This window comes from Carassius carassius, chromosome 4 (genome assembly GCF_963082965.1).
Source record: "Carassius carassius chromosome 4, fCarCar2.1, whole genome shotgun sequence".
Classification (NCBI taxonomy): Eukaryota; Metazoa; Chordata; class Actinopteri; order Cypriniformes; family Cyprinidae; genus Carassius; species Carassius carassius.
In genome coordinates this window covers 24,421,640-24,493,728 of record NC_081758.1, presented here as the reverse complement: position 1 = coordinate 24,493,728, position 72,089 = coordinate 24,421,640, and the positions used below count along the sequence as shown (strand labels likewise).

Genomic DNA, 72,089 nt, shown 5'->3' with positions numbered 1-72,089 from the left:
ATCACGTTTTGGCTTACAGCCAGGGGGAACGGCGGGAATAGAGCATCACAGTCCCGCCAACAGCTGGTGCCGGAAGTAAAAATTCAATGCAATTTCTGCATTGACATCTGGGGTATAAGCCATAAAAACGTAATCATACATGGTAGACTTAAAACCAGCTACGGCTGTACTAAGCGATAGTATATGCTCATATAAATGCAAAAGGATCAAGGGGCACTAACCTTGTTTTGATATAAATGCCTTTTATTCGCGATGTCTTGGCTAAGTACTTCATTACCCACAATCCAAAAAAAATTGCAGTCAGGTACAAAGCACTGAACCATGTTGCTGACGTTATTGTTAACAACTTCCACACACGCACACAATATATAAAATACACGATGATAAATATAAAAATCAATACACAATACCTATATAAAACACTATTTATTTACACGATTGTAAATTCAATACATTCACTATATAAAATAAAATTCACTGGAGGAAAAAGTTCGAGCGAGCGGCCATCATCAGATTTGGAAGTCGCTCAAAAGGCTCGTTTGCGGTTGTGGCTTCAGTCGAATTCAATGAGGCGCGGTGGTTTATGTGATGAGTAGTTCCTGCGCTCGAAATGAAAATATGTACACAGTCTTGTACCTTTGACTTTTTTTTGGGATTTTCTCTTAATTTTTTCACTCGAAATTATATGTTATATGCTTATGAGTTCAGCCGTAGCTGGTTATCCTCACACATGCTCTAAAACTCTTTTGATACGGATTTTTCCGAAAGTCAATGGGAGAAATGAATGGGAAATTTACTTCCGGCACCAGAGCTCTCTCGGGCTGTGGGCGGGACTGTGATGCTCTATAGACACCGAACTTGAGACCAACAACAGACAGTCAGGGCATTTCTCAATACCAAGTTCGCAGAGTCTGGACTTCCGTCCTTCCGAGTTTGGACATGCCAAGTTGGACTCAGAAGAACGAACTCTCGAGGACGGGAGGACGCGAGTCCAGTCATTCTACAAATGGAACGGCAGCGTACTTGATAACTTCACTCAGCATGCATGTTTTACTAGAATTAACTTCTTTTTTATTTTCAATATATTAAATATATTAGTATTAAAAAACTAATATGTACCTACTCTGATTATTTTCACTTTATATTTATAATGAAATTGAATATAATATTAAACGACTGTCTCTTTTTTATTTTAAAAACTATTAAACATATTAATATGTGGTTCAGGTAACATTAATACTGTGATTATATTTACGTCGTTCAAAATAAATAAAATATGTGGAAACAACTGCCTCTTTTCATTAAACCCACAACTGCCTCTTTTCATTAAACCCACTCAGCTACAATTTAAATAATACGGTTGAAAGGTGTAAATCAATTGTAAATAAGTTTAAATCAAAATGGAACAGCTTAGGATTGCCATTGCAATTGCTATTTATCAAGATGCTGAAGAGGAGGCTGCCGAACGGAGGAGACAAATCCTTCAAAGAAAAGCCAGGATGCAGCGGAGGATGGCGAAGAGACGTGCCATATTAGCATGTCTCTCCAGCTTTGTACGTTTTTCTAATTATTCTTTCTTCATAAACTGCCCATATACTTATGTGGACTTAGTTAGGTATATCCAAATTAAAAGTCATAATAAAAATGTATTATAATGTATCATATAGGCACCCTATCAACAGACTACAAAGTACTATCTCACAAAAAGTTATGTAAACTATTGCAGGGATGTAATGAGACAACATTAGATTTTTCAGTGTACCAAATAAACTGACAAGTACAATAGGTTTGACAGTTGATAACATTTAAATTAACTAGCTTACACTTCACACACCTTTTATTTGTCTTTGTGGTGCTCAAATAAGTTTATAGTTTATCATCTTTATATAGCTAGGTGCACATCATATTACTGCATTAAAACAAACAGGACAATTTAATATCTATAATAATCATATAGGCTACAACTTTTAGACTCTGGGATGAATGTTGTGCTAGAGCTTATCAATAAATGAATGAACCCGAAATAGAGTATAAAGAAATACTTCACGAAAAGAGCAAATGTTAGAGGGAAATTTAATTATTAGTAAATTTTATTTTAAAAAGTTAATTTTAGTAAATTTTAGACAAAATCCTTAAAACAACTGAATAAATAGCTTATATTAATAAATACATTAAATAAAGTAAAAACATTTTAAAAATCCAAAAATATAATAATACATAATGCAACGACAGTACATATAGTAAAAACTTTTTAAAAGCAATACATATAACAAATACATAATACAACAAAAGTAAAAACATTCTTAATATATTATCTATATATTTTAACAGGAACAAAGTCCCACTCGCAGGTATTCACAGATCAATGACCAGGTACCAATCCTGGTCAAGTTTTTTTCTGGAGAGGATTTAAAGCCAGCTTTCAGGCTCTCCAGGAACAGCATCAACATGCTGGTACAGATGCTTCCCCGTCAAAAAGCCCATGGATGGAGCCGTGAAATTGAAGTACTTGTTACGGTTTATTGGCTTGCCTGTGGAGCATCCTACAGGGTCACATCAGATAACTTCAGCATGCCACTTTCAACAGTTTGTAGGACTGTTCACAATGTTGTGGAGGAGATGATGACCATCCTCCACAAAATTATTCATTTTCCAAAAGCAGAGGAAATGGATGAGGTGGGGGGTGGCTTGCTCACCTTGCTGGCCATGAGGCATTCCGCTGTGCTGCTGGTGCCACATCAGGATTGTTCCTCCTGCAATGCCACAAAAAAGATGCTACATAAATAGAAAGATCTTCCCTTCCATCATTCTACAGGGCACCTGTGATGCTAAAGGCACATTTATAGATGTTTATATTGGCAATCCAGGCTCTGTACACGATGCCCTTGTGCTGCGCAGATCACCAATGTACCAGCAGGCTCTGTATTCACCAGCTGGATACTATCTTTTGGGAGATGGTGGATACCCTTGCTTGCAGCATCCTATTGCAATCATGACCCCATACCACCAGCCTGTCGCAAGTAAGAACACTTTTTTTATGTCAGACAGACAGACAGACACACACACACACGATAAACCAAATTGTTACCGTCATAAATTTGCAATACACTACACATTTTCTACACGATTTTTGATTAACAGGCCAAGTTGAAGCCCGATACAACAGGCATTATGCATAAGCACGTAACATCATCGAGCGCACTTTTGGGATGTTAAAAACTCACTGGCGTGCAATTTTCTTGCGGGCCCTGTAGATCAGGCCACTGTTCGCCCCAAAGGTGATTGGTGCCTGTTGTATCCTCCACAACATCTGTGTGATGGGAGGTGATCTCTTGGAGGAGGAGGAGGAGGAGGAGGAGGAGGAGGAAAGCCAAGGACAAGAAGACAGCGAGGATGGTGAGAATGCAGCAGTGGGTGAGAGGGAACCATCTCCGAGGACGTCTGGCTGCTCAGCTTTCTTCTCCCGTGGAACTGCCTGGGTGTCTAACTGAACAGTACTACATCTATGACATTAATTAGAAAGATAGGTATGAATAAATGTGCAAGTAGATGGATATAGATACATTTATACGTTTTCTTAATGTTGGTATGTTCTTCTTGAGAATTAACTGCATGATTGTAAATAATTGTATACCACTATAGACATTGGATATTACATTATTTTATATTATTTGTGTTTTTGTTGTAAATATAAAGAATACACTGTTGCTATAACAATGATTTGCCAGGGTTGAAATTGAAACATTCATTTTTTATTCAAATAATCTATATAAAATCATTTATCATTAAATACAACATTAATTTAGAATTTATTACGTTTTTCAAACAGAGACAGATATGTCTCTGCTCTGGCAGTTGCTGCCCTCTCTCTCTCTCTCCTCTTTTCTCGCCAATGCTTATCTCTCCCTCTCCTCTTCCCTCTCTGCCTGTTCTTTTAGAAACTCAAGAAGAGCCTGGCTGTCCTGTCGCCTCTTTCTTGACTGCTGGCTACTCCTGGCTTCCACAGAAGGGGTAGAACCTGGTGTGCTGACTGAGCCACCTGTAGTGGCAGTGGGTTTGATGCAACAACTATGGGCATAGTAACTGAGTGCTGCCCCTGGAGTGCAGCATCCATTGCAGTGTACCACTGCCAGGTGGCAGCAGTCACACTACCGGCCTCTACCCCTTTTCCTGTGGGTGGGTCCCTAAGCTCCTGAAATAAAGCAAAATGCTGTCATGTTCTCACCTCACGTTGCTCCACACAGAGGAAGATATTCTTAAGAATTTTTGTAACCTAACAGTTTGAGGCACCAATTACACAGAAAAATTACACATGTCAGTGGTGCCCCAGAACTGTTAGTTTACAAATATTCTTCCTTTGAGTAAAGCAAAAAAAAAAAAAAAAAAGAATAAATAAATAGTGTATACAGGTGTGAAACAACTTAAAATTGTGGGTGAATGACAGAATGTTCATTTTGGGGTGAACTATTCTTTTTACAGTCTCAGAGTAAACAATGTAAACAGAGTAAACTACATTTTACAAAATAAAATGTAAGGGCCAATGCATCTATGTTAGGTTTCAAATATGACCGGAAAGTCTTTACACACATCTTGGTAAGCCTCTTTCAGTAACAGAAAGTAGAGAAACAGGCAGATTACCTTGTATTTATCTTTTAGGTTATTCCATTTTTTCTTTGCCTGTTTGGCAGTTATGGCCAAACCAGAAGTGGAAACAAAATGCCTATAGGCAAAACAAAACCATAAAGATTTACATGATTCCACTTCAATAACGTATTCATTTAATAATATAATAATATTAAATAATATAATAATAATAATATATAATATTAAACGACTGTCTCTTTTTTATTTTAAAAACTATTAAACATATTAATATGTGGTTCAGGTAACATTAATACTGTGATTATATTTACGTCGTTCAAAATAAATAAAATATGTGGAAACAACTGCCTCTTTTCATTAAGAACAATCTAGCAATAAACCCACTCAGCTACAATTTAAATAATACGGTTGAAAGGTGTAAATCAATTGTAAATAAGTGTAAATCAAAATGGAACAGCTTAGGATTGCCATTGCAATTGCTATTTATCAAGATGCTGAAGAGGAGGCTGCCGAACGGAGGAGACAAATCCTTCAAAGAAAAGCCAGGATGCAGCGGAGGATGGCGAAGAGACGTGCCATATTAGCATGTCTCTCCAGCTTTGTACGTTTTTCTAATTATTCTTTCTTCATAAACTGCCCATATACTTATGTGGACTTAGTTAGGTATATCCAAATTAAAAGTCATAATAAAAATGTATTATAATGTATCATATAGGCACCCTATCAACAGACTACAAAGTACTATCTCACAAAAAGTTATGTAAACTATTGCAGGGATGTAATGAGACAACATTAGATTTTTCAGTGTACCAAATAAACTGACAAGTACAATAGGTTTGACAGTTGATAACATTTAAATTAACTAGCTTACACTTCACACACCTTTTATTTGTCTTTGTGGTGCTCAAATAAGTTGATAGTTTATCATCTTTATATAGCTAGGTGCACATCATATTACTGCATTAAAACAAACAGGACAATTTAATATCTATAATAATCATATAGGCTACAACTTTTAGACTCTGGGATGAATGTTGTGCTAGAGCTTATCAATAAATGAATGAACCCGAAATAGAGTATAAAGAAATACTTCACGAAAAGAGCAAATGTTAGAGGGAAATTTAATTATTAGTAAATTTTATTTTAAAAAGTTAATTTTAGTAAATTTTAGACAAAATCCTTAAAACAACTGAATAAATAGCTTATATTAATAAATACATTAAATAAAGTAAAAACATTTTAAAAATCCAAAAATATAATAATACATAATGCAACGACAGTACATATAGTAAAAACTTTTTAAAAGCAATACATATAACAAATACATAATACAACAAAAGTAAAAACATTCTTAATATATTATCTATATATTTTAACAGGAACAAAGTCCCACTCGCAGGTATTCACAGATCAATGACCAGGTACCAATCCTGGTCAAGTTTTTTTCTGGAGAGGATTTAAAGCCAGCTTTCAGGCTCTCCAGGAACAGCATCAACATGCTGGTACAGATGCTTCCCCGTCAAAAAGCCCATGGATGGAGCCGTGAAATTGAAGTACTTGTTACGGTTTATTGGCTTGCCTGTGGAGCATCCTACAGGGTCACATCAGATAACTTCAGCATGCCACTTTCAACAGTTTGTAGGACTGTTCACAATGTTGTGGAGGAGATGATGACCATCCTCCACAAAATTATTCATTTTCCAAAAGCAGAGGAAATGGATGAGGTGGGGGGTGGCTTGCTCACCTTGCTGGCCATGAGGCATTCCGCTGTGCTGCTGGTGCCACATCAGGATTGTTCCTCCTGCGATGCCACAAAAAAGATGCTACATAAATAGAAAGATCTTCCCTTCCATCATTCTACAGGGCACCTGTGATGCTAAAGGCACATTTATAGATGTTTATATTGGCAATCCAGGCTCTGTACACGATGCCCTTGTGCTGCGCAGATCACCAATGTACCAGCAGGCTCTGTATTCACCAGCTGGATACTATCTTTTGGGAGATGGTGGATACCCTTGCTTGCAGCATCCTATTGCAATCATGACCCCATACCACCAGCCTGTCGCAAGTAAGAACACTTTTTTTATGTCAGACAGACAGACAGACACACACACACACGATAAACCAAATTGTTACCGTCATAAATTTGCAATACACTACACATTTTCTACACGATTTTTGATTAACAGGCCAAGTTGAAGCCCGATACAACAGGCATTATGCATAAGCACGTAACATCATCGAGCGCACTTTTGGGATGTTAAAAACTCACTGGCGTGCAATTTTCTTGCGGGCCCTGTAGATCAGGCCACTGTTCGCCCCAAAGGTGATTGGTGCCTGTTGTATCCTCCACAACATCTGTGTGATGGGAGGTGATCTCTTGGAGGAGGAGGAGGAGGAGGAGGAGGAGGAGGAAAGCCAAGGACAAGAAGACAGCGAGGATGGTGAGAATGCAGCAGTGGGTGAGAGGGAACCATCTCCGAGGACGTCTGGCTGCTCAGCTTTCTTCTCCCGTGGAACTGCCTGGGTGTCTAACTGAACAGTACTACATCTATGACATTAATTAGAAAGATAGGTATGAATAAATGTGCAAGTAGATGGATATAGATACATTTATACGTTTTCTTAATGTTGGTATGTTCTTCTTGAGAATTAACTGCATGATTGTAAATAATTGTATACCACTATAGACATTGGATATTACATTATTTTATATTATTTGTGTTTTTGTTGTAAATATAAAGAATACACTGTTGCTATAACAATGATTTGCCAGGGTTGAAATTGAAACATTCATTTTTTATTCAAATAATCTATATAAAATCATTTATCATTAAATACAACATTAATTTAGAATTTATTACGTTTTTCAAACAGAGACAGATATGTCTCTGCTCTGGCAGTTGCTGCCCTCTCTCTCTCTCTCCTCTTTTCTCGCCAATGCTTATCTCTCCCTCTCCTCTTCCCTCTCTGCCTGTTCTTTTAGAAACTCAAGAAGAGCCTGGCTGTCCTGTCGCCTCTTTCTTGACTGCTGGCTACTCCTGGCTTCCACAGAAGGGGTAGAACCTGGTGTGCTGACTGAGCCACCTGTAGTGGCAGTGGGTTTGATGCAACAACTATGGGCATAGTAACTGAGTGCTGCCCCTGGAGTGCAGCATCCATTGCAGTGTACCACTGCCAGGTGGCAGCAGTCACACTACCGGCCTCTACCCCTTTTCCTGTGGGTGGGTCCCTAAGCTCCTGAAATAAAGCAAAATGCTGTCATGTTCTCACCTCACGTTGCTCCACACAGAGGAAGATATTCTTAAGAATTTTTGTAACCTAACAGTTTGAGGCACCAATTACACAGAAAAATTACACATGTCAGTGGTGCCCCAGAACTGTTAGTTTACAAATATTCTTCCTTTGAGTAAAGCAAAAAAAAAAAAAAAAAAGAATAAATAAATAGTGTATACAGGTGTGAAACAACTTAAAATTGTGGGTGAATGACAGAATGTTCATTTTGGGGTGAACTATTCTTTTTACAGTCTCAGAGTAAACAATGTAAACAGAGTAAACTACATTTTACAAAATAAAATGTAAGGGCCAATGCATCTATGTTAGGTTTCAAATATGACCGGAAAGTCTTTACACACATCTTGGTAAGCCTCTTTCAGTAACAGAAAGTAGAGAAACAGGCAGATTACCTTGTATTTATCTTTTAGGTTATTCCATTTTTTCTTTGCCTGTTTGGCAGTTATGGCCAAACCAGAAGTGGAAACAAAATGCCTATAGGCAAAACAAAACCATAAAGATTTACATGATTCCACTTCAATAACGTATTCATTTTCATGGATGAAGACTGTCCAAATCTAGCTCCAAACCTTCAGACATACAGGGAATTATACAAGAATTCAAAATGAATACTCACTCCCATCCACTTTTGGAGGAATTGCGCCTCCCGGTGAAAAGCCTTTCGTTGGCCGCCCGCCACTCTATTAAGGTCCGAGTTTCCTCAGCAGTCCCTTGATAAAAAATAATGCTTAATTTGAGTTGATGAAAAATAATACAATTATAAAAGAATTTGTAAAAAAAATTTAAATAAAGACAAGCAAACTATTTGGTTAAAATGACAAGAGCACTCTAAAATAAGGTTTGCATTTGATATCGTTAGGCAAACGTTAGTTAGGAAACTTTTCCCACAGGCAAAACAATTTCCCATTAGATATACCCAAAGCACAATATATCAAATGTTTATCCACTACAGAATCAACACAGGCAACCCCATATTTTACAAAATGTTACAGGGCCTAGCTACTTTTTAGGAGGACTTGCCGAGGGTTACTTACACCACCGCCGGATTGCCTGGATTTTTCAACTCGTAACGAAATCGTCTGAGCAAATTTTCAAATAGTTGCTATATCCTTAAAATTCGACGGTAGCTTTGAAGTTTAAACAACATTCTGGCATCAAAACTCTTAGAACTACGTTACATTTTGTGATAAAACAACAATAGTATTTCGAAATGTATAACTTACAGTTGTGAGTTTTCTCCTCCGCCATTGATGCTAACCTGGTTCGAACTGAATTCTGGGTTATGGCCCGTATCAAGTCCGCACAAGTCACCTCTCCATGCATCCTCGGTAAAAGTAAGGATGGCTGAAGCAAACAGTCGTTCCGAAGCTTTGCGAGATCCCGAAGCGCAGATGTGTCGAAACACTGATCCGAATCGTGATTCGAAACACCCATGTCACGTGACTATGACCAAACGAAGCCTCGAAGTGTTTCACTAATTGTTTCATCAGGCGTGGTCCACCGAATCAGCGTTTGATTGGAACGGTCGGGAACAGACCACACAATCGCACATCTGTATAAAAGTGAAATAAACGCATTTTGACCTCGTGGGTTTTTGTGAGAGGAGTTTGACTTTGAGATAGCCCTCTTCAGGTTGAAACGTGGCTACTGCAGTTGATTTTTCCTATTGGATGTTGCGGTGGCAAGTGACGTAAGCGGTGGCAGGTGACGTAAGCAGTTTCCAGCTCACCACGCCCCTTGGTACGGGCTATCACGCCCTTGGCAGTATAAAACCATCAAAATCACTGTAGTGAGTCAGGAGCTGGAATTGCGAGTATTGGTAACGACCAGGATAGACTATTATAGCATCTATTTAGCATATCAATTATATAGTTATTTAGATCTTCAAGTTAGCTTAGATTTATCTGTATTTAGTACAGTGGTCAGGATGTTACGGAGGTGTGTTTCTAGTTGCGACAGCACTGCTGGAGTGCATAGTTTTCCAGCAGACTTTAAAATTAAGCGCCAGTGGTTGCATGCACTTGGCCTGGAAGACCGCAAGTTCCCGCCTAGAGCTCGAGTGTGCAAACTGCATTTTACACGGGATTGCTTCTCCAACGCAATGGAGGTGGAAATGAGCTTCTCCACACAGCTCGTGCTGAAAAGCGACGCGGTGCGGGAGTTAAGACCGCAGTTTGATCCAGCGGCTCGAATTGATATGAACAGACACCTCGACACCCTCCACTTCAGGTGAAAGTGGGGGAGAAAAGTCCTCTACTTCAAATGATCGCTCTGTTGCAAAGCTACTTGTGTCATTACAGTCACTCTCCATTTTAGCGTCTCTGACAGCAGCTGTCAATCAATCCATCACTGCGAGTCTCAGGATCGCGCCGCACTCGCTCAGCCCCGCCCTCGGTTCGTCCCCTCTATCTCCGCTGTGATCTGCCCACTTTCCCATATTGTCAGTGGGTGGAGTCAGGCTCTGAGCAGGGGTTTAGTTACACTTTAATCTCGACAGCTGTAGTATATATATATATATATATATATATGAGAGGGGTCCACATGTAATACGCATTTCAAATGCAAAGATGTCAGCCAATCACAACAGTTGTCGTTTACTCGGAGTCTCACAGCAGACACGCCCCTTCAAACAGAGCATTCAAGCCAGAGGGCTAATATCAGGATATAAAAAATGCTTTTTATTTCTAAATTTTAAATGTAAAAATCATACTAACAATATAAGTACACCTAAGGAAACATTAAAAAGCATTTAAAGAAAAGGAAATAATCCATGTCATGGGACCTTTAAACGACACTGTAAATACGTAAAGGCACATACGTATTGGACAGTTCTAATTTACGTCTAAATATGTACGTTTTGATTGTGAGATCAGGCTGAATTATTAGATAAATCCTCAAGAATTACTTAGAATCTGAAACAGTATTCTAAAGTGAAAACATAGGGAACCCATTAGTAATTAATAAAGAATTATCAAATAATTCCTGAAGAATTACTTAGAATCTGAAACAGTATTCTAAAGTGAAAACATAGGGAACCCATTAGTAATTAATAAAGAATTATCAGATAATTTTGCAGGACTTACAGAATTCTAAAGTGAACCTATTAGTAAATAATAATAAACTACATCATTTTGACTAAGAACAACCTATAAAAGTAATCACAAACTTTGTAAAATACTCTCATCTGTTTATTTCAGATGAGAACAATTCTTAATACAGCATATTTTATTCCATTTTAACATGTATACTGCACACATCTGAACTAATTTAACAAACATTTCATAATCCAAAGTTAAACATTTAGAAGCAAACAAAATCCATATTTCATTTCCGTTATAGGCTTATAAGTGGGCTGTAACAAAGTTACTGTAGTACTTTGTACTTGTCCTTTTACTCAAGTAATTTTGAAAATGAATAGACCTACTTATAATTTTACTGGCGTAATATTTTATTGGGGTATCTGTACTTTTACTCAAATACTTGATTTGTGGGACACAGCCTGATTATTATAGTGTTTTTTTTTTTGCGTATACAGTAACTGTTCAGTAGTAGTTATTTCATTATTATTTTTCTTGAACCTTAACTAGTAGATAATTAATAGTAGTTCTTAAGGAGGTATGACAGAATATATTAGTTACTGATTAGCTATTAACTGTTACTTAACACAATCATAAAATTATATTACATACTGATTAGTTAACACATCTTTCTTAGTAGTTAACAGTAGTGAGTTAAGTGTTAATGAATAATCACCTGTTAGTTCTTCAATAATTCCTTATTAGTTATGTAGTAAGTAAGAAACAGTATTCTAAAGTGTTACCATGTTTGGGTATTTTAATTTTTCACAGAACATTTCTGTTGTTCATTTTTTCCTCCTTTTTTCTACAAGCTCATGTTAGTTTTACCTCTGGAAAATGCACCAACTCAGTTCATAAAATTATAGCCTGCAAAACTAACCTTGACTCTGAGTATTACTGAGTTGCAACATCAGAAAGCAACACAGGAAACTGAAAAAAACACTTAACAATGAAGGGTTTGTGAGAATGTTTATGATTAATAGGAGGTTCTGGGTGGATCCTTATGAAGGCAGCTGGTTTGGTGTGTCTTCAGATTGCTTAAAAAGTCCCCAGGCCTATTTGGCAAGGTTCAGGATTTCAGAAACGGCGTTATATCGGTAATCGGTTTGAATGAAACAACAACTGAAGAGGATGTGTTTGAGAAGGTCATCCAGACGCTTTTTTTTTATGTTAGCTTGGTTGGTCTGTGCTCTTTTGCTCATCTGCCTATAATATCACAGGTTGTGACTGAGGATAAGTAATGAAGAAAATACATAATATGTGTACAGTCGTGGCCAAAAATTTTGAGAATTACATAAATATTGGAAATTGGAAAAGTTGCTGCTTAAGTTTTTATAATAGCAATTAGCATATACTCCAGAATGTTATGAAGAGTGATCAGATGAATTGCATAGTCCTTCTTTGCCAGAAAAATTAACTTAATCCCAAAAAAACCTTTCCACTGCATTTCATTGCTGTCATTAAAGGACCTGCTGAGATCATTTCAGTAATCGTCTTGTTAACTCAGGTGAGAATGTTGACGAGCACAAGGCTGGAGAGGGTGATGCTTGAAATCATTGTTCTTCCATTGTTAACCATGGTGACCTGAAAAGAAACGCGTGCAGCCATCATTGCATTGCATAAAAATGGCTTCACAGGCAAGGATATTGTGGCTACTAAGATTGCACCTAAATCAACAATTTATAGGATCATCAAGAACTTCAAGGAAAGAGGTTCAATTCTTGTAAAGAAGGCTTCAGGGCGTCAAAGAAAGTCCAGCAAGCGCCAGGATCGTCTCCTAAAGAGGATTCAGCTGCAGGATCGGAGTACCACCAGTGCAGAGCTTGCTCAGGAATGGCAGCAGGCAGGTGTGAGCGCATCTGCACGCACAGTGAGGCCAAGACTTTTGGAAGATGGCCTGGTGTCAAGAAGGGCAGCAAAGAAGCCACTTCTCTCCAAAAAAAACATCAGGGACAGATTGATCTTCTGCAGAAAGTATAGTGAATGGACTGCTGAGGACTGGGGCAAAGTCATATTCTCCGATGAAGCCCCTTTCCGATTGTTTGGGGCATCTGGAAAAAGGCTTGTCCGGAGAAGAAAAGGTGAGCGCTACCATCAGTCCTGTGTCATGCCAACAGTAAATCATCCTGACACCATTCATGTGTGGGGTTGCTTCTCATCCAAGGGAGTGGGCTCACTCACAATTCTGCCCAAAAACACAGCCATGAATAAAGAATGGTACCAAAACACCCTCCAACAGCAACTTCTTCCAACAATCCAACAACAGTTTGGTGAAGAACAATGCATTTTCCAGCACGATGGAGCACCGTGCCATAAGGCAAAAGTGATAACTAAGTGGCTCGGGGACCAGAATGTTGAAATTTTGGGTCCATGGCCTGGAAACTCCCCAGATCTTAATCCCATTGAGAACTTGTGGTCAATCCTCTTAGAAATTAGTGTTTAGCAAATATTCACTATTTTACTTAGAAATAGAGCTATAGCTTAATTATTAATTATTATATATTAGGACTATTTATTGAACTTATGAAATTATGCATTTGCATTTTCAAGATACTATTAAGTAACATTTATTTGAAAGAGTTACTGGATTTGGTTGATGCAATGAACCCTGCCTGTTCAGGCAGCAGCCTTGGAGTAATCTTTGCTGACTTGATAAACCCGTGATATTGTCTTTTTGGGTGTGGTATATAAAAGTTAGTGCAACTTATGAATTATGCTCTATTTCGCCACAACCTATTATTTCTTGTGAATAAAAAATCGATAACTAATTAAGTTTTTGAAAACTCTTTTCGTAATGCCAACTCGCATCATGACAAGGTCCCTATGTATTCTGTGTTTTGGTCAAAACTATCAAATCTAAGTGTCATGACAATGTTCAGATTCAGGTGCTCTGTCTGACATTCGTGTCTGCAGTGACTCACTTTTGAGTAAGTGCAGTAAAGTAACTGTTACCTTGCGTAAGTGCAGCAGGCTCTTCGGAACCGGTTTTCCGGGCGTGGCAGACCATAATAAAATCCTCAGTCGTGTGTCTGCTGTGGTGGACTGCGAGGAAAACAGTCTGAAATGTCGGCTGACTGGAAACTGAAGTGTGACTCGCAGTGGGAGCTGGGGGCTCACGGTGTCCCCATGTCTGGCAGCGTGGACTGGAAATCGGTGTTCGAGAAGAAGCCGTTTCAACGGAATTTACTGAAGAACCCCTCGCCTTACGGTAATAACGTCGCACCATGATGGCTCGCAAGCGTTACTTTGCACGGTATCATTTAATTAAATCTCTGTTTGAACTTTGTTGTAACTGTATAAAGTAGCAATAGTATGTTGAAGATCGAGGATATGGTTGTCACTTGGGTAAATTGTTAACACCCTTCAGTTTTACTATTGAGGAAAAATATGTCGCAGTAAATCATTCATGAACGTCACTCTGATCGTCAGACTTTCCAACCTGGGTTTACTGCACATGACAACATCGATATTGCATCCTTTTTCTCATGCTGAACAACAATATTTAATTTATCAGCGTTACTGTAAGGGTAGATTTATGGCTGGGGTAGGTGTAGACGTTAATAAAACATAAAAAAAACACTGCACAGCTAGGAGTGTCATTATCTTTGTAGTTACAAATCCTGTATATCTGTGATTATATATTAGGCAAATCTTAATATATATGAATTTGACTAACATTGTTAGTGTAAGATGTTAAAAGGAGATGCCATGACTTCATCTTTTTTTTTTTTTTTTTTCTCTGTGGAACATTTCTGCCAATTATAATTAAATCTAGATTGGGATAATTGATAATTTTGTGGCTGTAGAGGGGGAAAAGGATTTAGTTTATCCATGTGCATTTCCAAGATATTATTTCTACTATTTAGTTATTTGATATTGAATATAATAACTAAATCTATGCAGTGCTGAAACAATGCCAAAACATAGCAGCGAACGTGTGCATATAAGCCTCTTGTACATGTAGCCTATTTATTAAAATACTACTGCAAAAGTTGTCTTTAAATTAAATGGATGTTTTTATTATTTGGCTACATGGGTATTTTACATATAAATTTGAAAGACAGTAGACCTGTTCACAATTAAATGTTACTACAATAGAAACGGAACCTTTTCATTTAGCTAAATATTTCAAACTCATCTTTTTTTTTTATTTCTCGTTCAACTACCAGGTGTAAAGCACACCATCCCACCACCCGAATCCCGTCGTTCGGGAGTGCCACCTCCTCCAAACCAACTACCTCAGTTTGAGCCCAATGGTGAGTCAGCAACCAAACCCATATGTTCGCTGGCTAAAGATCTAGCCACTGATCTCATCACTACTGAATTTTAAATCAACTGCAATGGACACACAGGTTATTGTTACATCTTTAAATAAAACCACATAAATTGTGAATGGATTGAACTTTACACCCAAAACATCTGCTATTCTTAATGTCTTTGATTGCTAATAAAAAGATGATTGAATCTTGTACCTGGATGCTAATTGTAGGTAATTTCTCTGGCTGGAAAACTAGTTCAGAAGATTTGCCATATGACACTAGTAGAATCCCCCCTGGGGTAGTGGTCTGTCAGCTACCTCAGTACAGGTGAGTCTCACTTTTGCAAGAAAAATTATCTTTGTCACAAAAACTGATCTCAACTTTTATCTCAGTTGGTTCTCTCTAGAGCAACGTGTGGACCTGAAGGCAGAGGGTCTGTGGAACCAACTGCTGGATGAGTTTCAGCCTGAGATAGTCATTGAGGACTGGTGAGTTATGACCTGTTATAAAAATAGTTATTTGCAGTGTAAGCAAAAGTAAACTGGATGTCAGTTAAAAGCTGTTTTAACGAAGGGAGTTAGCTGTTATGCAATCTCTTTCTCTTTTGGCATATTTATTAGTTCAGATTTTCAAATGGTTCGCAGCTAAAGAAAAATGGGAAAAAGCACAAAGGAATTTTTTTCTGACATAGCTGAACAATTTAATCTGTGATACGTAACTGTTTTTTTTTTTTTTTTAGAAACAGTTTTACATTGTTGCAATTATTGGTGTAAGGGACATGTCTAATTTCAGGCAAAATCACAGGTTTAATATGCACTTTCAATTAAAATGTCTGGGTGTTTCTCTTCGTGTGTAGGTATGAGGAAAGCCAGCTTCATAAATCTATCTATCAGCTTGATGTGAAGCTCTTGGGTGCTGATGGTAAGACGATCATTAAGCAGCACAAATATAACCCTGAGGAGAACCTGGGGAGCTACTCACACACCTGGAAAAAGGTAACACATGCGTGTATACACATATCTATTCATATATTTATATTCAATAAGCATTTGGTAATTATGTGACATGCGTTTATGTGTATAGGTCTCCCATGTATTCTCCAAGTATGGGCCGGGAGTGAGGTACATTCACTTCCTCCACAGACTGAAGAACAAGTTCATGGTTGAATTCTTTAATACCAAGGTCACAGACAGCTCGATTATAATCAAGACCAACAAAGCCGTTGTGAAATAAGCCATCACAACCCAAATAAATAAATAAATAACATTGTAGGAGTTGAAGCACTCTGTAGACTTGTTTTTTTTAGAACAAAGTGCTATTGTTTCAAATGTTACTATTATTTTTTGTATTAACTGCACATTCATAAGATGTATCTATCAGCTTAATAATGCATTAAAACATTCCTCATTCATTTTGTGACACTGTTTTCTTTTATGTATTCACAATAGCACTCACTAGACTCGATGTTGGCGTCATTATAGTTTAGTATGTAAGGCCAGCAGATGGCGATATAGCTCACTGATTGCAAACATGATGTGACCTGTAAATATTATATGGTACAAAACATTTCTGTGAAAATACCATAGTTGCTACAGCTATTTTACAACTGTAAAATCATAACGAATATGAACTGTAATTATTAATTCAAAACTAGTTGCCATTTTGTGTCATTTTTATTTTTGACGACAGTAGCTAGTGGTTGTATTTATGTTATTTATGTTTTTTTAGGTCACAGCAGTAACTATGCTTACTGTGCTAAATTATTTTAAGGGCAGTTCACAAACAGTATAACTTTTATAGCTATTTAATATAACGTGTATATAACAAAATATATACTGTATAATATTAATAATTTATATCTATAAATATAGGCTATATTTATCTATTTTCGCATGGAACAATTACTGTAAGAAAAAATAGCGATCCCTTTAAAGTATCGTTGTTTTTAAAAGCTTTTAATTATTGTTATTTTTCAATTATTATAATTAATAATAGTTAATCAACTTTACAAAGCCTCATATTTGTGTATATAGGTGATTGTACCCTCTGGCTTTGCTCCTGCTTATGTAGAGGCCAGTGTTCAGGTAATTTGAGGGCGACATGTTTGACGCACCAATCAGAGCGTCGCGTTGAGCGGATGCGCAGTCTGTCGCGCGCTGTGCGCCCGGGCGATGCGCGCTTGTTTGGGATGCGCGCCTAGTTCAGGACAGAAACAGACACACCACGTAGGCGAATGGCGCGACTCTCCTGAGCACTGGAGCAACATCTTCTACTGCCCCCGGGTCATGTCTGTCTATTCTGAACTCTGCCATAGATGTTAAGGTAAGTTCTGTTGAATAAATTAGATAAACTTACACTTACTGGGGCTTTGAAGTGTTGTATGGCATGCACACTAGTCTACTAATTGATACTAAAGTTATATTTGTCAGGAACGAATATGCTCTTGACAACTTCTTTGTGTGTGCTGTCATTAACCGCAGAACGAAATTAACTCCGTTAACTCATAGAGTCGCACCTGTAGCCAGTCGTAAGTGTAGTTCAGTATGTGGCTGCTTTACACAAGTTATTAATGAGCCGCTCAACCTCAGGTCTTAGGTCTGCAGGAGTCTCTGAAAGCTAAAAATCGGACTTCTTTTTCACCCTACACAGGAAAAAGTGCAAAAGGGCAGTTATTTCTCCTGGTGTTGATTCTAAAAATCGAAATCAGATGTCGCCAGTAGTTATATAACTTACTTAAATTTAGTGTATTTAGATGTTACCATTTAAGTTACCTGATAGGATAGAGTGGGAATTACCCCTGGCCTGAGATACCCCCTAGTCAGCTCTGACTCTCACTGCTTGCCTAATCTATTATAAATTCATCGATGGAAAACCTAGATAGATCGAGTATCTTTTTTTAGTCTAGCCAGCTGATTTTTTATGTGATCTAACAATGATTGTAAGGATAGTTAATGCAACTATCAGTTAACTTCAGCTGATCTGACTCTGAAGAATAACATTCCTTGCCATAACCTAATGTACTGTGATTGATTCAGTCAAATTTATAGGCTATTGTTTTGACTGTGAATCAGATAATGTCCCCTTAAAGCACATTATTAACATATTTATTATTAACTAGTTTGAGGATAGTCGATTGGCTGAAATGCCGAATTTATAAATGCAGGATTTATATATTTTAACTAGGCAACTTTACAGCACAACCCCATCAATACTCTTGAATATCTCATTATAATTTTATTATTATTCATGTATAATTTCTGCTATTATCCACTGAATTGACACTAAATGTCCTTTCGGCTAGTTTATAGTTCATCTGATAAAGTGGCGTGTTTAAAATTTCTGTAGCAGAGTAATGCTTAAAAGTCTTGGATTACATCAAAGTCACAATTGTCTGGTGGAAGTCTGTGTGTGGTCAAAGTGGAGCTGATAACCCGTCTAGCGCGGAAAAGGTGTTGTCTTTCAAAATGGAAAAAAGAAACAGAATATTTAGTTACAATCCTTGGTGCAGTCAGCGAGTAATGTGGGTAAACGTGTCTGCAGGGAGATTGAGTCGTGATAAGGATGATGATGATGAAAATGCTTGAGGTGTGAGTTCACGTGACAGAAGATCCATGCAAGAGAAAGTAACTCATTGATCCTCTCCAGTTACGTTCACATCCACCAGTCCCAGAATTTGCATTTCTAACTGTACACTATTTTCCAGTGTTGTGTTTCAACAATTCTCTTGTTTCTCAAAAATTCCTACAGAGCAATCACTTAGAAATGCAGGCACAACAGACACTATCCAATAGCAGCATCTCCCACATGGGCACATGTACACACACACAGGTTAGTGGTTAACATCCCTGGGATGGAGGGGCACCTCTAAACTGTAAAGTATCCGTGAAGTTCTGTAAGAGACAGTAACATGAGACTCGGCTTGAGTCCAGTAAGGCAGACCATCTTTACAGCAGCACATTGACATACACCATAAACATGCTGAATCAAAGATGTGCATACACTAATGATCCATGCCAGCACATCTGTTTTCAACACTTAATAATGTGAAATGTTTCTTGAGCACCAAATGAGTATATTAGAATGATTTCTGAAGGATCATGTGACACTGAAGACTGGAGTAATGATGCTGAAAATGAAGCTTTGCCACATAAATAAATTAAATTTTAAATTAAGTAAAATAGGAAGCAGTCAATAACAAATTATAACAAACACATTTTTTCAGTCTTTCATCAGATTTATAATAATAATAAATATTCAAATAAATAAATCCTTTCAATTCTAAATTTAATAAACTTTCAAGAACAGAAAAACACAAAAATCCTTCCTCCTTTTCCTGATATGGTCTTTTTTCTTCTAGTAGTATGAGTTTAACCGCCTTGGCTTGAACTTTGCTTTAGTTTTTTTATTTTCACTCAACTTCTTTCAACGTTTTAGCACAAAAGTTTTGTTGATTTACTCTGTCTGCAAATGTTTTGCTACTTCTACGCACTACTAATATAGTCCATTCTCTCTCTTTCCCTCTTTCTCAGTCACTTGCACACACACACCTTATTTCTCTGTGTTTAGGCTGGTAAGTTGGATGTGGTTTGTTAAGTAGCCCTGAGCTCGCAGCCAGACAGGTTTTTTTTTTCTGCTCTTTGGACAGGTAATGTGTGTAATGTGTGGACAGTGTTTACATTGACTGCAGAATGTGATACTCAGGGAGTGAGGTAAGAGTGAAATGGAGCTCTTAAGAGTTCACTGGCACAGGAGGAAATATGGGCAGAACAAGTGTTGAGCTAGTATAAATCTGTATAAATTAGAGGACATCAATGGTGGTTCAGCTCACATAATAAAATCAAATAAATAGTGTTCTCAAGGGCACTTTAGCCATGGGTAGTGAGGGTGGAAGAGAGCACTGTTCATTAACTCCCTCCCACCAGCACCGAGACTCAAACCTGTGACCTTCGGGTTACAAGTCCAACTCTCTAACCATTAGGCCACAGCTGCCCATGTGAGTGTCAGGAAGCATGTTATGTCATTAAATTTCAGTTATCACATCTGTCTGTCATGGGAATTTTACCGCTATCACCTGATACTGGACATTCAATTGTTTCCGTCTATTTTATGGTATACAGCATTATCCAGCACTAACTTAAAGGGATGGCGATAAATCATGGCAAATATTTAACCCTTAAACAGCAATTTGCTTTTACACCACATGGAAACATGTAATGATAGCAGAGCTGTGGAAAAAGTTAATTTCTTGAAACAAATAATTTTTAATGCTACTTGGAAATGTGCAACAAACTGTCTTATTTAACACCCAACTAATCGTTCAAAAAGTATTGGTTATAACTCTCTGAGTTCTGTTCTGAATCTAACCAGCATCCAAGTGCTCCCCCCATTATCATTATGAGCACTTGCAGAAAATATTTTAAAGAGACTATTTATCTATCTTTTATACTGTACATTAAATTTCCTTGTAGCATTTAAACTATGTATTATATATTTAGAATAATGGCTATTTATTTGTTGTTATCTGTAACATTTACAATTTATTATACTGGCCAGTATTTCAGCATACTGTTAATACTTTATATTTTGTAATATAAGACCTGAGAAGAACAAGAATTCATTTGTAAATAATTATGCTAGTCATGCTTAAATGAAATGTTGAATAAATGTTCTTAGTAATTCGTTTGAAAGAAGTCGCTTATGCTCAGCAAGGCTGCATGTATTTGATAAAACAGTAATATTATATAGTATTGTTTCAATTTAAAACAACCGTTTTCTATTTTAATATATTTTGAAATGTAATTTATGCCTGTGATGGAGAAGGTACATTTTCAGCAGCATTTACCTTAAGTGCTTTACCTTAAGTGTCACATATTCTCCTTCATATTCTTGTTAATAAAAAAAAAAAAAATATATATATATATATATATATATATATATATATATATATATATATATATATATATATATATATATATATATATATATATAGATGGTACCCCAGAAAGTCATGCAGTGTGATAAAAGCAGCGACTCAATGACTTCATGCAGTGTGTGCCCGGCATAATATGCTGATTTGATGCTCAAGAAGCATTTCTTATCATTATTATTATCAATGCTGAAAATGATTGTGCTGCTTAATATTTTTGTGGAAACAAAAATAATATTTTAGAGTTCTTTGATGAATAAAAAGTTCAAATGAACAGCATTTATATGAAATTAATTTTTTTCAAAAAATGATTTTTTTACTCTCACTTTTGATTAATTTAATGCATCCTTGCTGAATAAAATCAGACATTAACTGTAGTATACATGTACTCTACATTTCATCATTCTATGTTTCCAATGTATTAATATGTGTATATGACATGCAGGTTGTTGTTCACTACATTTTCTTTGGTGTGCTTGTACCAACAGCTTCCTACACAGGTACACTCTTGACATCCTGTTCATCTCTTTCAGAGTGGGATGATAATGCAACTCTGTGGGTCCTGAGCTGAAACTCTGTAGCTGCTGCTGAAGTCTTGCTATCACTTTAGCTCTCACTCAGAGCTCTACCTGAATCTTACCTCTTGAGGTTACCCGAGTCCACCCACCTCAAAATACCACCCCATGAGGCACTAGTAAGTCATTTGATATTGTTTTGACTTGAGCTGCCTCAACTGCATTTACAAATTCTGTGTTTCATTGAAGAGTTTGAGAGGAAATCAAAATGTCAATAGCAAATGTCATCTTAACCAAATGGTCAACAGCTCCTGTATAGGTGCTCATGAATCTCAATCACAAATGTTTTATATTATTTATTATTCCAGTCTTTTCAAACTTCCAGTCCAGAAGTTTATGTTCAAGTGTACTGGTCAGACATAATGCATTTTAGACTGACAGTATGAGTGTGTATCTGGTGTGTGAGTGCTGTGCTAAATATTGCATAATGGCAGTGTCGTGATGAGTGGCGGGTGAAGTTGAGACTGCAGATCCTTCTAGAGTAACGCTGGCCAGGATGAGGGGCCACCGTAACACACACCACAAGACCTGAGCTCTCAGCCTTCCTTCCGCAGTCTGATCAGTGTGTATGTACTGTATGTGTGTCTCTCTCAGATTAATGCAGTCTGGTTTATTTGTCTATGTATGTGTGAGCATGAATGCTGGCCTTACATGTGCACGCCTGTTGATCTGCTTCGTCTTTGTCTTATGTTAGATCTGTGAAGTGATCTGCTTGGTGCGTGCCACTTATAGAGGAACATGTAATATGCAACATGCAAAACTGCAGCAGATCAATAATGTGGTTCCAGATCAAATGATCGCACACAGTTTCCAATCCGAACACTTGATCTAAATATGTCACCAGTTAACCACCTCATCTTAGATTGATCTGCAACAGGTTAATTATTTAATGCATGGATGGAGACCATGAAAGCAAGAGTTGAGTTTCTCAATGCCCATGTTAGTGTGTCAGTCACTTGCACCAACTGTGTGCTTGTGCCCTGGTGAGTGTGTGTACACATGACTGTGTGTGGTTCTGATTAAAATACCATGTCAGAGCAGATGCTTGTATAAAAACATTTGGTTAAAAAAAAATATTTATTTTGCTACAACCAAAAATAAATAAATAAAATAATTTACAAGCTGATGTCAAATTTAACATGCATCATCATCAGGATCCATTGAATTGATAAAAAATTGCTTTAAAGTGACAGTAGAGACATACATATTGTCCGGATCCAGTACGTATCCAGACCAGATGCTGGATCAACACCTGGAAAGGACCTCTATTGCCCTGAAAGACAGCGGAGACCAGGACAACTAGAGCCCCAGATACAGATCCCCTGTAAAGACCTTGTCTCAGAGGACCACCAGGACAAGACCACAGGAAATAGATGATTCTTCTGCACAATCTGACTTTGCTGCAGCCTGGAATTGAACTACTGGTTTCGTCTGGTCAGAGGAGAACTGGCCCCCCAACTGAGCCTGGTTTCTCCCAAGGTTTTTTTCTCCATTCTGTCACCGATGGAGTTTCGGTTCCTTGCCGCTGTCGCCTCTGGCTTGCTTAGTTGGGGTCACTTCATCTACAGCGATATCGTTGACTTGATTGCAAATAAATGCATAGACACTATTTAACTGAACAGAGATGACATCACTGAATTCAATGATGAACTGCCTTTAACTATCATTTTTGCATTATTAACACTGTTTTCCTAATGAATGTTGTTCAGTTGCTTTGACGCAATGTATTTTGTTTAAAGCGCTATATAAATAAAGGTGACTTGACAAAAGATTTTTATTGCTAACAAATGCTGTTCTTTTGAACTTGTATCAGGTTTTCCACAAAAATATTAAGCAGCACTGTTTTAATGTGGATAGTAATAAAAATGCTTGATCCCCCATTCAGCATACTGACACCAGATTTATTAATGCTACTGTGAACATAATTTACATTTATGTGGCACATTCTTCTTTGTTGTAATTTGCTAAGTTGTTACAGTTCTAGTTTAGTGTTTTTAATGACAGCTATATATGAAGTTGGTGATAATTAGAGGTGTTTGTGTGTGTGTGCTGGTGGTGAGTAATGAGAAAAGAGAGGGCAATGTACTAAGATTATGGTGTATCGATACTGAAAGCAGATCTCTGATCACAGTGTGTGTGTGTGTGTGTGTGTTTACCTCATTGGTAGGTGTTCTTTGGAGACAGCTGGAACACTGTGTTCTAGTACTGAATTTTAAAAGACTGGCTTAAATGATTTTTTGTTTTAGGGACACACATGGACAGTAAAATAATGTTGACTTACTGTGATTTATTGATGTTATGAGAGAATTCTGTGACCGATTTAAGGATTCGTTATTACCTAAACTAATTTGTTAAAGCAAAGCATTAGAATGCTGGCAGACTTTTACAGTGTCTTTGAACCTTTCTGCACTGATCCAAAATATCATAAATACTAGAGAAATAAAAAGTAACTGTGCATACAACTTTATTTTTTGTTGTTGTGTGTTTGGATTTGTATTGTTTGTAGTGTTTATAAAGGACAGCTTTGTTGTGTTAATACTATGGCGAGGTACAGTATACAGTATATCATGCTTTATGTGAGTGTTTGTGTATGTGGCTGCTTTACACAACTCTAGGTCATTTGTTTTACATTTTTCTTTCACTATTATGTAGTCAAGTGTGTATAAATGTGTGTGTAATCAATATTGGATGGCAAAAATATGATAGAGCCTCCTAGAGAGAGAGAGAAGGTGTTAAAGCACACTCAATCCACAGGGCAGCAGCAGCTCAGTAGTTGTCAGTGTGGCTAAGAATTGAAAATGAATTTGTGGAATCTTTATTGAAGATTCAATGGATGTTGACTAAACTCTGAATAAATTAAGTTAAACTTGATTGTTTTTTTAAGAGTGGTGCCAACATTATAACCATTATAAATTAATTATTAAATGTTGTTAAATGTTTATTGTAGCAAATCAGCTGAAAATTAGGCATTTAGTAAAACTGTGGCTGTTTCATCACCTTTCACTTTACCTGACCGTCCTCTTAATTTTCCTTTGTCACTCTCACGTTTCCTAGAACAGATCCTCTCCTTTTCTCCCTCTATCTCCCTCTCTGTCTCCCTCTGTCACTTTCTCTCTCTTGTGGTGGTAATCTTAACCACTAAAAGGTGCTAACACCTATTAAGCCGTCAGAGCTCTGTGTGTAAGCCAATCCAGCCAATCACTTATCAGCGGCACTGACAGACTGAAACAGTGTCATCGTAGTAATCAGAGACATTTCTGTTTCAGCACACACACACACTTACCTGCACACAAACATACACATGCATAACTGTAAGGGATTAAATGTATACATGCTCACTTAGACACATATACAATTAATCATATGCAGCGTCACCCAACATCTACAAAATCATACAAGACACTTTCATATACGTAGGCTATTTTTGAACAGTGGTGTAGAGTAGCACAGTAAAGCTGAGGTCCAGGTAACCATAGTGCAGCCTAGAAAGTGAAATATGACCACATGGTTCAGTCCAGCATGTCACTCTCAATCTCTACCACACAGGTGACGGTTGACATGAAGAAACGATTAGAGGAAAAAAGAATTGGAGAAATAAAGATGAAAAATGTATAAACAGATGTGTTATGTCAGAGCTTTTGCTGCATGTCAGCACTCTATTGAAATTCATCATATTTAAATGTACAGTATGGGATTTTTGGCCACCAGGGGTCACTCAATCAAAATAATAACATAAGACGTACTTTGATGACGTCGGGAAAGAGCGTAGGCTCATGGGAGTTGTTGTTCATTGGAACACGTGCTCTGTCGCTCCCCACATTCCTCACTCATTTTAACTGAGGACGGTGACACACTGGATACGTGGCGTGTCAGTTTTTAATTCGGCTCCCATGTTAATAGGTTAGAGCTTGCAGACTGCCTGCGTGAGACGCGCGTCTCCGGAAAACGCGTGCATGCTAGAAATCGAACCGACGCCTATTTTTCACGCGACACGCAAGTGTGTTGGAAGCGTTTCCAGGCAAAATATAATAGGAAAATATGTTTATATGTAATTTTGTACACAAATACATATTAATTCATGACATTTTGATGTTTGAAAGTCTATAGGTTGACATAAATTCAGATATAAATGTACTTTAAAAAATAAATAAATAATTATCGATTTTCAAATATTGCACCTATCAAACATCGTCTATTTTGCCGTCAATACTGTTGACGTGTCCTTTATCAGTAGGCTTTATATTTATGTTCAACATGAAGTATAGATATTGTTGTCATGAAGACAAGATCCTGGTCTGTCGGTGGTCTGCACACTCTATGTCACCTACAGCAGCAGCAGCGCGCCGCGTCAGGCACGGTTCTGGTGTAAAGACACAGAAAACGCGAGGCAGCCGCCACACTTCTGGCACGTAGCAGAGACGCCACGCAGCCAGTGTGTCACCGGCCTTAGTATTTTGACAATCACGTATTTTCGAACGAATGGAGAGATATATGAATTATCAGACCCCTATCAAATAAATATTCCATCTAGCTAGTAGTAATATATGTTAAAAAAACACGGTTGCCTTTCGTTAATAATTATAATTAGGCTACGTTTATACTATGATATCGAACAAGATAGTGAACTGCATTTGAAGCTACTTTATCCAGCTAGATATAGAACACATGTAGATTTACATTATACTCTACATGAGAGCTAGTCCGTCTGCGTTTTACACAAGACATCATCGTTTCACAAAATATACGGATAGATATAGTTAGCTGAATGGATGCATACCTGTTTATTAGAATGCAAGCATCTCTCTGTAGTTTCAGCTTGTCACGAAGCTCTCTCTATCTTGGAAATGCAACTCCAATATTTACCCGTGTCTCGTTTCTTCTCTTGTCCCAAAACCTTCTCAGGTCATTTATTTCACCCGTACGTTTGCGCTTCACAGAACGTGCAGGCAAAGCATAATCATGATCCATAACTAAGTTATTGATTGAGGTATAAATACGAATATAAACAATATAAATATAAAATATAATAGTCTCGATCAAGGATAGCTACTACTTTTTCTTCTTCGTCTCGTCTTTGCTTCTGTTCACCTTTGTATTTGGCGGTTCCGCAGGAAGTTAGATAAACTAGAGGGGTCAAAGTTTATATGACACCATAGACGGGCGACAAAACGGAAATAAAGAAACGTGCCGTGTCTTCTAATTAAACTATAATTTTCTCCGGATTTGAAAGTTTGTGGAAACTGTCGGGATAATGTAAGTACACAACTAAAAAATATATATAACATAGATATAGTGATATCTGCTATTTTTAAAGCAGAAAAATTACATATTGCGCCTTTAATATATAGATTTTAGGACAATTAAGATTAAAATTGAAATATAAATTTTCTCTTAGAATATTTCATTTCTGTGATCAAAGCTGAATTTCCAGCATCATTACTCCAGTCTTCAGTGTCACATGATCCTTCAGAAATTAGTTAATATGCTGATTTGCTGCTCAAGAAACAATTCTTATTACTATTTATCAATGTTGAAAACAGTTGTGCTGCTTAATTTTTGTGCATTATTTCAGGTTCTTTTGATTAATCAGAAGTACAGCATTTGTTTAAAACTCTTTAAACATTTGAATAGAATTTTGTAACATTATAAATGTCTTTGTCCCTTTTAATCAGTTAAAAACATACTGCCCCCTGCCCCCCAGTGTGTTTATCTTTATTTTTGAATATTACTGTCTGTTTCTCTTTTTCTCTCTCTGTTTGTATTTAAGTTACTTTTTATGGTAATTTTTATATAAAATACTTTTCTTTTACAGCTCTGCAAACATTGGTATTCCCTGTAGTTATTAGTTTATATATATTTTACTTATTTAAAGCTGAAAGCCTGATGTGTATTTACAGTATATCTTTCATTTACTTTCATTTTAATGGTGCCACTGCTGCCAGTCCAGTTGTAGTATTTGTCTCATGGATCCTTTAGGTTGGACTGCCTGGGTCCAGCGTGGGCCTGGCATGAATAATGAACCACTGATAAGACATGTCGTTTAGATTGGGACTGATATGGCTTCACACGCTCAACCACATTGTTATTCACGTGGTATCCACATATAGACATTGAACCTTATTAAAAAAATCTAAAGCTTAATTTCTTAATAAATAATTTGTAAAATCAGTCTTGTGTTAATTGTTGCACTATATTACAAAAATGCATATAAATGCATTTTTGTTTGATTGAGCATGCTTTGTATAAAAATAACACCACTCTCCTTTTCTCTCTGTCAATCTTCCAACCACAAGAGGAGAGCCATTCTGGTTACCATATCTGGTCATGGCTCCTCTTCTACTCTTCCACCTCCTCCTCCTTCTCCTTCACTCTCCACAGGTTTGTGCGGGTGAAGGTACTCAAAAGAACAGCAACAGTAGTGCAGATGGCACCAAAAGATCCTGTTCTGAGAAAGTCAAATGTCAACCAGGGATTTTACTACCTGTGTGGTTGCCGCATGACCCCTCACTGGCAATGCAGGCACTAAGAGCAGTGATCTACTTTGCATTTCTTCTCTACATGTTCCTGGGTGTGTCCATCATTGCTGATCGCTTCATGGCTGCCATCGAGGTCATCACCTCACAGGTGCACAGCAGCACAAAATAAACACAACAAATGTACTGTACTATATATACAGATGCACACAAAACATTCAACATGCTTATAAAGACAATAATTATTGGATGAAAACATACAGTAAACACATGATCCTTCAGAAATAATTTTTAATATGCTGATTTGATGTTTAAGGAACATTAATTATTTTTTCCATATTGAAAGCAGTTGTGCTGCTTAATATTTTTGTGTAAATTGTGTTAAATGTACAGTTGTTAATGAATAGAAAAGTTTTTGAAATAGAAATGTTTTTTGAAATATAATAAACATTATAAATGTCTTTACTGTCATTTTTGATCAATTTAATGCATCCTTGCTGAATAAAATTATTAATGTCTTTAAAAACAAATAAGAGTTCCTGCATTTTTCTAAAAATATTTTTTTCAATTAATTTTCTAATGCTAAAAATACTTATATTGTGATTACACACTTTTATCGTGATAAAGGCAACTTCTAACATGATAACATATTGGTGGCTCTATTACCAAAATATATATTTTTTTAAATACTTGATGTGTCCTATAGGAGAAGGAGGTTACTGTTACAGGTGCAAATGGGGAAAAGACAGTCATGAAAATAAGAATCTGGAATGAAACTATCTCCAACCTCACTCTGATGGCTCTGGGTTCATCAGCCCCTGAGATCCTGCTGTCAATAATAGAGGTATGCACAAATTTTTTAAAACAAACTAGCAACTCGCATCACAGTTTTGCACAAAAGACGTAAAGGCCTAGTTGTTGTTGTCTTTAGGTTAATGGTTAAACGACTGACACACACACATCTCATCACAGTGATGACTTGAACTGCTGCTTTTCATCCATGTAAAAAATCAATTAACTCAAATGTGGTTTGATACAGGGGTCGGTCATTTAAATATTTCAGCTGTCAGACAGGACTCATTTTACTTTTCCAGAAATGCTTCTGGAGAATTAAAAAATGATTCCCAAGAAATGTCTTTTTTTTTAAAGTATTCAATCTTTTCAAAAAAAGAAGAAGAAATAAAATAAAAAAAGCAACCTGCAGGGTAGTACAAATTATACTACTGTACATTGTCAATCAACTGCCAATGGTTTAAATACCAGTACAAAAATAATTACTATAACTTAACAAAAAGTACACAAATCTAGTCGGCAAAAAAAAAGAAAGAAAAGGTTTGCACACCATAGCTCCAAAAGTATTTTTTTTTTAAATAAAATATTCTCACCAAAGGTAACATTTCGAGCCATGGTTCTTCATCAGACAAGGACCATTTTTTTTACACTTGAAGTGTATGTGTCATACTTTAAAATATATTGCATATTATTACTTGCTTTGGATACATAGTAGTATTGTTCCCTTTCAAGGGAACTTTGAACTGCGTCTTCTAGGGGTCGCTATGGGGAAATGCCTCGGCGTGACCCGTGTCTGAAGCATACACTCAAAAAACACCAACAACTTGTTGACCAGCGACAGCCCATGACGTCTGGTGTGACTATAATATAAATAGGCACCGGAAGAACATGTCATCCTCTTCTTCGTATTTACTGACTGTTTTGTTTTAAGCGTGCATTCTGTGGTAAGAGTGATCTTTATCCTTACATTATGGCGAGCACTAGCAAGGCATTTAGAGGATGTGTGCAACCATGTCATCGTAATCTGACACCTGATGACACAATCTTTTTTGGGTGAAGAGCATGCACACGATGTCCTCGAGGGGGCAATCTGCGTGCACTGCGAGCGTTTTCCAATGAAAAAGCTCTGCTCTCATTTGTCTGTCTTTTCAAGGAAAAGGGGGCAGCCATCTGCTACCCATGGTTCAGGACCCGCCGCTGCTGAGGCATGGAGGAGAATGAGCCCGTGGGGATCGCAGGTGGATCTGGCCAATGATTTTAAATAGGGACTTTCCCTCTCATGCTCGTCAGCTAGACAAGAGTGATCCGCTGGAGGACGATGTTATTTTTTTAACATCGTCTGACCCAGGGGCCAGTGCTCTGCTGGGTTGCACCCAGGAAGAGCAGGAGATGTCTAAGGGGACGAAGAAGCTGAGGCTGAGCCTTCCCAATCTTCCTGTCCTGCGAATGATGAGTTGTTGGCAGTTATGGAACGCTCCAAGGTTAGGCTTGACTTGCCATGGAACGGTGCCAATAAAGTGACGTCACGAGGTCGTCTCGATGACCGCTATCTTTCTGAACATAACCCTCCAGATCAGGTGAGCCTTCCTTTTCTTCCTGATCTACAGAGAACAAGAAGGAATGGAAGAGGCCGTTTTCATCATGCATTCATCAATTCCAGCATATGAGTTATGCCAACATCGAAGGCGATTCACAAAAAATGTCCCCCGTAGAAGAGATGTTGCTAGCTATCTCTCTATGGGTGAGACATCATCTCTAAAGTCTACCTCCTTGCCATCCAAGCCCCTTCAGGATACATCTCACTTGAATAGCAGGGCGTACGCAGCAGCAGGTCAGGCTGTCGCTTCGTTTCACATGATGGCAGTGCTCCAGGCATATTAGGCTGACCTGCTGAAAGACCTGGATAAAGGGGAGGGCCTTTCTTTCGTTGGTTCTATGGTTTCATAGTAACCACCTTACTGATGGTCCAGACTAGAGGCTTCTTCGGGTCCCTTCTTGATCAGGGTTTTTCTGCGCGGGAACCATGGTGGGTGAATATGATCCATTTCTATACAGTGGTGTGAAAAAATTTTGGCCCTTCCTGATTTCTTATTTTTTTGCATGTCTGTCACACTTTAATGTTTCGGATCATCAAACAAATGTAAATATTAGTAAAAGATAACACAAGTGAACACAACATGCAGTTTTTAAATGAAGGTTTTTATTATAAAGGGAAAACTAAATCCAAAACTACATGGCCCTGTGTGAAAAAGTGTTTGCCCCTAAACCTAATAACTGGTTGGGCCACCCTTGGCAGCAACAACTGCAATCAAGTGTTTGTGATAACCTTCAATAAGTCTGTTTCATCGCTGTGGAGGAATTTTAGTCCACTCATCTATGCAGAACTGTTGTAATTCAGCCACATTGGAGGGTTTTCGAGCATGAACCGCCTTTCTAAGGTCATGCCACAGCATCTCACTAGGATTCAGGTCAGGACTTTGACTAGGTCACTCCAAAGTCTTAATTTTGTTTTTCTTCAGCCATCCAGAGGTGGACTTGCTGGTGTGTTTTGGATCATTGTCTTGCTGCAGAACCTAAGTTCACTTCAGCTTGAGGTCATGAACAGATGGCCAGACACTCTCCTTCAGGATTTTTTGGTATTTTGGTAAACAGCAGAATTCATGGTTCCATTTATCACAGCAAGTCTTCCAGGTCCTGAAGCAGCAAAACAGCCCCAGACCATCACACTACCACCACCATATTTTACTGTTGGAACGATGTTCTTTTTCTGAAATGCAGTGTTAATTTTATGCCATACATAATGGGACACAAACCTTCCAAAATGTTCAACTTTTGTCTCGTCAGTCCACAGAGTATTTTCCCAACAGTCTTGAGGATCATCAAGATGTTTTTTGGCAAAACTGAGACGAACTTTTGCTCAGCAGCATTTTTTGTCTTGAAACTCTGCCATGCACACCATTTTTGCCCAGTCTCTTTCTAATGGTGGAGTCACGAACAATGACCTTAACTGAGGCAAGTGAGGCCTAAAGTTCTTTGGATGTTGTTGTTTTTTTTTTTGTGACTTCTTGGATGAGTCATCGCTGTGCTCTTGGTGTCACTCCTGGGAAGGTTCTCTACTGTTCCCTGTTTTTGCCATTTGTGAATAATGGCTCTCACTGTGATTCGCTGGAGTCCCAAAGCTTTAGAAACGGCTTTATAACCTTTTCCAGACTGATAGATCTAAATTATTTTCTTTCTTATTTGTTTCAGAATTTCTTTGGATCTCAGCATGATGTCTAGCTTTTGATGATCGTTTGGTCTACTTCCTTTTGTCAGGCATATCCTATTTAAGAGATTTCTTGTTTGCAAACAGAGGTGGCAGTAATCAGGCCTGGGTGTGGCTAGAGCACTTTTTCACACCACTGTATATACACTCTGGTGGTTGAGTGTTTAAAGGGGTGGTTGACTGTTTTTTTTCTTGGCTTGATTGTGTTTATGTGGTACAGTCTAACATGTGTTCATGCTTCAGTTTTTTTAAACGCATTATTTTTCACATAATTTACCTTTATTCCACACCGATCTGTCCCTTCTCTGACAAACGCCTCGATTTATTTCCTGTTATTATGTAGCTCCTCCCTTAGAAATATAGTCAACTGTCTCATTGTGCTGTGATTCGCTAAACCGCTTTGAGCGTGTCTGAACATCCTGCCCATCTCAAGCTCAGAATGTGCTCTGGTTGTATTGTAAGCAATGACGTCCTCTATATTACTTATCAATTTGAGCCCGATTTAGATGCAGATAATATTAATGAAGAGGATCGCACAGAACTTGTGCAAGCAAGGCTCTTAATGGTATGTCTGTTTGTGGTTGTCGCATACTTTTAGAAATGCTATTGTTTGTAAATGCTACTGCTTCTGTTAGCAGTTAAAGATGCAGAACAGGGTGAGGCAAGGAACAGTATTGAGAACCCCTGCTTTAGAACATTAGTTTTGAAGCTTGTAAATCCATTGGAATCATTAGAAGACAGAATCGTGATTCATATATGCACAGATGTTTACGTGCACCCTGTGCAGTTTTCTCTTCCTCTTCTCTAAAGCAGCATGACATGGCCTCGCCCCCTTTGTTGTGTGTTCCCCCCTTTGTGTGGATTCGTTACTTAACGGACCTGGGAAGAAGCTTTTTGTAGTCCCTTACCAGCCTTTTTTGTAGGCATTAAATTGCCAGAATTTTAAAAAATGATATCTACTTTTGCATTGAACTTTCAGTGCTGCATCAACCACCCCTTTAATCCATCTGCAAGTTTTCCTTTGCAGTGTTTTCCGGGATCTGTGTGTTTCTGTCCTTTTCTAGGGTAGGTCCTTGGTGAGCACCCCCCTCTGCCCCTCTGCTGGAATCAGAAATCGGGTGCTTGACTTGCAGTGTTTACCTCACTCATCGATGTAGTATCCAGCCGGTATGATAGCCCTGGTTTCGGCTTCATGCAGCCGGATCACAGGCTTCTGCGGAAGCCTTCTTAATCTTGAGGCCCCTTGCACGGCAAAAACATCCTGTATGTTCGGGTTGGGCTTATGCTTTCAGGCTGCCCTGTCTGGTCCGCCATTTCTATGTCACCCTGAGGGGCTTCCTGGTCACCAGGATATCCCCTCTTACTGTGGCATCGTGCGGGAAGTATAGGTGGCATTTGTGAGAACCTTCTTGTGTAATGCTGTCTCAGGCAGTGCTCCCCGTGCCTCAGAGGGTTATCTTTGATCTTGCCACTCCTGTTTGACTCAGTACTTCCATGCTTATGCGGACATATGCTAATAAAATTCTTAAATCCATGCTATGGTAAGTGCACACGCTAAGCTTTGTACACTTACTGAAATTCACATGGGGGTAAGTATGCATGCTGAGCACTTTAGTGGTAAGTGTGCACGCTAAGACTCTGTGCACTTTCTGAAAGCCTGTATGATAAGGGTTAGCCTCATTCCCTTTCTCTGAGTTGGCTTAGACCCCGGTAAACCTTGGGCTCCACTCAACCAGTGTGTCTCTGTTGACACACATTGAAGCATCACTTTCCTAACCATTAAGGATTATAATGAGCATGGTGCTTCCTTTTAGAGCGCTGAAGTTCTCTCCCCTTCAGAGGAGTTGAATTCCTTGCTCCATGGCTGTTATCCTGGTAGTATTTAGCAGTGCTCCCCTTAATGAAAGGGTTGCCTATGGACACGCTACTCATTCTGATTTCAGAGTTCTCCTCGCGCATGAGTTGAGTTCTCTGTTTTTCCCAGAGCACATAGAACCAGCAGCATCAGGTGAACTGGCCCTTCCTCTTCCTCCCTGATGTGCTGAGTTTTGGCTAAATTACAGTACGCTTACCCTTCTGATCTAATGATCATGCTGTAGGTTCCACCTTGGGCACCACTCCACATATGTATCCACTGGATACCTACTTTAACAGGTTGGTGCTACTAGGGGTCTGTTGAGACAGTTCCTTCAGTAAGCTTATGCAGAATAATTGGCAGCCCCTGTGTGACAGGTCAAGAGTTGAGTTAAATAAATCTTTGCTGATTCCAAGCCTTTAGCTCTTTAGGATGCAGTTTGAAAGTTCCCTTGAAAGGGAACATCTCAGGGAACGAGACACTGCGTCTTCTAGGGTTTTTCTGCCATGCTTTAAACACAAGCTTCAGACAAAGAAGTGGATGACATGTTCTTCCGGTGCCTATGGTGACGTCATGGGCTGTCGCTGGCCAACAAGTTGTTGGTGTTTTTTTTTTTTATGTATGCTTCAGACACGGGCTATGACAAGACGTTCCCCATAGCAACCCCTAGAGCAGTGGTTCTCAAACCTGTCCTGGAGTACCCCCAGCACTGCACATTTTGTATGTCTCCCTCATCTATCCCACCTGATTGAACTCATCAGCTCATTAGTGGAGACTGCAATACCTAAAGTGGGTGTGTCTGATACTGGGATACATACAAAATGTGCAGTGCTGGGGGTACTCCAGGACAGGTTTGAGAACCACTGCCCTAGAGGATGCAGTTTCTCGTTCCCTACTCAGGGAACCATAATTGCATATGTAACCTGAGACGTTTTCTGGTCTGTCTGTGTGTGACAGGTTTGTGGACATGGCTTTGAGTCAGGAGAACTGGGTCCCGGCACCATAGTCGGCAGTGCAGCATTTAACATGTTTGTGATAATCGGAGTGTGTGTGTGGGTGATACCTGATGGAGAGGTGAGGAAGATTAAACATCTCAGAGTCTTCTTTATTACTGCATTCTGGAGCATCTTCGCTTATATCTGGCTCTACCTCATCATTGCAGTCATAAGCCCTGGCATTGTACAGGTGTGTGTCTGTAAGCAGAACATGTATATAAAATGTGGATGTAGATATTTACAGTATATGTGTGTGTGTTGGTAAATGTCTAGCCTAATTTAATTAACGTCTTTTATTGTGCGTGTGAGGTCTGGGAGGCTCTGGTCACTCTTTTCTACTTTCCTGTGTGTGTGATAATGGCCTGGATTGCTGACCGGCGCCTGCTCTTTTACAAGTACTTGCACAAGCGTTACCGTGCCAATAAACATCATGGTATCATTGTGGAGATGGAGGGTGACCTAGCACCCAGAGGCATTGATGTCATCATGGGAGAAAAATATCAAAACCGCACCACTAGTGTCAATATGGAGAAAATCAAAGAACCCGAACAGGATAGAGAAGAGGTGAGAGAGCAAATCAGAGAGAAAAAAAACCTTAATGAGTTTCTTCTATGAGTGAAATGTGGTGAATGTGTTTGTATTTCAGTGGATTCCAGGTGCTTCAGGGATTCTGGTCAAATATCCTTGTATAATGATTTTTTTTAATGATTCATACTTTTTCTTCAAATGGCAAAACAGTACATTTAATTTACAGATAATTAAGGCCCTGTGTCCACCAAAGCATTTTTAGCCAGCTGAAAACACCAGGCACTCTGCTGAAAACACCAAGCTGTGAGCATTTGAGAGCACTCCTGAAATTAAGTTAAAATAAAAACAAAACAAAAAACACTCTTTTTTTTACACTATTACAATGTGTCTCACCACCAGGATGTAACCCTTCAACCGCAAGAAATGTCAAATATCTACTCCACTTTTAATCTGTACAACATTTTTTCATAAACTACCACCTTCCCCATGATTTGCAAATTGATATATTTGACTGTTTCCCTGGCAACCAATCACCTGCATTGTGACCGTTTTATATTTTTATTCAAAAAAATTTGGTCAGTAAGATGTTTTTTATTTGAAATAATTATTTATTTTTATTTTATTTAGTCATTTAGCAGACTCTTTTATCCAAAGCGACTTACAAATGAGGAATTAATTCGTAATTCAGTTCAGCAAGGATGCATTAAATTGATCAAAAGTGACAGTAAAACCATTCATAATATATATTTCTAATAAATGCTGTTCTTTTGAACTTTCTATTCATCAAAGAATCCTGAAAAAGTATATCACAATTTCCACAAAAATATTAAGCAGCACAGCTGTTTTCAACATTAAAAATAATAAGAAATGTTTCTGGAGCACCAAATCATCCTTTTTTGGAATCATGTGATCATGTGAATGTTTCTAAAAAAAACAGCTTTGTCCTCACAGAAATACGTTACATTTTAAAATCTAATAAAATAGAAACCAATTATTTAAAATTGTAACAATATTTCACATTATTACTGATTTTTTATTGCATTTTTGATCAAATAAATGCATCCTTGATAAGCATGAGAGACTTTCTATATAGTAATTTTTAGAATAGTTATAGTAGGAATAGTTACATAGTAAGTGGGAAAATGCACAGTCAGTCTGTAATTATTGCTAAATAAAACAGGTTGATACAAACCTATCATGCTAACAGAGTTTGTTTTACAATAAATACAGACCGGATGTAATTTCTCACATGTGAAGATGTTGAAAAAGATTTTTGGAGATTACCATGACTGTCTGTGGTTATAGGTGATCCGCATGCTTAAAGAACTGAGAGAGAAGCATCCAGATAAAGACCTGGATCAGCTGATTGAGATGGCAAACTACACCACCATGAAGAAACAGCATAAGAGCCGGGCCTTTTACCGGGTGCAGGCAACACGCATGATGATCGGTGCAGGCAACGTACTAAAGAAACATGCAGCAGCTGAACAGGCAAAACGAGCAGCTGGAGATTCAGCTGAGAATGACCTGGCCACCTGTTCTCACATCATTTTTGAGCAAGCACAGTATCAGTGCAGTGAGAACTGTGGGAGCATCAGTTTATGGGTCTGCTTACAGGGGGGAACCGGCACCAGAACCTTCCACGTCGATTACAGGACAGAGAATGGGTCAGCCAGTTCTGGGGAAGATTATGAGTATTGTGAGGGAACGATCGTATTTCAGCCTGGAGAGACACGCAAAGAAATAAAGGTGAGAGAAACACAAAGTGGTGATGTCTGATCCATGAACGGAATGTTCTTTTGAAATGCTTATTTTCAATTAATTAAATCAATACAGTGTGCAGAGTAAATCATTGTGTTATTTTGTTTGGTCATATTCGGTCAACTCACAACTCAGTCAGTTTGCACAAACACACAAATTCATACAATTCAAAATCGCAATAAAAAGAAAATGATGCTAAAATAACAATTTAACTAATTAACATGATGACTGATTATCCGGTTAAAAGAAACAGCTTGGTAAATTAATAATTAAAATGTAGCATGAAAAAACAAAATAAATATTTTGTAATTAATACAAGGATTCATTAAATTGGTCAGTAGTGAAAGTCAAGACTTTTATAATATTAAATAAGTATATTTAAATTAAAGGCTGTTCTTCTGAACATGAAATATTAAGGAGCACAACTTAATGATATGAAATGTATATTTTGCATCATGATTAATGAATTAATGGCTGCTAAAAATTTGGCCTTGTATTCACAGGAATAAATTACATTTTAAAATATATGAAAATAGGAAACAGTTATTTACAGTTATAATAATATTTTAGAATATTACTGTTTTCACAAAAATATATGCTGCCTTGAATTAAATAAGAGACCTTATTCAAAAACATTTACAAAATTTTGAACGGTACTGTATGTTTTTAAGTTAAATATGACTCTTTTATGACCTATACAAATATTTTTTTATAGGTAGGCATTATTGATGATGATGTGTTTGAGGAAGATGAACACTTCTTTGTGCGTCTCTCAAACCTGAGAGAGTGTGAGGACGGGACCAACACTGATGGTGCCCGACTGGTTGAACCCTTCGTAACCACCATAACTATTTTGGATGATGACCATGCGGGAGTCTTCGCATTTAGTCAGCGGGAGCTCTGCGTGGGTGAATGTTCAGGTGTGGTAGAGGTGCCTGTGAACCGGACATCAGGTGTGCGTGGGACTGTGATGATTCCATATCACACAGAGGACGGTTCTGCGCGTCAAGGTGTTGACTATGAACACACACAAGGAGAGCTAGAATTTACAAATGAGCAGACTAGGTAAAGGTTCATACTAAAGTCTTCATTTCAAATTTTACCTTTACATACCAAATGTGAGCATGCTCTGTTTACTTCTTGGATACACACAAATTCCTGCCAAATTCACATAAAATTTTAATTCATGTAAAAATTATTATAAATTATATATGTGTATAAAATGTATTGTATATACTCTTTAATGCATGAGTGCATGTGTGTTTTATTGATTGTGAAGTATTTTGGTAAGTATCTCAATAAGCAGTCTGACTGTAGCACCTGTAATTATGGGCTATTGTGGACCATTACAACACTTCACTAACACATGCAGTGCATTTATGATGTATAAGGTACTGTAAGTCAACATTAATGTTCAAAAGGTTTTGTGTACATAACTTATGCTCATCAAGACTGCATGTATTTTACAGTAAACTTTAGACAGTAAAACAGTAATATTGTGAAATTATTAAAATTTTAAATGTCTCTGTTACGATTATAACCCTGGTTCCCTGAAGGAGGGAAAGGAGACTTCACATTGGTCACTGACGAATCTCACTTAGAGAGACCAATCTACTTCGAGTGTAAGCTAAATGAGCCAATGTACATTGGCATGCCGTTATTGCATCCAGCTGCCACTGATCACAGTGTGAGCATAAAAAGGCACCAGGTGCAACGCATACCAGGTTTTGTCTGAGGAGCCAAGCCAGTGACCCAGCCACTCAGTGCTGGTACAGCAGCCGTGGTGACATGACATGATGTCTCCGCTCCCTCTTTCAGGGAACGAAGGTTACATACGTAACCCAGACATTCCCTTTCAGTCAGTCACTCTTGACATCATGTCAGTGACTGACGAATTGGGATCCCTACCAAAGCGCCATGGGTGCTGCCCCTTCCAGTGTCCTGTGCGAGTCGCCTGCCCCCGTTTTTGGTGTAGGCCAGGGCTCACAACAAGAAGACCAGTCACTGTTGTCATAACACTACCCACTCAGCAAGATTGGATAACACTGGGAAAACGTACCAGTTCCACTTGGAACAGTAATGTTGCAGAAGCCCTATCCTTCCCGAAGAAGCTTTTGGAAGCATTTACATGAACGTCCGTTAAGGTGCATATCTAAGAATAGAGGCGATTGTAACCCTCTTGGAAATGGCAGAAGTCTGCAGGGGAAACACATGCTCTAAGGCAATACCGTGGACTTTACACATAAGGGATCCAATAAGATCTCACATATGGAATGCAGCCTTCTACCAGTTCCCAAGGATTCATCGAGTGAAGGCCTGGTGCCGGTCATTGCACCATGTCTGGCTGCCGAGAGAATGAGGAGCTCCATAGAGCTTACAGTATGGACACTCTGGAGCATTTTTAGCAAGCCGACACTGAACAGGGGCCTCAGTGCATCTACCCGTAACAATTTTGAAATTGGCCGATAATTTTTTTTAATCATATGGATCCAGTCTTGTTTTTTAAAGATAAGGCTCAACCATAGAGCAAAGTGGTACGATACCATTCTGTAAACTACTATTAATAATGGATAAGATACTTGGGCTGACAAAGTCAACACCTCACTTAAGAATGCACAGTGCAATTGCATCAGTAAGACGGGAAGAACGATTTAAGTGAAGCATAGTATCTCTAACATCAGTGTGTGACACCAGTTCAAACTGACTAAAAGTATCTGCTCCAGTTATTTCTATTAGCACTGGGTCGGTAGCCATAGATAAACAGCTTGCTCTAATTCCATTTATTTTTATAACAAAAAAACCTTCAATATGAATCGCATGTTGCAGATAATAAGGCAAAGCTAGGTTTTGTATTCGAACAGAACAGTCTTTTGATAACAGCAAAAAGTCCATGTGGTGGGTTATAAGCAATTGTATCAGACAAGTAGCTTGCTTTGTAATATTTTAAAGCCTTTAGGAAATTTGTCAGACTTTTTCTTGGAATTTGCTAGGAAACTTGCAACCTATCTTTCCTCCACCTCCTTTCTGCTCTTTTACATTCCCGTCTAAGTGCACGAGTCTGTTAATTTAGCCAAGGTTGAGTGTTGGCTTTTCTTTCCTTCATTTTATGTTGCAGTGGAGTCCATGATGTTCATACAGACAGGATTAAAGGTTGTAATCAACTCATCTGGATCAACAGAGGGAGATGCAGACTCAATACATGGAATTTGTGGAGAGACATTAAAAGCATTTAGAAATTCTGAAGTTGTAAATGTGAATATACAGATATATACCGTAGACATAGGAGCAGAAGGACATACACTTGGGAGGTTCACATTAAATACCACCGGACAATGATCAGAAAAACTATGTGACAAGATATTAAGATAACAAATTGAAATTCCCAAAGGACGAACAAGATCAAGGGAATGGCTAAAGTCATGAGCGCTACTCATAACAGATTGAATCAAATTAAAAGAGTCCCAACATTTCTAAGAACTCAGCTACCATGGGTTTTCCTGGGCAGCAAACATACAATAAAAATCGCCCACAATTAAGATTGAATCAGACAATAGTACAATGTGGGATAAAAAAAAAATAAAATAAAAAAAATTCATAAAACTCTTTAATGAAGTTTTTGTGATACTTAGGTGCATGATAAACATTTACACAAAGCACTGGTTTCTTATAGTCCAACATCACTTGTGCTTCAAAACTCTTATAGTTCATAAAAGGCAATAAATGGCATTTGAAACGTTTGTTAAAAATAATAGTAAGGCCACCACCTTGACCAGAGTTTCTAGGAGAATTAAAAAACAAAGTCATAAGCAGCCCCCCTAAGGAACCTGAAGATCCAGGTCATGCTTACCGACCATCTTCCCTTCCACAGGGTATTGGTTAGCAGCAATCGCAGTGACATAGACATTAAGGGTGGAGGGAGACAGCCTTTGCTCCAACCCTTGCTACAAAGAGGAAATCACGACCCTGATCGGGCATCTCCGGGGGTCTTCTCAATGAGAAGAACACCATTCAATGAACATGTACCACCTCAAGGTCTAAGCATGTCTCGTAGACAGTGCTCTCGCCAAAGTAATGGTGCCAACTACCTCATGGGGTAGGTCACCAAGAACCTCTGTGTCCCATCCAGGGATTAGACATGAAGTTTCCAGAGGTCTGGATGCGGGTGCCACAGGGTGCCCCGTCTCTGAGTCAGTATATCCCTCATCAGAATCCCTGTCCCAGTCTGCCAGGGAGGGGCTGTTGCGAGAAGCATTCGTATAATATAACAATGTATAATATTAGTATAATATAATAATGTTGTGTAGTCTTTAATACTATAGACACAGCCAGTTTTACTCACTGAAAGATTTATTCATCATAAAATAATTACTACTAATTGTATTAATTGTATTAAGAGTCTTACACACAGATAATGTAGAGTCGTGCATTGATTTGAGTGATGACAGATATTATGGGAGAGGCTTGATGGAACACAGTAGATGCAGATAACATGATCTTGACCCTTAAGAAACTTGAATTAATGCTGTCACATTACAAATCTGTTCAAATATAAAAATGTTATTTGAAATATGAATTGCTAATTACTACATTGAAATAAAAATGTAAAGCCTTTACAAATATTAGAAGTCGTGAATATAAATAATTGGCAATCAAGTCAAAAAATTAAAATAAAAACAGTCCACATTTTCATTTATCTATTATAACATTTATGTCGTTTTGTTCTCTTGGCTGTTTCTTTATAAAAGTCCAGAAAGTCTTTCGTCAGGTGTCTTTTTTAATTATATGGTGTCCTTACATTGCTGTCTTGCCACCAGCAAGTTTTGGTTTTGATTATTGATAAATAACCCCCTTTAAAAACCAAACCATGAACACGCAATTATCTCAGATAACTCAATCTAGCTACACTAATCATAAACACCAGGTGCGTTCGAAGAACCGAATTAGCCAGATCCTGACTAGCGAGATGATTTCACCTGGGATGTGACATTTCATCTCGTATGTGTTAAGCGATGTATGAAGAACGGACCCCCGATCTGAACAATCGTTCAGTATTTGTAAATTTTTTGGTTGCTGTTACGTGACGTAGCGGGGCCTGACTAGGGGCAATACGTGGGCTGATGACGTCATCGGTTCAGAAGATATATGTATTCACTGTCGACATGAAAACACAAGGGTGGCGTTTTCAAATTTATCCACTCTGGGACCTGGTTTCAAAAAAATATCCGTTTCACTCTTCCAAAACGCCTTAGAATGGGGCCTTAGTTTACACTCGAAGTAGATTGGTGTCTCTAAGCGATATCCCAATTCGTGTGTCACTGACGTGGCCTAGGGAGTGACCGACAGAAAGGGAATTACAGTTTTCTATATTTGTAATTAATTACTGTGATGCCAAAGATACATTTCATCTATTACTACATTGCTGTTTTAGTGTGCGTTTCTTTTGTTTTATTGTTATCAATGTTTAAAGCAGTTGTTATGCTTAGTATTTTGGTGGAAACCATGATGGACGTTTTTTCAAAGAACAGCATTTATTTGAAACACAAATATTGGTCACAATGTAAAAGTCTTTACTGACAATTTTGATCAATTTAATGCGTCCTTGTTGAATAAAATAATACATTTCTTAAAAAAAATAATATTACTCAATTTTGAACGTTAGGCCTACTGTATGTCAGTTTATATATCATATATGTCATAGACTTAATGACATTTTTCAACATGCACAGTAAGCATTATGAGACTTTTAAAATGTAATTAAATTAAAAAAAAAAAAATGCAATTCTCTGCAATCTTATACTGAGCTGTAATTTTATAATAACCTCATATTAAACCTCATTATACATAGCCATCACTCAGTCACTTTTCATTTGTGCCACTAGAGGTTTCTTCTACCCCAGTACTAGTAATAAGGTATCACAAGTTGCATAGACCTATTTTTGTCACCTTTAATGCTGTTTTACTGGAATCCCTGGCTAATACTTTCAGACCCCAACATGTTTGTGTACCACAATGTTTCTAAGATGTTCTCTAGTCTTCTGTGTGGACTGCTGTGTTTTGAACTTTGGACTGTTGGTTTGATGTGTGCTCTGATGGATTCTACTCAGGCTTCAAAGTTACTGTCAGTTTCAATAAGCTAATATTAATATTCTGAGTAGCAAAGATTGTTTTTGTTTTTTAGTTACAATTCATTTTAACCCAGGACTTATTCTGGGCTGAAAGGTAACATTGATAAGTAATTTTACATTGATAGGTAATTTCACCTGTCTCTGTATTCTCATACAAATTCTGTTCTAGTTCTTCAATTCATTTAGGTTCTGTTTATTAATTCAGTATGTGATTGTGAAATCTGATGAGGTGAAATCAGTGCTGTCAAGTGTACAGTGAAGCTTCAGAGAGCACATGACAAAAAGGCCACACACCACACACATTCACAGTCAAAGGCCACACACACATGCATTATGGAAACTGAATAAATATACCTTTATTGTTAAAACAAATTACATACATCTTAAATGCTCAAAGCAGCAGTGGTTTGTGGAAAAGAAAGCATGTACACAACTGAACACTCGTCTCAGTTCATCTGTGTGTGGGTTAATTATTTATGCACTGTGTTAAAGTATTTATGTAGGCCTAACTCTGATGTGATTTAAATGCTGAGGTCTCGTTTAATATTTTAGAGGTAAAACCAAAAGGAAATGATTATTTGTCCTTTGCTCTTTGTTTCTGTGTGTCTGCAGGAAGGCACTACAGGTGCGCATCATAAACATGCAGGAATATGAGAAGCAAGAAAATTTCTACGTTGTCCTTGAAGAACCCAAATGGCTCAAGAGAGGCATCTCAGGTCTGTGTGTGTGTGTGTGTGTGTGTGTGTGTGTGTGTGTGTGTGTGTGTGTGTGTGTGTGTGTGTGTGTGTGTGTTACTATTCTTTTTAATCAATACAGATGTTAGAGTATTTACATTTTTCTCTGTGTTGAAGATTTCTATAAATGCTTGAGTATATTTTCATTTGTTAAGGCTACTGAGATTCCTGTATCCTCCTTCTCACCTCTCTCTCTTTCACACACACACACACACACACAAACAAACATTTCTATGAACGGTGTTCAGTTTCAGATCAATAACAACAGTGCAACAGGGGGACAAACTAGATATGCGTCACTCAGTAAATAGAACCAGCTCACTTACAGTCGTGGCCAAAAGTTTTGGCAGTGACATATCTTGCGTTTTGCAAAGTTTGCTGCTTCAGTATTTGTAGATTACTTTTACTTGCTTCTATGGTATACTGAAAAACAATAATAAGCATATAAGTTTTAAAGGATTTTATTGGCAAAAATATATAAAGAGTCAATATTTACAGTCTTGACCATAGTTCTTCTTCATAACCTCAGCAAGTCACTCTGGCATAGCTTCGGGTCCAAATCCTGACTGATGGTGATCCATTTTTGCCTTATTAGTTCTTGGAGTTGATTTTAATTTGAGGGCTTCTGCTTGTCTACTCACCTTTTGAGGACTGACCACAGGTTCTTTATGGGATTGAGATCCGGGAGTTGCCTGGCCAAGGATAAAAAAAATTCAATGTAATGATCTTGGAGCAACTTCTTTATCGCTCTTGCTTTGTGACATGGAACTCCATCATACTGGAAAATGCACAGATCATCACCAAATTGCTCATGAATCGTTGTTAGAAGTCACTCTTGTTTTGATACCATTTGATACCATGTTTTGATACCATTTTTATTTATGGCAGTGTTTTGGGCAGAATCAGGAGAGAGCCCACTCTCTTGGTTGAAAAGCAACCCCACACATGGATGGTCTCTGGATGCTTCACTGTTGGCTCAACACAGGACTCATGGTAGCATTGGTAGATGTCCCAAACAGTCGGAAGGGAGCTTCATCAGAGAAAATAACTTTGCACCAGTCTTCTGCTGTCCAATCCTTGTACTTCCTGGATCATTTCAGTCTGTCCATTTTTCCTGGAGAGAAGTGGCTTCTTTGCTGCCCTTCTTGACACCAGGTCGTTGTCCAAAAGTCTTGGTCTCACTGTGCGTACCGATGCTCTCACAGCAACCTGCTGTCATCCCTGAGCAATATCTGCACTGCTGGAGACTCGATTCTGTAGCTGACTCCTCAGGAGGAGACGGTCCTGGCGCTTGTTGGACACTCTGGGACGTCCTGAAGAGGTTCGACTCACAGCAGTCGAACCTCTCTCTCCCTGAAGTTCTTGATGATCCGGTAAATGATTAACTACACTAGTCTGCCACCGGCTGGCGAGATCTTCCAGTTGCAGGCGGGGAGAGACGGCTGTCAGATCGGACACTTTGTGCTTTCAGTTAAAGTTTAAGTTTTAGTGAAACTCCGATGCTTGTATATAAAAACAACAACAACACATTTCACCTCAAAGCACTGTATCAGAGCTTGATTTATTTAGCCAAAAGTGATCTATGATGTTGGAAACTCTGTACGTCTGAAAACATTCAATCATTTACATGTAGTAATTTAGCAGACGCTTTTATCCAAATCGATTTACAAATGAGGATAAACCACATGACTGTTTGCAGTGTTGCCAGCTTTTCATAGCCCTTTAGCGACTCTTTTTTTTTTAAATCAAAAAAGCGCTAGGGGCAAATGTAGCAATTTCTTGGACAAACCTAGTTTCTGAGACTCGCCGGTATGGTAGTGCAGCAGCACGAGCTCGAGGTTTTGTTTTCCCAGCGCGCGCACACCTCTCTCTGCGAGCGGCTTAGAGGAGCAGCACTTTCATTTAAAAGAGATAATATGCCACTCCAACTCTATTGGACATGCAAATATAGCGAAATCGCAGCACAACCATTGCCTTTATCTTATGTGTATTTGATTTCATTAGACGACGTTGTGATTATGTATCAGGATTCTATAATGGGCCACGTTTCAATTCGTTCGCATTTCATATTCGTCCCGTTGTCTATTATTACTTTTTTTTTTTTTTTTATTGAACATGTAAATAAAATTAAAAAAAAAATACAAATAAAAATGTATATACATACAGGCATGTATACATATATAACATTAAAATAACTTCTCAGCACAATCTTTCCATATTATTGTAAATAATTCAAATGAGAAATTCTCATGTTCAAAAGGAGTAGGAAGAAGTTCATAACAAACTTTTCAGGTCCTACCCCATTTCTCTATTTTTATCCTTTAATTAAATACAAAACAATTTGATGCTTCACTTATATATACATCTTTACATACATCCTATATCTACCTACCTTCTGTTCACATAAACCTATACATAGATACAGATGCATACACACACATTCCCATTTTTTTCTTCTTTCTTTTCCATTTATCTGTCTGTCAACAGAAACGGATAAATGTGAAGATAAAACAGTTCTATTGAAAATTTGGCTGCATTAAAATACAGTTTGTGAGTGCAGTTTGTGAGAAATGTTTGTGTGTGTGTGTGTGTGTGTGTGTGTGTGTGTGTGTCTGTGTGTGTGTGTGTGTGTGTGTGTGTGTGTGTGTGTGTGTGTGTGTGTGTGTATGTATGTATATATATATATATATATATATATATATATATATATATATATATATATATATATATATATATATATATATATATATATATATATATATATATACAGTGTTGGGGAGTAACTAGTTACATGTAACGGCGTTACGTAATTTAATTACAAAATTACTGTAACTGTAATTAGTTACAGTTACTAAGAAAAAATGAGTAATTAAATTACAGTTACTTATGAAATTTTTAACGATTACAAAGGGGATTACATTTGAATATTTACATGCATCCACATACAGATTTAACTGATTTCTTTCCCAAATTGCACTGACTATTCTGAGACATACCGCCCTAATAATTTCCGGGATGCGGAAATACAGTCTGGTTCGTAGAATACAGTCATAAAAACGAAATGCCTAACGCGGATGGAATATGACACATTTTGGATGACTAAATCAAAAGTAGGTCAGTACACTTGAATCAAAACATGACATCGACTAGTGTCTGTGAATATAAAGCCCCAAAAATGCAATATATGACTTGCTCATTCTGCGTGTCTGTGGAAATCAGGCGCGGACTGGACACCGGGAGAACCGGGACAATTCCCGGTGGCCTGGCAGCCGATTTTGCCCCATTATTTAATATCATTATTGTATAATTGCCTGCCGAATGTACTAAAGCGATCATTTGCGAATCCGCCATTTGATAATTAAATCTCTAATAAGTCATGAAGTGTTAGTCATGACTCGCGCTCTCCGCGCCTCCGCCAAACGGTTTGGATCAGACTCAGAGTAATCAATGAGAGAGAGAGAGAGAGAGAGAGAGAGAGAGAGAGAGAGAGAGAGAGAGAGAGAGAGAGAGAGAGAGAGAGAGAGAGAGAGAGAGAGAGAGAGAGAGAGAGAGAGTGGACTGCTGGAGCAGAGAAGCAGAACTCCTGTTCAGGGTTTCAGGTCAGTTTCATCTGTAAAGATGCTTTTATGTCTTTGTTTTTTTATTTATTTAATCAAGCAGCAGTACGTTGCTCATCAGTCATCACTCAAAATACTATATAAAGGACATCATTATTATCTGTTGTAATATTACAGTAGTAATTTAGCTGAAAAAAAATCAGATTTTTTTTATAGGTTTAGGGGAGCTAAGACAGACAACAACACAACCCTTACGAAAATTAACATTTTAATATTTAACTATAAATCCAGGTTACTGGTTACTATTGTTTAAATGTGATAACCAAAAATGTAAAATTATTTTACGAATGTATTTATTTAAAAAATACAAATCCATTTGCAAAAAAAACAAGGTTATTTTACTTTTATATAGGCTAATAAAAGCATGGTAATTTTTTGTAAGGGAAAAACATGACTCGTGTACAGTATTAGGATTTTTCTATAAAGATATTGTAGTATTGTAGAGTATTGTATTGTAAAGTATAGTTTTGTTCAATCTTGAGTATTAAAGTCATGAGAGAGATGGATAACAGGGCAAAATAAAGAGACTGAAGAGAAAAATGGAAGTGAAGGTGCAGTTCAGGAGAGAACTTTTAATTATTTTGCATGTCCCCAAATTAAAGATTTAAACCTTTTTTTTATGTCAGGTCCATATAAAAAATAGTTTTGTCCATGAATTTGTTTGTATGAGTTTGAATTTTCCAGTCTGAATTTTTTTCCCAGTCCGCCCCTGCTGTAAATTAATGTCAAAGACATGGTTTCATTTACTACACATTGGCCTACTGAAGCTCGCAGTGTTTTCAACCTCTGCCATCTCAATATAGGAGTACACGAGCACATAAACATAATTTCTAGAAATGCTCTGTGTCACTTCATGTGCATTTTACTTATTTTGAGAAAACTATCATCATATACAGAGACAGCAGTTTCAAAAAAACACCAATGTTTAGGAGTTTATTACACAGAATACGTCACATGCTTATTAGATAACTGTATTTAAGTTGATGTATATGCTTTTATTTATTATTCTTTAATTTCACAAATTTAGAAAAGTAATCCAAAAGTAATTAGTTACATTACTTTAATAAAGTAATTGAAAAAGTTACACTACTATTACATTTTAAACAGGGTAACTTGTAATCTGTAACCTATTACATTTCCAAAGTAACCTTCCCAACACTGTATATATATATATATATATATGTATATATAGTGTAACTTATTTACAAAAACAAATGAAAAATAAAACATTAAATATTAGCTAATATAATAAAAAAAGTGATATTTAACCAAAAAAAAGTGATATTTTATTCACATTTATGACTATTTATCATTTTCACAAACTAAGTATAAAGTACTTGCAAATTATGTTTATAAATTTATTAATTTATAAATGTATGTTTATTTTGGAAATGGATCTTTACTATCCCCAATCAGGCTTATTATTTTACAGTTTATTCTCATTTTGACCACAAAGTATATGCTTTCTGCAAATGTAGTTTTATTATTTTTTTATATATTATTCATATCAGAGTGGTGGTGGAAGTTTCAGTGTTGCAAAACAGTCAAACAACTTTATCATGCCTTTTTATAAAGTGCACACAGACAGTATTACTTTGTTTTAACATGTATAGTTAGTATGTAACTATGTTGAAACCATTTCAACATTACTAAGTAAAAATTCTTCTTAAGCACCAAACCAGCATATTAGTATGGTTTCTATACTGTAGATACAGTTTATTTATTATTCAGTTGACTGCTTCTTTCATTGATACATTTTCTACTTGTATGCTGCATATAGATCTGCTTTTGAATCAGGGTAAGATGATTCTACTAAGTCTTTGTACATTTCTTTTGCAGTATATATGCAATTTTGTCTATGAATAATTACCCTTTTCTCTCCCTCTTGTTTTCCCCAGCCACCCCTGGTCCGGAAGTGGAGGAGGCCAGACATATAGCAGAGAAAGGAAAGCCCATACTGGGAGAACACAGCAAGTTAGAGGTTATTATAGAGGAGAGCATGGCTTTCAAGGTACACACACAGGTCACATGTATACATTCAGGAGCAAACTACGGCCTTAGGACGAGATAGATTATTATTATTTTTCTTTGTTTTTTTCTCATATCACAGCTTAATTGTCTTGTAATCTCGACATAATAAAAGTTGTTTTCTTGTGATCTCTGACCCATTATCCATCAGCAGCAATAACTGTAGACTAACCAAATGAAGTAACAAAATACACAAACATCAAGTTACTTCTGTTTCAAAGTAAATAAAGCAGTAATGATGTCATCAAATCAGAAGCTGTCCTACATGTGATGGTCAGATGGTCAGCCTATCCTACAGGACTGATGAACATAAACAAATTATGAAATATATTTTTTTATTTCAAATGTTTAAGGAAAATAAAGTGGGTTGAATAAAAGGAGCTAGAATAGTTATCTTCTAGGTACTTTATATCTGAAGGCACCCCGTGGTGTTGAATGCTCTGTTGTTAGACAGCTCTTAATTATGTTAAAAAATATGTTAAAAATTTTAATTACACAAATAAAAATGTTTAGCATACTGTCTCTGAAAAAAAAATTGCACTGGTTGATTAGACTATATTTATTCATTTATTGTATTGACTTTATTGCTTCTTTAAGTGAAGCAAACGTTTTGTTGAAATATCCATAAGTCAAAAAGTTGTGATAAAGAGAAAACATCTTTTGTTATGTGATGATCAAATGAAAAAAAAGGAAGAAAGAAAGATAAATAATAATAATCCATGACCTCTTAGGGCTTTTTGCAACTAGGGATATGCCGGTATCCAATTTTCATGTTGCGGTTTATTTTTATTTTTATCACGATGTATGGTATTATCACAGCATTGAAATCTTGTTTCAAAAAAGTGGTCATAATACAGTATAACAGGTTTAATAACTTTTTTCTTATAACAAAAATAACAACATTTAAATACAACAAAGCAATACAGAAAAATATATAAAGTTAAAAGTTTTATACAGATTAGACTTTTATACAGATTACAATAAGACCTCATTAGTTAACATTAGTTAATGCATTAACATTCACAATGTGCAATAACTACATTTGCTATAGAAGTTATTAATCTTTGTTAAAAAAATAAAAAATACAAGTCTTAGTTCATGTTAGCTCATTTAATAACACATTTGCAACTTTTGATTTTAACAACGTATTAAATATATCGGAATACCTAAGATAAATGAATGTTTAGAAGCATTTTTCATTGCAGTTTATGTTAACTAATGAAAACTAATGAAGCCCTAATGTAAAGTGTAAACAAACAATATAGAATCAAAACACTTTCAAACAATATCTTGGGCATGTTGTAGTCCGGATTAAAATGTAAAAAAAAAAACACAATATTTATTACCGTGATATATCGCATTACTGAATACCGGCACATGTCTAATTGTAACATACACATTAACTGAGTTCCCAATTTAGTCTGTCTCATGCAAGCAGAAACTGTATAAGCTGTGATTCCTTCCCTTTCATAGGTCCGACAAGGAATGGCCCCTAATGGAGTCTTAGATGCGGTAGTAGACCACTTGCCTCAGTGTGAAGTGTGTGTTAGGATTGCCCTAAACATCAGCCTTTAAATAATCTCTGACTGAATCAAACCCAAATGCATGCAGATTGCAGAGGATTATTAAATCTCATTTCCTCATCACAAATCTCAACTTTCTGTTTTCATTTGTTTATAATTTGAAAGCTTTAAAACTAAAGCTCCATACACAACCTACATTAACCTATGATTTTTCAATTAAACAAAATGTTAATGCACTGTGCAAATTATTCAAGAATACTGTCAATATTACAAACAGGATTTTTTTTTTGTGTGCCAACTTCTACAGAGTGATTGATCAGTTTGATTGAATGGTGTTTAATGGACATATTTCTCAATCATTGAGCTCCACTGTGGTGTACATATGTGTTTAGAATACAGTAGACCGCCTATTGAAGGATACCAATCTTGCTGACGTAATTGGCACACACTCCTGGAGAGAACAGTTCATTGAGGCTGTAACAGTGAGTGCAGGTAGAATCAAATCATTTCAGTGTTTATGCATGTTTGTATATATGTGGAATGATTTATGCTGTGTATGTGTGCGTAAAAACTCATAAGATATTCTTTTGGGTGATGATCATGTCTTATTTATACCTTTCTCTCATTCCTTTCAGGAGAAGGTGATGAGGAAGGAGGGGAGCCACGGCAACCATCGTGCTGTGATTATTTAATGCACGCGGTTACAGTGTTCTGGAAGATTCTGTTTGCATTCATTCCACCCACAGAATACTGGAATGGTTGGGTTTGCTTTGTTGTGTCCATTCTGGCCATTGGGCTGCTAACCGCCGTCATTGGAGATTTGGCATCTCATTTCGGCTGCACGGTGGGCCTCCGTGACACAGTCACTGCTGTAGTGTTCGTTGCCTTAGGAACCTCCATACCAGGTAAATCTGTATCATAGCTTGAGTGTCTGATTATATGACAAAAGCGACCAACTATCCTCTCCGCTTCCTCTTTTCAGATACATTTGCAAGTAAGGTCGCTGCTACACAGGATCAGTATGCAGATGCTTCGGTTGGAAATGTAACTGGTAGCAACTCTGTTAATGTTTTCCTGGGGATTGGTGTGGCCTGGTCCATTTCAGCCATTTACTGGGAGGTCAAAGGTCAGGTGTTTCATGTAGAGCCCGGCTCACTTGCATTCTCTGTCACACTCTTCACCATCTTCGCCTTCATCAACATCGGCGTGCTCATGCTACGACGGCGGCCATCGGTGGGCGGAGAGCTGGGCGGGCCCAAAACGATAAAGGTTCTGACTTCACTGTTGTTCCTCAGTTTGTGGTTTCTCTACATCACATTCTCCAGCCTAGAGGCCTACTGTCACATCACCGGCTTCTGAGGATGGACAGACAAAGACTAAACAATCAGACTCAAACACAGATAAACAAACACTTACACTTATGGCATTCAGATTAAATGAGAGAAAATGCACAGTGTATTGTATATTCCATGGTAATATGTACATAAAGGAGATATCACATTCTGTATAAACAAATATACCTGAAATGACTGCACTGCTATACAGCTGTTGTTTGGCTTCAAAGCACATTAGAGGTATTATGAACTTTTGACACCACCAGACCCTCAGCGTCATGGAGCACTTTAAACAAACTGCAAGATGTAGCACTTTTTTTGACAGAAATCTGATGTCATTTTATATGCTGACTCATGACCAGTAACTGATGTTTCTGTGAAGAGATGCTATCCCTCTCTCTCTGAGAGAAAATGCACTTATGGGACTTCATAGAAATGACCAAAAACTCTTTGACAAGTGAAAGTGATCTTCTATTGCTAGTTTCACTTAAGGATCATGTCAGTATGGGACCTACCTGGTAAAGCTGATCAAATAAATTAAGTATGTGATAATTATCATTATCATGATAATTCACATTCATATATTTACCCAGATAATGAGTCTATGTTGTAGCCTGTCACCTCATCGATTTACTCAAATGTATTATTTCAGCAGTTAAATTTAAGTAAAATCATTAATAAATTGAAATATATGTTCCTATTGTGCTCTTGGTATTCTGATTGGAATATGTTGCTTTAATATAGTAAAGATCCCAGCACAACATTCTCAAGAGCCATTCGTTGAATCGTTCTCTTTCATTTATAATTCCATTCAGTAACGTATATCCCTTTTGTAATAGACTTTCTCCTTTTTATATACAGTAAACAGCAACAATGTACACTTCGAAGAATTTTCGAGGTGTTATAAATGCTTTAGTTACTTTCCATTGGAGGATGCAAGAATTATGAATGTTGTAAAATTAATACTAACCACACATAATAATGTGGGCATTATATCAAAACTACTGATCTATATATATGACTATATACATATGACTATGTTCTATATTATAGATCAGTGATCAAAACTCAAGCGGCTCACAAAAAATAAAATATATATATAACGTTAGATGACCTTTTTTGTCATTTGTGAGTGAGACGCTTTTACACAATTCGTGTTTTTAATAAATCGGTTAAGTGAGAGATTCAACGGCTTAATGTTGCATCATGCAGAAATTGTCGCTTAAATCAATGAATGAAACTGGTAAGTGAGCTGAGCTGACTCAAAATATACGAACTACTGGAATGAATGAAAATACCCGCCACAAAAAAAAACAAAAAAAACAGTAGACCGTAGAAAACGCGCCTTTAGTTTGAGTTACATCAGTGAGAGCCAATCATGTTCAAGCATTAAAGACACCGCCCCTTCTTGAAAGAGAAGTCGACGAGGCCGCGCACGCTCAGCTGGTGACGGGTGATGCTTCCGGGCCAAGAGCGTGAAGAGCATGAGATAAGACAAGAAGTGAGAGCGCTATTCTGATTTGTATGCGTAGGTTTTTAATCGGTTAGAGGTAGTAGCGATTATCAGATTTCTGTCTGCTTGTATTTATTAGCTGTGTATCCTGCAGGCCAAGGTTTATTTGAAGCGCCTTTAATCAACCGGAAGAAGACGTCCACGCGCCCTCACACGGAACCGAGGACGTCGAGTTACACAGTAAGTCCGCGTGCAGCAGACGGTGTTGTTTATTGTGTATTATCGAAAGTCGTTTCTCGTCGCATGTGTTTATAAACCTTGTACGAGAGCTCGGGAGTTTACTGGTCGTGCCAGTTGATGGATCGGTGTGTTTCGGTAGGTGTGTCGTTTGATTCAAAAACGTGCCAAACAAAGAGCGGCCTGCGTTTCTGGCGCACTTACTAATGGCGTTAATCTTGTTTACAAGCTAACAGGCAAACCGCTTGCTACATTCTCAAGCGTTTTCTGCTTCTAAGCCCTAGTCGCGGTGTCTGGTGTGGATTTGATTGTTTGAGTCTTGTTAACTTAGGTTGTTGATAAACACGATTGAACAGTCCATCATGGCCGTAGCTCGACAGTTGAGGAGACTGGTGTTACAGAGGAAAGCGAAACTAAAACAATGCTCGAGATAAATCATCTGTTAACTCTTTATAGTAATGTTCTAACATATCTCATATCTTCAGTTTTGACCGATTTGGAAATATCCACGTGATAAGGGTAGCGATGTTTTTATCCCACGCGTTTTTGTACTTTCATTCGCGCTGATTGACCAACGCGACGTTATGATATTTATACGATGAGAAACTCTACTTTACGACAGGTAACGTTATGATTAACCTTAACAGAACCAGGGACAGCAATCTTATATAGACTGCAACTTAATTGCATTATATAATGCCTAATGTTCAGCCAAAAATAAAAGCTGTCATTTACTCAGCCTCATGTTATTTTGCAGAACCATACAATTTTGAAGAATCTTGCTATTAAGTTTTGGTCACCATTTACTTTCATTGTATTACACACACACATAAAAAAAGACATTTTCCAAAAGATAATTTTGTTTTCTGCTGAAGAAAGGCATACAGATTTGAAATTGCATGAGGGTGAGTGAATTGATTAAAATTAGTTTTCATTTTTGGTGGATTGTCCCTTTGACAGGTTGCAAGATATTTTGTAATTAGAAATTTATTTTCTGGTATCTCCACTGACCTCCTGAGACCCCCAGTGGTCCTTAAATCCCTGTTTAAAATCTGATTTGTAATTTGAGTATTTGTGGAATCGGTTATTGTGCATCATAAATAAGCAGATTAAAAAAAAAATTTTACTTTAATTTCTTTTCCTTTGTCCATACTACAGGTGCAAGATGTCTTACTCATCTCGAAGTTCCTCTCGTGCCACGGACTGTAAGGTCTATGTCGGTGACCTTGGCAATGGTGCTGCCAAAGGTGAGCTGGAACGAGCCTTCAGTTACTACGGACCGTTGCGGAGTGTGTGGGTCGCCCGGAACCCTCCAGGTTTCGCCTTCGTAGAGTATGAGGATGCCAGAGATGCAGAGGATGCCGTAAAGGGGATGGATGGAAAGTGAGTCTACTTGAGTTCTACCTGCCTACATTTGCCATGATGCTACTGCAGCACATTTAACCCCCTGACCTCTTCAGGGAGCTAAGACCCGCAGGGGTGAGTGTCGGCGGTTTATCACTGTTCTTTTTCCGCTCACAAAGGCCCCAACTTATGTGGTATTATCCTGTAAGCAGAATAATTGTAATTTGTTTGAGTTCATTTGTTAGTCGTAGTTTATCTGAAGTTAACCTGAATCTCTGTGAAGTGTGTGGCCCTGAAAAATACAAGGGGGGACTCGTATGAGTGCACCTTTGTTTGGCATAGAGAAACGAATAACCTTCTGATCTATAAAATCCTAGGGTGCTTTGTGGAGCCCGCGTGAGAGTTGAGATGTCTAATGGTATGTCCAGAAAGTCCCGTTATGGCCGTCCCAGCCGCAGACAGTTTGACCCCAATGACCGCTGTTATCAGTGTGGGGAATCTGGTCATTATGCCTACGACTGTTATCGTTTCAGCAAGAGGCGTAGTCGACGCAGCAGGTACTTTAATCAACCTTTTTATTGTGTTGCTACCTGACCCTGTTGTATTATTAAAAAGCTTTCATTTTGTTTTGTTTCTTTTTAGGTCAACATCCCGCTCTCGGTCCAGATCTCATGGCCGGCGCTACCGCTCTCGTAGCCGTAGCAATGAAAGGCAAGTCCTCGCACTGTTCCCGCTGTTTGGAAAGATTTACAGTCTAGATCTGCCAACCTGATATCATTTTTTAATTTTTTTTATCTCCACTCTTTCTCAGAAGGTACCGTTCACCTTCATACTCAAAACGCAAAAGCAGGTATGCTGTGTTATCAGTCCACAGTCCTGTTTCTACCAACTCTTAATTCCAATATTTCTACTTGCTGCTTTGATGTTCCACAGTACTTTTGTAGAAGCAATCTTTCTGTAGGACCCTTTGGCTTTCTAAATTTTGTATTTTATCTGGGCTGTATTTTTGTTTTCTTCTTAAACTTTACCTTTGTGTTGAAGGTCAGGTTCTCCAGGCCGCTCTAGATCCAGAACCCCTGTGCGGCGCTCACGTTCACCTGTACGCAGGTCGAAAAGCCCTGTCCGAAGGTCCAGATCCAGAACACCTGTCCGTAGAGACAGGTACTCAGTTTACTCATGATAATTTAAGTTTTACATGTGTGAAATGAGATGTACTGGTGTTGTACTTGTCTTCAGAATTGTTTGTTTTTGTATTTGTAGTCGCTCTCGCTCCCGTTCACGATCTGGTTCTAGACAGAGGGAACGTACTGTGTCCAGATCTCGCTCTCGGTCTCGTTCGGTCAGTCACAAGAAAGACGGGTAAATGAATATTTACACAATAGCACATTTCAGTTGTCATTCTTGTAGAAAATGAGCAGACGCTGACACTTTGTTTCAGTCATTCCAGGTCTGCCAGCCCAAGGAGAAGTCCAACTGCTGACTGAACTGAATACTGATGCTTCACCCCCGTTCCCCACCTTTGCCTCAGGGCTAAACTACATTTTATCTCCCCATGATTTCAGTACTGGTTCTTCTGTAGCTACAAGGCTATTTTGTCTTCTCCCTCCCCACATTTTAATGAAAGCTCTTTGTAAAAACATCCATCTCAAGCAGCTAATTTTATTTTGTTCCCCCTTTTTACCTATCCCCCTCCAATTCAGACTTGTAAAAAGATAAAAATTTTAAGAGCTCCATTGTTTTAATTTCTGTCTTGAGCCAGTTTCCTGTGGTCAGTGATTTGTGGGTAAGGTGGTGAATGAGCTGTTGTGATTTATTCAGTGTATTATATGATGAGCTGAAGAGTATGCTGTGATTTATTTGTAGAGTTTTTTTTTTTTTTTGCATTGAAAATGGCAATGATCTTTTTAATAAAGCTTTACAAACCCAACTGTTTCATTGCAAAATGTTTAATGATCTGAGTTTTTTTATTCATTTTTTTATTCATTTTATTAATATCGGGTATTTCTAGTCTAAATGGAAAAAATAGAAAATTTTCAACCAGCAGAATTGAATATACTTCCAGTATATTATACCAGCAGTTTGTATGGATTTGTAATTTATATATATATATATATATATATATATGTTAATGTTTACATGTCTTCAGTTGTTTGGTATTTTTACTTTGCTTGGTGTTAAGTTTCTGCAGTGGTAATACTTGGCGTACAGAGTTGTAAAATTTAATCTGAACATTTTGTTTAATATTTTCAGCAAAATAATTTTATAGTTATATCATTATTGTGACCATTGGATGAAATTTTAATAACAGCCACCACTAATTTGACCTAATATCATATTGTCCACCAAAGACCATTTATGTAGAAGTGTATCGCTTTTACGGGAAAAATACATTCTATAGAGATTGTAGGTATAAATAAAATAGCAATACATTTTATAGGTGGACTGAAACCAAATATTTTGTATATTTATGTCCTTTCGCTTACAACGTCAGCTATACCAAAACCAGTTTTAGACAACATGAGGAGAAATGTGTGAAGGAGACATTTAAAACCCAACACGGATTTTTGCCTACCTCTCCTTGTTAAAACATTGCCTGCATGATTCGTTCGCGAACCGGATATCCAGCTGCTTTGTTATGAACTCTCTCTTACAACAGACACTGAAGAGAAGACAATGCTGAATAAAGTCGTCGTTTTTGCTATTTTTGGACCAAAATGTATTTTCGATGCTTCAAAAAAATCTAACTGACCCTCTGATATCACATGGACTACTTTGATGATGTTTTATTACCTTTCTGGACATGGACGGTATACCGTACACACAGCTTCAATGGAGGGACTGAGAGCTCTCGGACTAAATCTAAAATATCTTAAACTGTGTTCCAAAGATAAACGGAGGTTTTACGGGTTTGAAACAACATCAGGGTAAGTTATTAATTACATAAATTTGCTATCTGGGTGAACTAACCCTTTAATTAAGGATTTTTTTTTTGTAGGCCTTTATTTTACCATAACTTTGCAAAAATTAATGGTTTGTGTGTTGAAAACCCTTTCATGTGCAGTGTTTTTATGAGAATCCTTATAATTGCCTAATTTTGTGCATTTATTTTGTTACAAAACCATTCTTTTGTTTAATATTTTAATCAAACATTTTATTGCACAAATTAACAACAAAACAGCAAATAAATCCACAGAACTAGAACCAAACTCAAGCAAACAGTATTAATGTCCTCAATGAAGATTGGCATTCAAAAAAATCAGATGCCTCGGCTTTGATGGACTGATCCTATTTCTTCTTTCTGTGATTAGCATGCCCTGTTTTTGAGAAGATTCTCTCTGAAGGAACCGATGTTGCCAGAATACACAATCTCCCCTCCATTAAAGTTGTCACGAATCGGCAACTTCAGTGGAGTGCCGCTTCACTTTATCCCCCTCTCTGTTTTTACATAATGGTTTTTTTACATAATCTTCAGAAAGAATCTTTTCACAAACAGGGCAGATAATCACAGAAAGAAGGAATAGGATCAGTCCATCAAAACTGAGGCATCTGATTTTTTTGAATGCCAATCTTCACTGAGGACATTAATACTGTTACTTGAATTTGGTTCTAGTTCTGTGGATTTATTTGCTGTTTTGTTGTTAATTTGTGCAATAAAATGTTTGATTAAAATATTAAAAGAATGGTTTTGTAACAAAATAAATGCACAAAAATAGGCAATTATAATGATTCTCATAAAAACACTGCACATTAAATGGTTTTCAACACACAAACCATTATTTTATGCAAAGTTATGGTAAAATAAAGGCCTACAAAAAAAATCCTAAATTAAGAGCCATTCAGGAGTCGAAAGAGCCGGCTCTTCTATGGGAGCTGAGCCAAAAGAGCCGGCTCTCTGAAAAGAGCCGAACTTCCCATCACTAGATAAGCGTTGAAGCGCAACGATTCCCAAGATTCCTTTTCCTCTCGCGTTCCCGCCTCCTCCTGCGGGTTGCCGTAGCTGCAGCAGCAGTGTGTTCCATTAGAACGTTTCATTTGAGACAACATGGCTGCTGCGGCAGGCAGTTATTACGGCGACGGAGGCAGAGCAACAAAAAGACAGAAAACAGACAGCGACGGAATGGCCACGGTACTTTCAATTTATTCAGCTTATTGCATTTCCACGCGTTTGGCGCTAGATTTAATTTTTTTCTCGTAAAATGCATTTTTCTTTCATTCAACACGTGATGCTACAAGGCTAGCTTGTAGCCAACGCTAGTTCGTCTGTTCAGTTTGGAGAAAAAATATTCGATCGCGGAAGATATGATAAGTACTAGCCACAAGATGAGATATGTAATTCGCAGCATCTAATACATCTTAGTAACTTACTTCACACAAGTTTGAAATATACTCGCGGTCGTAGCCGGGTGGGAAATCCTCATATTTACAGTTACACACGGCACACAAATTGTCTACTAACGTTACATGTAATGCGTTTTTTAACAATGTTTTTATTTATTGAAATTCATTTGAATTACATGGGTTTCTATTACATTTAATTACATCGTCATATTATGCATTGTAAATTATGCAAAATTACAGTTCTTCTTGCTTTGTTGGATAGTGATCGTAGTAAAATCTATTGTTCTTCGACTATTGTTCCTCTGGGTAACCATCCCAGCCAGAAAAAAAATAGTTTACTATGAATTAAATTCAATGCAATTTATTGTGTAACCAAAATACCAATAGTACCCATAAAAATAAATGCATACATATAACGTTTTACTTTAAATTGTAAACCACCCCGAAATACACCTTGACCAACTCTCGCGAGAAAAAAAGCAACCACGGCTTCCAAAACAAGCCCAATATTTTTGATGATTTATTATCATTAGTATTTTTGTCAATTATTTATAACCCAAAAAATGTGCCTGCAAAATATTAAACTGAAACAACGCTTTATTTCTGAAAAACAAAAACGGAAGCCATTTTACAAAAATCAGCGAACTGCAACAGAAGTGAGAACAAAACTCATCTCAGCAGAATAGTACTGGAGAGATGGAAAGGAGAAAAACACAAGAGCTTCAAAGGGGAGCTGTAATATAGCCACATATTTATAGCCTACTAAAATGTAGGCTATTCAAACCATATTTACTCGTAGTAGTATTATTATAGGACTACTTGTTTTTTTTATTACAGCCCATGATAATACATTACAAAAACATTGTAAAAATTAGGCTAAAAGAAAGTCATCCCACTCCTCTACGTCTACTTCTATCATCGCTTGGATTACAGCGTCACTCAACTTTACAAAAAAGAAGCCCAAATCTATGAAGGTAATTTAATGCCAAATAGATTTGCAAATGCAGGGTAAGAGTTGTGGAAGTGTACATAAAACTGTAAGTTTAAATTAAATTTGCATGCACAAGATATGCTTTGTTAAGGTGTAAATCTCGTTTCAAACGTAAGAAAAAAATGATTTGCAGCATTTTACTGTTACACTTAACTGTAATTCAAGTATTGTGAAACTGCAGACTCAAGAAAGTTGTATTTTATTTTGATAAAACAGCCTTCCCAACTGCTTCTCAAAACTCCAAACTAGTCCAGAACCAGTCCAAAACTAGCCAAATTGCATTTCCAGAGGGTTCCCCGTTAAAAATTTAGTCCCGGGGTTAAAATAAGTTTTTTGGCAGGGTTGCCTTGGTAAAATTCGAATTTTAGGGGCTAAATATCACGTTATTGGGATTGGGTTTTTTTCGACCCGCGGACATAAAAAACAACCACGGTTTTGGCAACACTGGTTCAGGTGGAGCAGCATTTACTACACAGATCCATAGTCCACCGACAAGCTACACAAAATCGGCAAAGAATCGTCTAGATTGTCATGTAGATTGTCAGTGAACTACAGCTCTGTGTAGTAAATGCCAACCAGTGTTTCCAAGTCTGCGGCTGCGACCCCAATCCCAATAACGTGATATTTAGCCCCTAAAATGTGAATTTTACCAAGGATTGGGCTAGTTTTGAACGCACGAGCTTGAGATATACCACTAATTACAGGATCGCCTTTACTGACTAGTAGAGCCCTACCGATATGGATTTTTGGGGGCCGATGCCGATATTAACTCGAAAAGAGCCGATTTATAAGCCGATATTTTGATTTTGAAAATAAACTGGATATTAGACCCATTTCCTATAAACTGCACTTACACAACATTCAATAGCAAAATATCTGCCTGTTCTATGTATGTGGGCTGTATAAACCATTTTCCAGAAGGGATTATGTTAAAAAAAGCCTTAGATTACAGTCTCAATGACTAAATGATTGCACATCAAAAGTATATATTTTTTAATGATCAAACAACAGTCTGGTTTTAAACATTTAACACTTTTACTTACTTCCAGTTGAAGCTGGTTTTAACAGTCTGTGTGTGTGCTGTAAATAAATTATAATACTAAAGTTAAAGTAAAAGCGCTATACCAAACAAATTCAATATTCCACAAAACCATGTCAATGAATTGAAAATAAAATTAAAACAAGTTAAATGTATAGCTACATATAAAATAAATAAATATAAAATATAAAATAAATAAATAATACCAAAATATAATTAAAATAATGTATGCTTTGATAGACCCCTGGCTTACATTAGCTGCACATATATTGCAGAACACTGCATTAGAGGAAAATTTGCAGAAGTAGTCCCACACTTTGCTGCTACAGCGTTCACCTTTTTCAGCCATCTGTAGGGCAGAAAGAGAGACAGAGAAAGAATAAGCATGTGTATTAATAATATCACCATATATTATTACTCATGTCATCATTAGAATTATAATAATAATAAACAGGGATCTCCTACATAGGCAAAACTGAGAAATATAGAGATAGATAGATTACCTACTTATATTTAACTATATTATTACAACATGTCTGTAAAGCTGCTTTGAAACACTGTAAAAAAAAAAAAGCACTTGTTCAGCTCACATTTATTTACATGTGCCCTCTGGTTTAATCATTTCTGTCGCACCTACTGTAGTTACTGTAACTACACTATATTTTCTCTCACAGACACATTCACAACGGACCCGTATATCTTCTCCTCTTCTCTTTGTGCAGTCTGAATCAAAACATCGTCATGTGCTGGCGAACGTAAAGTTAGCCTACTGTTATCGGAAGATTACGGAATCAATTCGAAGTTGAATGGTTAACGTTAGTGTCATGAACACACCGCTGTCAATTTTGAGAAGAACCACCTTCAAACAAGTTAATAGCAAGCATTTTAAGGGGCCTGCTAAAAAGGAAGCTATGTTAGCGTTAGAATAACGTAACAGTTGTTGTTTTTTCGAGGCACGTTGTACATGACTTCTAGTCATTGACTACACACGCCCCCCTGCCACAGTTACGCGGTCATTATGTGGGAAACACTGCAGATATATTTAGAATAAGTTAAACGCTAACGTTATAGTTTGACCTCTTATTACCGTTCGCGCTCTTCCACTGATAAACATGGTATTAGCTTTGTGGCTAATCCAATATAGCAATGCATTAGCGGCTGTAAGTGATGTTACAGAATATTTAGAAGTGATAATGATAGGACAGTTAGCTAGAACACCCTGTATTTTTATACAGTGTATGAACTAAATCTACAATCATTTCACATGACGAACGACAGACTCACCGTCAAAAGAGTACATCTCCGTGGCTTGGCTGATAGCTTTCTTCTGTAGTGGATTTCTGGCACTGTTGTCAACTGGGGAGTTGCAGACCTCCCTCTGGTGGGCAAACTATGCAACACTCATAACATAAGTGAAACATGAGACTCTGTTTCTCATGTTTCATCAGCCGTTATAAATGCCGATGCCGATTTAAATGCAATAAGCTCATATCGGTCGATAATATCGGCCGGCCGATATATCGGTCGGGCTCTACTAACTAGATGAGCATGAAAATCGCATTTGATTTTTTGCACAGCCCTACTCAAAAACACATGGGAGTCTAGCCTAATGGTACACAACTTACAAAGTATTATGTTTTAATTCATTTGTTTTAATGTAGCCTATGTGTACATAGAACGAACGAAGAACGATCTGGAACTAAATGAAGGTTAATGTTTTGTCATATGATGTGTTTATTGAACCAATCAGATAAGAGTAAATGGAGAGTAAGGCCATCCTTAAAAATATTTTGGTTTGCAGTAACGGTAATTTAAAAAAAGGGTCGGTAGGTCGGTTTATATTTTTATTTTCAAGTTTCAATGTTAAAAAAAAAAGTAAATTTTTGTGATGCGTCGGTATGAATTTAAAGAAATTAGCATATCGTGATGTCACTGACTGGGTCTTCAACCCGTGCCTTCAGGCGCATCATTGCAAACCTCATTTTGATGCAGGCTATATAGACCACAAACAAATTAAAATCTTTGTCAAAAACATGTTTATCGCATAGGCGATTTTCTTAGGCTATCAAAAAAATATTTTTTCGAATATTCGTCGAATTTGAAATAAAAATCCACATTCGAATGCGCATATGAATTTTAGGTGTGCATTAAGAAAGCTGCCTTATGAGCCCCGGTACGTGTTCCATTCCATCTCGCCGCCGCACAGCTGTGTCTACACAACTTTCAAAGGCGGACGAGCTCGACACGCAGTATCTGCTTTCTCATCTTTCACCTCGTGTACGCGCACGAGATGCGATGACAATATATGTGGCATTGCATTATAAGGTTATGTTAGCCTATCCAGTTGAAGCCACTTAAAAAAAAAAAAAAAAAAATCAGTGTGGAGAAGATCTTGTTAACATCAAAACTGAAACCAAGCCGTTCACACAGAACGCATATTTCGCGCATCTCATGTTTTTAAATGAAAAAATGTATCCTGTGTGACTGGTTTTCCGCCCTTTTTATTTATTTAACAATGCATGCATACATTATGCTGTTTTGTTTATAGTTCTTTAAGCAACTTAATTAAAAAAAATTGGTTCATAAACATTATTTTAAATATTATGTTTTTTTCACAGTCATGTATTCTAATGCTTTGAATAAACATGCAGTAATATTTCGCTCGATGCGATATCTTGAGCCTCAGAAGAGAAGCAAAAAGCTTTTCTTCACCCTAACTGAAATTATGCATTTAAAATTCGAATACAATTCGCTCAGAGAAAAGGTAGTTAAAATCATTTTCTTATTTTCGTTTTCGAAACTTGTGTTGGTTGATTCATGCTTGATTCGTGCAATAGATTTTCGAACATAAAGTGTCAGTCGACACGGTCACGGTTTTAGACTAGAGAGGAGAAGGGATGGGAAAAGATCTGGGCACAGTTTTTCCAAAACTTTGTGCCAAGTTAAAGCGGTGTCGAGCTGTTTTAATGAATCTTTTTAGATGTATTATAGTGCCCGAACCCGTATGACTTTGAACAGTGACCGCGAACATTTAGTTTACTGCAGCCGCAGCCATCATTACCAAGCGCGAACCGTTGACTCTGACAGTGAGTGAGAGTATGAGACGAAGCGAACGCAAAGGCCACAGTGTGACATCCGTGTAAACACAGATGACGTCAAGGGTTTTTTTTTTTTATTAAAGAAGATAGCCTTCATTTGTATGTAGGCCAAGGCAATTTATATATTAACAATACTTAAATATAATTAATAGTATTTTTTGCGTTTGTATTTGTTGTTTGAAGAGTAAAAAAATAATTGGTCTGTCTTAACGCAAATTTACAATCGGCAAGTCGGTCGGACTAAAAGCAAAAAGAAATAAAAAATTGAGTCGGTGCTAAATTGACAGGGTCGTCGGGTTACGGCAAACAAGAATATTTTTAAGGATGGCCTAAGTGAGAGCCTCATGTGATTGGCTACAAGAAGGAGGTGGACCCGCCCTCTCCCTCACGCTTGCAAAACTCACTGAGTGAGAGAATCTGTTAGCCCAGAGAAAAGAAAGACGGAGCTGTACATATCTGTTTATTTCGGGAACTTTTTGCACCACATGCACAAGTCATTTAGACGTTTGCAACAGTTTTTTTTTTTCTCACACATATAGATTGGTTCTGTGCAGTCAATCCGTTTTGCAGTTCTTTAAACTGTTGTTTTCACTGGCAAATCACTGTTCACAGTATTTTAGTGAAAACAACGTGCCAAAGTTGTAAGCACAGAAAAATGGAAGTCAGTTGAATGCAGATCATATTTATTTTGCATTAGCATGAAGCTGCAGTTTCACAATACTTGAATTACACTTATGAGTAACAGTAAAATGCTACCAATAATTTTTTCTTATGCTTGAAATGCAATTTACACCTTCACAAAGCTTCTCTTGCACATGCAAATTTAATTTACACTTACGGTATTATGTACACTTCGTTTGCAAATCTATTTGGCATTAAATTGCCTTCATAAAAGTTGCATATAATACATGGACCTGGCCACTCTGCTAGGCAGCCCGCCAACGTAAAGTGTATGTGTGGGAAACACTGCTGGTACCTGTGGCTCGGCTATGAGTGCTTTACTCAGTGCTCATTCATTGTTCTGGTCAGTCAGATCAGCCTATGAGGTAAAGCGTTCATACAGTATGTTACAGACAATTAACTGAATCAAAGTTCACGAGAAAACTCGAATGAACGAGAATTTTTCAGTTTTCGTGCATAACAAATTCGAACAGAAAACTCTTAATCTGATGCTAGTTATACCTATTTTGCTAGCCTGAGCCTTTATTTACTACAGTATACTGAATTTTGCATAATTTTGGCTAATATAGTGAAACGAATACGAATCTTATATATTTGCTTTAAACATTCACAAGGATTATGGTTTTACATGTATTGTTTGATTTAACCTTTCACTCTTCCTTTTTTTGTATGTTCAGGAGGGCTATGACGACCCGCACAAGACCTTGCCCTCGCTTGTGGTACATGTAAGGGGGCTTATTGACGGCATCACCGAGACTGACCTGATGGAGGCGCTCCAGGAGTTTGGTACCATCAGGTAATGTTCATGGGGGAAAGGAATTGTTCCTTTGCCATATAGCGTCCTCACTTCTTGTAGTGCTTATCCGAGTCCATTCATTGGTGACAGTGAGGGAAATAAGTTAAAAGTGTGTATTTGGGATGAATTTAGAACATTAATGACAAAAGTTCCATTAAACCATTGGCTCTCTACCTATTCGACTCAAAGGCTCCCTGTTGTCCAACACAATATTCAAAGGCCCCCATATTGAGTTTAGCAATTTATGTAAGAAGTCAACAATTTGCTATTCATTGGTTTGCATTTTGAACTGTTTCTAGAGAATTGTTGTTGAAAGTCTTTGTATATATGCGTCTGTCTTTCAGTTACGTTGTGTTGATGCCAAAGAAGCGTCAGGCTCTGGTGGAGTTTGAGGACATGAATGGCTCAGGAAACGCAGTGACGTATGCTAACAATAATCAAATCTACATCGCTGGCCGACCATCTTACATCAATTACTCTACCAGTCAGAAAATCTCACGGCCCAGCAACTCTGATGATACACGGAGCGTCAACAATGTACTGCTCCTTACCATCATGAACCCCATCTACCCCATTACCACGGTAAGTTGTTTTGATAACACCCATCCATGATGGTGTGGCTGAGTAGACTCCATTGCCTAGCTGTCTAAGATTGCATCTGAGCTTGTCCTCATCCTTGTGTCTGTTGTTTATACGTCATCGTTTCTTCTCTATAGGATGTTCTCTACACCATATGTAATAACTGTGGACCTGTGCAAAGGATTGTGATCTTCAGGAAAAATGGAGTTCAAGCCATGGTCGAATATCCTTGAACAAAATCTTTTCTAATGTGGTTTAATGATTTCTGCACAGTGTTATGGGTCTCATCACAAGAACAAACCCTGTCAAAGTGTAGTTTACTCTGCATGCTCTTATTTACAGTCAAAATATTGTTCTCCTTGACTTTTGGTCACATTTGACTCGGTCCAGAGTGCACAGAGAGCCAAAGCTTCTCTCAATGGAGCTGACATTTACTCAGGCTGCTGCACCCTTAAAATTGAGTATGCCAAGGTTAGTATCCCATACAATTATGTGTATAATACCTCTTGTGCTGTACAGTGCGCTCTGCAGGCATGGAGTCAATACAGCTAATTCATTCAATCTGTTTCAGGTGCACTTAATAATTTTGCCTTAATTATAAAGCTTACGCCACTAATGTTCAGAGCCTCAACATGGCTTAAAATTATTTACATTTTTGTTTTAAGAGTGAGTTTTTGACCTGTAAAATGTATGCAAGTTGATACAACCTTACAATAGTGTGTGCATAATGTAGTTATTTCAAGCTCTAAAATTTAATCAGGTAAGAAATTGAGTTAAACATGAAAATCCTTATTCCTTCTTCAAAATACATATAAAATACAAGTCATATTCTACAAATATTGATGACATTGGTGCATTGGAGTTGTGAATGATCATAATAAGAGTGGATGCAAGTCACACTGTGACTAATGGCTGCGCATATTTGTTTTTAAATGGTTATGACTAAATATTACTCTGATTACTAATGAAATATCACTTTCTATTGTATAGCCACCCCGTCTCAATGTCTTCAAAAACGATCAGGATACTTGGGACTACACCAACCCCAGTCTGAGTGGCCAAGGTACGGTACAGCTCATGCACTCTTGTCTGTGCTTCTTATAGTTTATGGGGGTGGGTGTGTGGACAAGCATCCTTAAGTGATTTCTTGGAAAGCTATATAGAAGATAATTTCTCAAGAATGTCACTTCAGTGAAGCTGCTTCATTCTTGTGTTCCTCCTTTTTGGATTACAGTACAAATATTTACACAGTTATAGTTGCATAGAGACGTTCTTTCGTGGACACGCAGTCTTGCACATTCACAAAAAGAACATGCGCCTTTAAAAAAACCACATTCGTTCATTTAAACCAAAAACATGCACTTGAGAGGGCATGATTGTCATGAAGGCAGAAGCACAAATCTTTCTTAGCACATATAGACATAAACTTGTCTGCTGCGCATGTCACCTGTTTCGTGTTAAAGCACAAATGTTTCTCATATACACAAATCCTGAGAAGCAGACACTTTCACCTGTACTCATTAAGCATGACACTGCATCTAGCATATTACATGATGGAGATTTGATTTTTTTTCCCTTGCACTAGGCAGGGTGCAGAATATTGGAGCTGAACTGCACTTCCCAGTTAAATAGTGAATCAAGCTAATCTTTAGGATCACTAAAAAATTCTTGGTGGGTGTGTTGGCAAACTGAAGTTAGACCTCTACAGGACGTATTGCCTCAAGGAGTAGGATTTGACACCCAAGCAATAGGGCAAGTATTGAACAAGGTCATAGAGCCAGGCTTTATTTTATGTAAGAGACAGGTAGATTTATGAATGTAAAGAATCATAGTGGTCCAAGCCAAATTTAATGAGTCACTAGGGAACCAATTTTAACAAGATTGAATCCACTGTTCTGTTTTAGATTTTGCATTCAGAATGTGTTTTTTGTTTTGTCTTTTGCCAGAGTTTATGTAAATGCTTTGCGTTGTAGGAACAGATTCACCTTTGAACATTTGTAAATCATCAAACAATGTGACTTTCTTTTTTTTTAAACTCCAGATCTCTATTGAGATGCAGTGGTTCATATTCAGTGTTCTTCACTTTTTCCTTATGCAAAATGTCTATGTAGCAGGTCTCTCAGGGTAAAACTGCTGAGCTTTTTTTTTTTTTACTCGTGAGTTGTGATACATTTAAGCTTCTGTACTTGAACTAGCTGCAGAGCACATTTTACATCCAACAAAACATTTCCATGTACTTAAGTTTCTCTGCAAGACACACTCGCAGCAATTCAACAGGCCACATGGAACAGTGAAACGGAACTCACAACAACTTTAAATGCTTCAAAGATGGCAAATTCACTCGTATTGAAGTCTCACGGATTAAAAAAAAAACACTCAAGATATCCTTCCACTCAGCTAACATCTCCATTCTCTACAAAGGTGGCGGACATCTGTCTGAGTTAATGACACATTTTAGGGGAATGGGTCTAATCTCTTTGGATAATACATTACAGCCAATCACCGAAGACCTTCACACATCAACATTGACTGATCAAGCAGCAAACACATGAAGCAAAGTGGTACAGATATACAGAACATCAGAGAAGAATTACATAGATATTTTCTTCTCATTCCCTGCCTAATGTCATCATGTTTACCTTGGGTGTTTGGGCTACTTTTGCTCTCACTTCTCTCCTCTTTCCTGAGAACAACATGCGAACATGAAGCTTACATTACAGTGAAAACACACCAGATCAGGATTGCAACAACACAGGTGCCATGGTCAGAGACTGCCATGACAACATGCCAAACTGACATTGCTATGACAATACACCAGCAAACAAATTGTTTGAGATTTATGCAGAGATCAGCGAGTCGACATTATCATCACGACACAAGCCAAGATTGCTCCAACACAGAGGCAGTGGTCTTGTTGCGCGCAGCATGACAAGTTGAGATCGTCACTACTCACCGAGCAAAGAGCAGACATTTGTCGATACATAACTAACAGAGATGACATCGACCTCGCACCATGACACATCCGAAACCACATGATTACAGCTCTGAAATCAACGTGAGATTGTCGCAAACACATCTTGCTAAACCAACTTGCTAAAGATAGTGAAATGCACCAGACGAGACACTATGGGTGACATTAGCAACAATACACCACCGTAACACATGGGAAGGACCGCAGCTGCCCACTGATCACACAGTCCGATCCTCCGCTCTCCCTCCCCAAGCCCTGTCTCTTTGTGGACTGAAGTGCTTTCTATCTCTCATTTCTCCATCCCTCCTTCTCCTCCTCTTCTTCTCTGTGTTGAATCTGTTTTATTCATTGGGCACGGCTGACCGTGTTCTGATCCCTGTGTTACGCCCCCTGTGTGACGCAGGTGTGGATTAGTCTGACCGCTGGTGTGGCGTCTCTTCTAAACTCGACACCGCCTGCTGTCTGCTATCCACCTTTACTACTACGGTAAGCACCGATGTGCCTGGAACACACCAAAAACGCATGCACCGGACTGGGAGAAATATCCTAAGGAACTGAATGAAAACAAAATCATCAGAAGTAGGGCGACTGGTAAAGAACATTACACTTCCACCATGGTGCCTGCTGCATTTGTTTTTTGTTTTTTTAAATGGGCGTAGAGCACACCGCTCATTCGGGTCAGCTGGAACTTTGTTGGTAAAATATTACACCCTTTTGGCATAAAGCGAAGACCCTTGAATAACATTAAAGAATCCTGTCTTTTTTTTCCCTTTATGAGCGGATGTATGTAGCCGTCTTATTTCCTTTCAGACTCTCAGTCTGGATGATGTGGCATAAGTGACTGATGTTTTGAATGTTTTCTTTCATCTTTAGCAGGTAACATTTCCTGTGGGAGTGAAAACTTAGAATACTCCTAATTTAACTGATCAAGCACTTAAAAAAAAGTTGACATGGAATGAAAATTCACTCTTTCTATCTTCTAAATGCATGTTATTAATCTTGAGAACAATTGATCTATGCATATGATTTATTTATTTTTATCATGTTTGAATTAAAATGTCATAATCCTGTCTTTTGTTAAAGTGACAATTCTCTTTGAAGTATACCGGGCTTCTCCAATCATTCAGTCTACTTAAATCCCGCCCCTTCCTTATGATTAACTGCAAGTTCTTATATAGATCTACCCTTATGCAATCAATAACTGATAGACTGAATCAATTCCTGCTGGGTTTTTTTCTTCCTTTTAGATAATCTGATTTACTTAGAAGAAAAGATCTGTTGTTCTTTCCAATGTATGATGACTTAAAATTTAACTCTAAAAAGACCTACCACCTTTTTAATCTGCAGCCTTGTTCATTTGTCTAGCTTGAGTCAACTTTTTTAATTAATTTTTCTGGGCTTTGATTTTGCAAGATGTATTGGTGCACATTATTCCAAATGCACATTTCATTTCTATGTGAACTCTATAACGAGAACATTGGAAAAGTTCAGATTTAGGAAGTAAAATGGGTTGCAGCAGTGTTTCATTTTGACTTGAACATGAAGACCCTTAAACCGCTTCTTAAACTTTTTAGTATTTTATAAAATTTAAGTGAAAAGGTTAATTCATTCTTTGTTCACTTAAATTCCGGTTTCTAAAATATGTTGGTATGTGTAAGTATTGTTGTAGTAACCTCTGCTGTCTTTTTCTGTGAAACTTTGTAAGATGACATCGATGTGGTTTTGAGTGTCATCTCATATCTAGAACTGAAAGTGTTTATTAATTCAGAACAGACCTCTTAATTTATTAGTACATGTCA

At 37.6% G+C, this 72,089-nt stretch overlaps 4 protein-coding genes and 1 long non-coding RNA gene across 12 annotated transcripts in view; 4 read left to right on the top strand and 1 right to left on the bottom strand.

Annotated features, from left to right (window-relative positions):
* Nucleotides 1-7,711: 7,711 nt before the first annotated feature.
* Nucleotides 7,712-8,542, bottom strand: LOC132130588 (uncharacterized). Its single transcript, XR_009428741.1, has 3 exons — nt 8,513-8,542; nt 8,289-8,370; nt 7,712-7,842 (listed from the first exon to the last, which is right to left on the bottom strand). It is a non-coding gene; the product is annotated as an uncharacterized LOC132130588 (long non-coding RNA).
* Nucleotides 8,543-13,820: 5,278 nt separating this feature from the next.
* LOC132130593 (F-box only protein 50-like) lies at nt 13,821-16,643 on the top strand. Its single transcript, XM_059542350.1, has 6 exons — nt 13,821-14,181; nt 15,143-15,229; nt 15,463-15,559; nt 15,625-15,720; nt 16,089-16,227; nt 16,316-16,643. The coding sequence occupies exons 1-6, from the start codon at nt 14,037-14,039 to the stop codon at nt 16,463-16,465; spliced, it is 714 nt and encodes a 237-aa protein (XP_059398333.1). The 5' UTR covers nt 13,821-14,036; the 3' UTR covers nt 16,466-16,643.
* Nucleotides 16,644-17,429: 786 nt separating this feature from the next.
* Nucleotides 17,430-53,434, top strand: LOC132139572 (sodium/calcium exchanger 2-like). Of its 2 annotated transcripts, none has more exons than XM_059548034.1 (14): nt 17,430-17,554; nt 21,692-21,852; nt 28,027-28,357; nt 28,913-29,050; nt 35,076-35,303; nt 35,423-35,677; nt 36,947-37,390; nt 38,118-38,467; nt 44,140-44,243; nt 49,777-49,889; nt 51,380-51,418; nt 51,822-51,921; nt 52,065-52,334; nt 52,412-53,434. In XM_059548034.1, exons 3-14 carry the CDS (start codon nt 28,058-28,060, stop codon nt 52,786-52,788), a joined length of 2,718 nt encoding a protein of 905 aa, XP_059404017.1. In that variant the 5' UTR covers nt 17,430-17,554; nt 21,692-21,852; nt 28,027-28,057; the 3' UTR covers nt 52,789-53,434. The 2 variants fall into 2 exon arrangements, with proteins under 2 accessions (XP_059404017.1, XP_059404016.1); XM_059548033.1 differs by having other exon boundaries at nt 51,380-51,445.
* A 723-nt stretch (nt 53,435-54,157) lies between these two features.
* Nucleotides 54,158-57,724, top strand: LOC132139570 (serine/arginine-rich splicing factor 7-like). 7 transcript variants are annotated; one of them, XM_059548027.1, is made up of 9 exons: nt 54,158-54,264; nt 54,371-54,456; nt 55,612-55,836; nt 56,175-56,354; nt 56,440-56,508; nt 56,609-56,647; nt 56,839-56,958; nt 57,058-57,156; nt 57,236-57,724. In XM_059548027.1, exons 3-9 carry the CDS (start codon nt 55,619-55,621, stop codon nt 57,279-57,281), a joined length of 771 nt encoding a protein of 256 aa, XP_059404010.1. In that variant the 5' UTR covers nt 54,158-54,264; nt 54,371-54,456; nt 55,612-55,618; the 3' UTR covers nt 57,282-57,724. The 7 variants fall into 7 exon arrangements, with proteins under 7 accessions (XP_059404010.1, XP_059404015.1, XP_059404013.1 ...); XM_059548025.1 differs by having other exon boundaries at nt 54,218-54,291; XM_059548028.1 differs by having other exon boundaries at nt 54,223-54,285.
* Nucleotides 57,725-59,768: 2,044 nt separating this feature from the next.
* LOC132139569 (heterogeneous nuclear ribonucleoprotein L-like) overlaps nt 59,769-72,089 on the top strand; it is a 15,540-nt gene continuing 3,219 nt past the window's right edge. The window contains exons 1-6 of the mRNA XM_059548024.1: nt 59,769-59,923; nt 66,622-66,740; nt 67,085-67,322; nt 67,457-67,544; nt 67,696-67,790; nt 68,310-68,382. Coding sequence (XP_059404007.1) covers nt 59,840-59,923; nt 66,622-66,740; nt 67,085-67,322; nt 67,457-67,544; nt 67,696-67,790; nt 68,310-68,382 — 697 coding nt within the window. The 5' untranslated portion in view covers nt 59,769-59,839. The remainder of the gene's footprint in view (nt 59,924-66,621; nt 66,741-67,084; nt 67,323-67,456; nt 67,545-67,695; nt 67,791-68,309; nt 68,383-72,089) is intronic.

Bases quoted from the DNA above. Each gene is read 5' to 3' on its own strand.
- LOC132130593 (XM_059542350.1), top strand. From the start codon at position 14,037: ATGTCGGCTGACTGGAAACTGAAGTGTGACTCGCAGTGGGAGCTGGGG. The intron at 15,560-15,624 runs GTGAGTCTCACT...CTTTTATCTCAG, and splicing joins TGTCAGCTACCTCAGTACAG to TTGGTTCTCTCTAGAGCAAC. The intron at 16,228-16,315 runs GTAACACATGCG...TTATGTGTATAG, and splicing joins ACTCACACACCTGGAAAAAG to GTCTCCCATGTATTCTCCAA.
- LOC132139572 (XM_059548033.1), top strand. From the start codon at position 28,058: ATGGCTCCTCTTCTACTCTTCCACCTCCTCCTCCTTCTCCTTCACTCT. The intron at 44,244-49,776 runs GTCTGTGTGTGT...TGTTTTCCCCAG, and splicing joins GCTCAAGAGAGGCATCTCAG to CCACCCCTGGTCCGGAAGTG. The intron at 51,446-51,821 runs GTGTGTGTTAGG...ATATGTGTTTAG, and splicing joins ACCACTTGCCTCAGTGTGAA to AATACAGTAGACCGCCTATT.
- LOC132139570 (XM_059548027.1), top strand. From the start codon at position 55,619: ATGTCTTACTCATCTCGAAGTTCCTCTCGTGCCACGGACTGTAAGGTC. The intron at 56,648-56,838 runs GTATGCTGTGTT...TTTGTGTTGAAG, and splicing joins TACTCAAAACGCAAAAGCAG to GTCAGGTTCTCCAGGCCGCT. The intron at 56,959-57,057 runs GTACTCAGTTTA...TTGTATTTGTAG, and splicing joins ACACCTGTCCGTAGAGACAG to TCGCTCTCGCTCCCGTTCAC.